General features: G+C 43.3%; 2 protein-coding genes across 4 annotated transcripts; both read right to left on the bottom strand.

Annotated features, from left to right (window-relative positions):
• Positions 1-12,082: 12,082 nt before the first annotated feature.
• LOC123492156 (RNA-binding protein Nova-1-like) lies at positions 12,083-34,852 on the bottom strand. Of its 2 annotated transcripts, none has more exons than XM_045224178.1 (4): positions 34,336-34,852; positions 22,723-22,866; positions 15,566-15,732; positions 12,083-15,084 (listed from the first exon to the last, which is right to left on the bottom strand). In XM_045224178.1, the coding sequence occupies exons 1-4, from the start codon at positions 34,490-34,492 to the stop codon at positions 14,065-14,067; spliced, it is 1,488 nt and encodes a 495-aa protein (XP_045080113.1). In that variant the 5' UTR covers positions 34,493-34,852; the 3' UTR covers positions 12,083-14,064. The 2 variants fall into 2 exon arrangements, with proteins under 2 accessions (XP_045080113.1, XP_045080114.1); XM_045224179.1 differs by lacking the exon at positions 34,336-34,852 and adding an exon at positions 26,081-26,414.
• A 2,608-nt stretch (positions 34,853-37,460) lies between these two features.
• Positions 37,461-51,390, bottom strand: kptn (kaptin (actin binding protein)). 2 transcript variants are annotated; one of them, XM_045224180.1, is made up of 12 exons: positions 51,059-51,390; positions 50,828-50,910; positions 50,282-50,366; positions 49,979-50,033; positions 49,336-49,414; positions 49,179-49,252; positions 48,990-49,096; positions 48,649-48,768; positions 41,965-42,028; positions 41,508-41,643; positions 39,667-39,840; positions 37,461-37,771 (listed from the first exon to the last, which is right to left on the bottom strand). In XM_045224180.1, exons 1-12 carry the CDS (start codon positions 51,267-51,269, stop codon positions 37,643-37,645), a joined length of 1,317 nt encoding a protein of 438 aa, XP_045080115.1. In that variant the 5' UTR covers positions 51,270-51,390; the 3' UTR covers positions 37,461-37,642. The 2 variants fall into 2 exon arrangements, with proteins under 2 accessions (XP_045080115.1, XP_045080116.1); XM_045224181.1 differs by having other exon boundaries at positions 37,666-37,766.
• Positions 51,391-52,250: the final 860 nt, after the last annotated feature.

The raw sequence follows: 52,250 nt of genomic DNA, 5'->3' as shown, positions 1-52,250 counted from the left end.
TCTCTAGCCTCTCTCTGCACCTGGCATCCACCAAATCCTGCACTGTGTTCTCCCCCACAATTACAGCACTTAACCTTCACATTGCTTCCACATTCACCGTAATCATGTTCCCCTTCACACTTGGAACATCTTTTCTTTCCTTTACACAGAGCAGCTACATGTCCCATTCTTTGGTATTTAAACACTGCAGTGCCCTCCTGAAAATTGACATGGAATGTCTGCTAAAATTAGCTGTGATTGTCGAAAGGAAGTAGCTGATGTTAGCTAGTAACCAAACTGGCACCTGTACTAGTCATAATCTCTGAATAAATAAGATTTAACTGTAGCGACTATGAACCCAAAGCTAAATTATGTTATATAAAGAGTTAAATGTTGAAAGGACAAACAATTGGTCCAGTAGTTAGCTAATTGTTGGCAATTAAGCATTTTTTCTGATATCAGATTCTTCTTCTAAAGATTGAACATATGACTTGAATCCATATGTAGTGAAATAGTGCCACCTACGGCACTGGAGTATATTACAAATGAGACAGGCTTGTGCACTCGATTGTCATTCGTTCAATCAGAGATGGGGTCATTCCTATTTTTTGCTATGAAGTATACATTTTTATTTGATCAAGCTCAGTGGTTCAGTGCAGTACTTGTAGTGTGTGTTAGGCTATCTGTTACCTCCTAGAACCAGACTATGCTAAAATGTTTTATCTCATATTGATTTGCCTGAATGTTACCATACTACCATTATGCGCAAAACACATGCATCATATCTTGAGCATCATACATTGCTCATATTAAACAATCCAAATTATATAAATTCAGGAAATGTTTGGATGTATAAAGACAATTAGGGATGATGATATAAGACTGTATCTGGACAGAAGTTCAAGTTTGAATAATTTTAATAAGACTTGGTGTATTGTGAAGAACCATGTAAAACATAATGTATTACAAAGGCTCTGCAGAGATATCTACCCTTTCAATTCCACTCCAGCAAAGAATCACTCTAACCATGAAATAGAGGTTTCCATGGTTACATCAGGAGCCATGTTAAGGGGTGCCTCTTGATTCTGCAGTAGTTTCTCCACCTTTATTTTCCTTTCACCTTGTTGCAAGACAGTGCCATCTTAAGAATCTGGCTGTGTGCTGCAGTGATAGGGTTTGAAATCACACAAATGGGGGCACCAATAATTATTTGAAACAGCTTTCACCCGAGTCACCTTGCCATGGGTTTCGAACATTTTGATTGATTTAAATATAAAATATCACCACAGCTCGCACTTACCTGGTCGCCCTGATGGTGGTGCATTGCAGATCTTGAGTTGTTCAGGTGTTGCCAGGTCTACAGGTTGAATCCTTGCAAGAGCATCCCCAGTGTGACATATTGAAATCCTTGGTACAACCCGTTACCTTGACAACATGATTTTATCATTCTAGCCCACCACTACCTTCTCCCACAGAGGGAATCAAATGCTTCTACAGAGCCAGATAAGACTGTGGTTTGCTGGGAATGTCTTGAAATATATGGTACCACCCTTGCTTCCTTTAACTTTGTGGGGTGTAGGGTAGGGAGTTGGGGAGACCTTCTCCTTGATATTATGCCCTAAGCATGAGATCGGCTTGCACATATACAGTGCCTTCAGAAAGTATTCATACCCCTTGACTTATTCCACATGTTGTTGTGTTACAGCCTGAATTCAAAATTGATTAAATATATATTTTTTCTCTCCCATCTACACACAATACCCCATAATGACAAAGTGAAAACATGTTTTTAGAAATGTTTGCAAACATAAGCATTCACACCCCTGAGTCAATACATGCTAGAATCACCTTTGGCAGCGATTACAGCTGTGAGTCTTTCTGGGTAAGTCTCTAAGAGATTTGCACACCTGGAATTTACAATATTTGCACATTATTCTTTTTTAAATTCTTCAAGCTCTGTCAAGTTGGTTGTTGATCATTACTAGACAGCCATTGTCAAGTCTTGCCATCGATTTTCAAGCCGATTTAAGTCAAAACTGTAACTAGGCCACTCAGGAACATTCAATGTTGTCTTGGTAAGCAACTCGAGGGTATATTTTGCCTTGTGTTTTAGGTTATTGTCCTGCTGAAAGGGGAATGTGTCTCCCACTGTCTGTCTGTTGGAAAGCAGACTGAACCAGGTTTTCCTCTAGGATTTTGCCGGTGCTTAGCTCTATTCCGTTTATTTTTATCCTAAAAAAACTCCCTAGTCCTTGCCGATGACAAGATTACCCATAACATGATGCAGCTACCACCATGCTTAAAAATATGAAGAGTGGCACTCAGTGATATGCTGTCTTGGATTTGCCCCAAACATAATGCTTTGTATTCAGGACATAAAGTTAATTTCTTTGCCACATTTTTTGCAGTTTTACTTCAGTGCCTTATTGCAAACCGGATGCCTGTTTTTGAATATTTTTTTATTCTGTACAGGTTTCCTTCTTTTCACTATGTCATTTAGGTTAGTATTGTGGGGTAACTACAATGTTGTTGATCCATCCTCAGTTTTCTCCTAATCACAGCCATTAAACTCTGTACCTGTTTTAAAGTCACCATTGGCCTCATGGTGAAATCCCTAAGTGGTTTCCTTCCTCTCCGGCAACTGAGTTAGGAAGGACGCCTGTATCTTTGTAGTGACTGGGTGTATTGATACACCATCCAAAATGTAATTAATAACTTCACCATCCTCAAAGGGATATTCAATGTCTGCTTTTTTTGTTTTTACCCATCTACCAATAGGTGACCTTCTTTGCGATGCATTGGAAAACCTCCCTGGTCTTTGTGGTTGAATCTGCGTTTGAAATCCACTGCTAGACTGAGGTACCTTACAGATAATTGTATGTGTTGGGTACAGAGATGAAGTAGTCATTCAAAAATAATGTTAAACATTATTACTGCAAACAGAGTGAGTCCATGCAACTTATTTTGGTGACTTGTTAAGCACATTTTTACTCCTGAACTTATTTAGGCTTGCCATAAGAAAGGGGTTGAATTCTTATTGACTCAATACATTTCAGCTTTTCATTTTTAATTCATATGTAAAAAATAAATAAATCTAACAACATAATTCCACTTTGACATTATGGGGTATTGTGTGTAGGCCAGTGACACAAAATCTCAATTTAATCAATTTTAAATTGAGGCTGTAACACAACAGAATGTGGAAAAAGTAAAGGGGTGTGAATACTTTCTGAAGGCACTGTAGGCCTAGATTAAATTATTGTTGAATGTATCCGCTCAGCCAGATATTGCTGTACTGCTTTTGACAGCTATTTGCTAGTCTTCACACATGGTGAACCCATCTGTCAGCGTGTCTGTTTCAGTGTTTTCTGTTATTACTACCAGGCCATGTTATTGAATGACTTTTCAAAAACACCTTAATAAAATGCTTAATTTACTAAGGGAAACCCACTTCAGTTTTTTGTATACCTTCAGCGATTGGATGAGACACAGAAAAGTTAAAGTCGCCGGAACAGCCAATATCTTTCATTCATGAGGTTACTCAGCCACCTGACCAGATACACTCAGTGGGGCCATACTCGCAAACCTTTGCTTAGACCCGAGGTTTAGGCCTGTGGTCTAAAATGGCTAGCTGCTAGCTTTTCTTATAGGCCAACCTGGCACAATTAGCCAATATGCTAAGTACGACCAGCTGAGCACATAATTATAACCGATAACAATCATCAACTTTGCAGATGACACAACAGTAGTAGGCCTGATTATCAACAATGACGAGACAGTCTACAGGGAGGAGGTGAGGGCCCTGGCGGAGTGGTGCCAGGAAAATAACCTCTCCCTCAACGTCAACAAAACGAAGGAGCTGATCATAGACTTCAGGAGACAGCATAGGGAGCACGCCCCCATCCACATCGACCAGACCGCAGTGGAGAAGGTGAAAAGCTTCAAGTTCCTCGGCGTACACATCACTGACAATCTGAAATGGTCCACAGACAGTGTGGTGAAGAAGGCGCAACAGCGCCTCTTCAACCTCAGGAGGCGGAAGAATTTTGGCTTGGCCCCTAAGACCCTCACAAACTTTTACAGATGCACCATTGAGAGCATCCTGTCAGGCTGTATCACCGCCTGGTACGGCAACTGCACCGCCCACAACCGCAGGGCTCTCCAGAGGGTAGTGCGGTCTGCCCAATGCATCACCGGGGGCACACTGCCTGCACTCCAGGACACCTACAGCACCCAATGTCACAGGAAGGCCAAAAAGATCATCAAGGACATCAACCACCCAAGCCATGGCCTGTTCACCCCGCTATCATCCAGAAGGCGAGGTCAGTACAGATGCATCAAAGCTGGGACCGAGAGACTGTAAAACAGCTTCTATCTCAAGGCCATCAGACTGTTAAATAGCCATCACTAGCTGGCCTCCACCCAGTACCTGCCCTGAACTTAGTCACTGTCACTGTCATTAGCCGGCTACCAACCGATTACTCAACCCTTCTGCCCAGCCACCTGGACAGCTGATGAAACTGAGGAGTATTTCTGTCTGTAATAAAGCCCTTTTGTGGGGAAAAACTCATTCTGATTGGCTGGGTCTTGCTCCCCAGTGGGTGGGCCAGTCTCCCAAGTGGGTGGGACTATGCCCTCCCAGGCTCATGGCTGCGCCCTTGTCCAGTCATGTGAAATCCATAGATTAGGGCCTAATGAATTTATTTCAATTGACTGATTTCCTTGTATGAACTGTAACTCAGTAAAATTGTTGAAATGGTTGCATGTTGCCTTTATATTTTTGTTCAGTATATATTACATATACACTGAGTATACCAAACATTAGGAACACCTTCCTAATATTTTTACAATGTATCTACGAATATAAAATGTAGAATCCTCCATGTATTATTTTCTGTAAAAGAACATGGATGTGTGTGAAACGGTAAGCAACAACTTTGAATTTGGCCATACATGCGAAAACGTGCCTTTTGAATTTTGTGTAACGTCAGTAGCCCATAAGGAAGCATGCAATTTTTATTGTCACACTCCACTTCTAAGACCAAGGCAAGGGTAACAAACACCTACTTTGAAGTTGGAGGTTTTATAATCTCCCTCTGGTGGACAAGTTGACCTGTTTAACAAATGTGATTGGATAGTGCCTCTACCCTGTAAGGTCACTGCTAGGTTGATTCGTTATTCTGTTACAGGATTTAATGATGTGCTCAGCTGGTCGTCCTCAGTATAGTGGCCTATTGTGCCAGGTTGACCTATGAGAAAAGCTAGCAGCTAGCCATTTTAGACCACAGGTCTAAACCTCGGGTGTAAGCAAAAGTTTGCAAGTATGGCCCCAGTGGGTCTCTGAATGAGAACATCCAAAGGCTAGGAGAAACCAAACAGCTTCACATGGTAGGCCTACTGTGGGTGTATTGCAGTGTTGAAAGCCCTTACGCTGTTTTAAACTGTCACGTTCCATAGAAATATTAAACATATATTCTTATAAACTTCCTTAGACTCATATCTTTCTCAGTGGCGGAGACATGGTTGAGCAGCATCCCATTTCCTCACCTCTGGAATGTGCTCCCCGCCGTCCACCTCAAGGCAACTTGGACTCTAGGCTCTTTCAAATCTGACCTCAAAACGCACCTATATAGAGGTGCCTTCCCAGTAGACCCCTCCTTGTTCTGTGTTGTCTTACAAATCTTGAAGCGCCAGTAACAATTAGCACTTTGAGATGTAATGAAAACCGCTTTATAAATCAATGACTGTTATTGTTATACTCTGGTTTTAGAAGTTATTGTTAATGGAGGACGTCACATGGAGCAGAAGGAGTGATAGAACACTGAACAGCTCAGCGATGTTGGAGGGACAGAGAGGGATTATGGCTCTATCCCAATTGTCTTTCGGTGATTCCTCTTCGTATCCTATCTCCTTTCCTCCTTCTCAACTGCATTGGAGGAGAAGGTCCCCGGTCCCCCCTCTGACCTTCTTCTCCAATGGGTTTTGAGAAGGAGGCAAGAAGAGAAAATGCGAAGAATCAAGGAAAGATTAATTGAACTTCCTCAACAGGTTCTGGCCTATGTGAAGAACTTCACAGGTTCACAAAACAGATAGCGCTCCAACATTCTGCCCACACGCCACTGTACTAGAACTACTAATTAGCTTAGACGCTTGCTTTGGCTTTTACTCAAGATCTTGAGCAACGACTAGGACAGCACATGCACAATAAAACCGCAGTTATTATTTGGAGAGTATTGTCATATTAATTGTTAATGGACTACTTCATAAGCTAAGATTCAGCACACCATTTAGAAAATGTACTTTTCCGTGAGCATGCACTTTAATCAACTCAAGACCTTTCACTCCAATGAGACAGAGAGTAGAGGTGGAGGAGAATAAAGGAACAGAAGACAAGTGATGCTAAAATGAACATTTATAATGACTCTTTGTTGCTGTTGCCGTCGCAAAAATAATCTTTAAAAAACAATTCAATATATTAACACTGAAATGCTGACTTCACTGGTAGTCCACGAGTCATCAAACACAACTCACTGATTTTTTTTTTTACAAACACAGTACTACAGTTACATTAAATAGTCATTACCCTTAAATCTATTAATGAATGATGTTCAGATAAACTGATAATAATAATAAAAATACACTTTCATTCCCTTTCATAGTTGCTGTTGTCATTGATCAACAGTGTAACGTTATAAAAGGAACTGCCTCTGGGATGTTTCACTGAGGAAAGCAGTAAATAGACTGGCAGCATAGAATATAGTGGCATGTCAAGTCAAATGTCAAACAATTAAGTGTTTTGGGGGGATATGGGATTGGGAAGTGAACCATCCCAGTGCTACCACAGCTTCAGTGTGTGTAGGCTGGCTGGCTTTTGGCTCAGTGGCGATTTCATTTGGCACTCGTATTGGCAAATATCTCGATAAAAAGCTCTCACCCGTACTTCACTGACATGGCACAAGGAAAGACAATGTTGCCCTTGTACCTTTAAGATTGCTCTTGTATCTTTAAGCTTGAGACTGTGTCTGTGTAAAGACATCGAAGCAAAAGCTTCAGTCAAAGGACAAGTGAGGCCTGGACTTTTAAATGGTATCTTCTCTGTCTCAATATAGAGACACTCGAGTCATTCCAATTGACACAACTCTTTTTAGTTTTGGATAACATTTTACATATGCTGACAGTCCATTTCTTAAGATGGAAAAACAAAAAGAGTTTTACAAAATTACAAACGTAACCCGAAATAATATTTACAATGGAGCCAAAGAGGTGTGCAGGGCATTGTCATGCTTTTTTCAGACAACATTTGTTATCTTTCAACCCTGCAGAATTGTCCGGATGACAAGAAAGCAAACAAGTAAAAACAAAATGAAAATTAATACAGTTGTAGTCTCAGCAAATTTTGGCAAAAAACCTGGGGTCAAAATAATCCAAACACGCAGATGAGCACGCAAAGGGTGGATAAGGTGAACTTAGTTAATGGGAGGGTCAAAGATAAGAGATGGCGTCATGGCTGGTTGGTAAAAATCCTGTCTTTCTCCCACTATTCAGAGGAATGGGCTCAGAATAATTTTCCATTCAAAGGGTGAATACAATGACAGGTGCCAGACACAATGGCACACATAATCATAATGTCATGTAGGCTGAAAAGATGATGGAGAGAGTTGAGGAGAAGAGGGGGCAAGCAGCCTTAACCGGCTTTGTCCTGTGTCCGATAGTTCGATAGAATCCCCCTCAGGAGGATCCTGGAGGGTCAGATGAATGTCCAGACTACATAATATTTTACTTTTTTAAGGTTTGGAATGGTGTTGACTTAGTTTGGCACTCAGTAGTGGAGGATTTAGAAGAGTGGTGGGGGTTAGTAGCAGTCCATGGCAGAAGGATGAGACAGAAAGTCACAGCATGCAGTGGTAAAGTAGTTTTAGGTTACACAGGGTTCTTACGGGTTGAGTTGTCAAATCCACCAACACTGACAGCGGTATGACCGAGGCAATCAAATTTTGCTGGTGCTGTATTTGTCTCTAATCTAAAATTATATCGGCGAGACCTTGGGATTGCATTCTGTAACGTAACAAACGTGTACTCTCTGATAACACCACATAGAGACATTGCATGAGGTTTACCGTGCTTTCAATGCCAATTTGTTCATAAAAATACTTCGCCCTCTAGACTTCAAGGCAGCAGAATGCAACATGACAAGATGGAACAGCTCCACTCTAAATTCCCTCTCCCTCTTTTAAAGAAGATTCACTCATTGTGATTTACACAAATCTTTGCTAAAGGGAATGGATAAGCCATATTGTGTGGACTCGGGTGCCACCTTTTCAGAGAAGTCTGATACACAGAGACCCAAAAAGATCAGAAAAAAACAAAAACTCAACAAACAATACCAGAGCAACAGCAAAGAATGACAAAAACGGCTGAACGTTAACATGGTTTGCTTTGTTTCACATCCAATAATAGGAGATGTCATTTGTAAAAAGGTATGACCCATTGATCAGTAAAGTGCATTTATGCAACACTAAACAAACAGGACAATGTTGACAGTGAATTGGAAGTGTTGTTGAAACATATCTGGGTTATGACTATGGCCTATCTGACTATAGCTGAAATTGGTTCTTGACATAATATGTTAACTCTACATGTAGTTGAAATTCCAGCCCTGAATTCACATTAAAATACTGATAAACATTCAACTGAAAAAATGAGCAAATGGGATTACATTCATAGATTAGATCTGGGCATTCAAGCTGTGGTACAAAACATCTTTAAAAAATATTACACAGGTTTTGTGAGGTTTAACCTGATCTTAAAAATGCCTGATATTCTAGAAAGCAAAACTCAAGAATAACACTGAATAACATTTTCGCGTTTGCTTGTTTCACATTTGTAATACTCCTCATGGTACCTTAAGAAAACAAAACCTGGTCTGTTATAACATAAAGAGATGGACTGTATGATAATTTGATCTGAAATATGTTGTATTTGGGCCAACATGACAATAATGGGCTCCCTCCCAACTTACGACATGAAACAACATTATAAATATGAGGTGATTTTAACTCAAGTGTTCTACAACTGACTGCATGCAACGTTATGTCTTTGAGAACACCTCGCAATTTTTTTCCGTTTATTTTTTCCCTCCATTTTTCACTTTGATACCATGCAATAGAAGACGTGCAAAAAGATAACACCTAACTCCACGAAACACATTTAGTCTGATTGTTAATGGCTATGTTATGAATGCTTATAACATGTTATGCTTAGTCCATGCTGGCCTATAGAGACATCTGTGAAAAACAGCAGTGCTTAAGCCACAGGTCAAACGAACACACAGGGGATGCATGGAGTGTAAAACAACATGGATCCATATAAATCACAATCTTTATCTCTTACTCTATGTAGCTATGGGGTAAAACAATGCACAAAATAGTTATTCGTCCATTGTTTTCTTAAGTAATGTATATGATTCTCTTTTCTTAACTTAAAAACATTGTTTGATTGGCACTTGATCAGCACTTCTAAACAAGTTATTGATATCTAACATTTGATCGCACATCTACAATTTCAGAAGCTGCAGAGGTCTAGTTTGGCACAGGTACAATTATTACTGTTACTATCTTACCAATACTGTATAGTATTCTATACACCTCGTTTTATGCCCCTGTCTTTTAGAGCATGTTTCTTAACAACAGACCAGACATATTTTCAACTAAAATATTTTTTATATTTTACTTATCAAATAGCAGCATTTTCATAACTTACAAAAAGTACATGTAAACCTATTCATTCAAAATCTTAGTAATTTCAAAGGTTCATACAATAGACATAACAAAAACACAAAACAGGACAACATGCTACTATATTGCTTCCAATATTCTTTAAGTTTTTCTTACGGTCAAACTAAATCATCAATAACAGAAATATGGACGCCACCTGTCGATGATGAGTCATCGTAATGCACAAACAAATCGCAAAGCTAATCTTAATCAGGGTTAGTTGGCACTCTTCATCATCCACACAAAGATAACATAGAGTTTCACACTGTATCGACGACGCTGGACTGCATTTGGACTACAAACTAGAATAGCTACAATTAAGTACATATAGATCATGTTGACATGACATATTCCACAGAAATGAATTTCTAGTCATTTTCCCGATAATAGGATATGCATAAAGGATGTCACTGTTTCAGCATGAGGTCACGAACGAGTTCCCACCTTTCTCTCTCATGTACTTTTTATATTTTTTAGAAACTCCTGCTTTCTTTTGTTAAGAGGCGGAAATAGAAGCTCTGTTTGGTCAACCAACAGACATTTGCTCATTCAACCAAGATTCGCCTTCCTATTTTGTTTCCAGTAGAAAAAAAACACATAAGCCCTCTCCTTCCCCTAAAAGGTCATAGATCACGGTGTAAGCCTGTCTAAATCCTACTTGTTCTTCTTTTAGTGGGGAATTTGATACCGTAGTTTGAACCAATGTTGCTGGTTGGTCTTGTGGGGTGTCACAGTTTGGAGGCAGGTGTTATCTGTGCATTTTTGTCTGGTGAACTCTATGGGCTGTGAAAATATTTGCATACCCTTATGACCTATAGTGCATAACTCCTATCAATCACTTCGGCACTCCCTGCAACCCCAGACGTCAGCGCCTATGAGTAGACGACAGGAGGGAGGAGAGAGAGGGGGAGCAGTGCGGAGGAGAGAGAAAAGGTAATCTGTATATAGAAGGACTCTGAAATAGACCAAAAAGAGCATGTGTAGCATGGGGGAAATATCTATAGAAAGAGGATGAAAAGTAATGAACGGAGAGAGAGAGGAGTTGGTACAATGTACAGATCAGACAGCTCTGGAGTAGTCTCTCTCTAAACCAAGTGTAGTTGCATTGCTTATATTATTAAATTCACCTTGATTTGTGCTTGTATTTTAAATCAGCATTAAAATGTTGTGAGGTTAGGGCTAAAATATGAAGGTTTTTTAACCCCACAGGTGGAAGAAGTTACAGATATTTTAACTGGAGTGCCATTTAATTTCAAGTAACTAGTGTACCGTTGAGTACTGTTAAAAGTCACAGCACATCCCATCAGAAATACAATGAAAGGGAAACGTGTATTCAGTGAGTCAAGGTAATGGGGCTCGTGGCTGGTGCCATGCCATGCGGAGCGCTCAAACACAGAGCTGTTAGTAAGGTGGGGTAAAGGTAAATTCTTTCTCGAGCAAACATTCCTTAGAATAACTATTGAATAGGATGGTGGAGAAGGAGCCTTGTCATTTCACTAAAAAGGGAGTGTTGCCGTTTCTTTCTCTGCCACTATCCTTTCCGGTCCTGTATTATTGGAAGCCGATCACAGAGCTCTGGTTACATAAGTCTATGGATAAATGTGTGAAATGGAAAAGTGGGTCAGAATAGGATTCAGGGACTGCTGTGCAGGAAAATAAATGTCGTAGGAGTCATTTGGGTTAATAAAAGGGTCAGTGCTATCCGGGATCCTTGGGATGTCCCTACCCTAAATCCTAACCCCTACACTTACCCTAACCTTAACCATAACCCTTACCTAACCATAACCATAACCATTTTACATTTAAACTTCAATGGGGTAGGGACATCCCAAGGATCCCGGATAGCATGGAACTTAATAAAAGACAATATGGTTGACTGATGTCTCTTGACTGATCAGTAGAAGAAACGTCCATAAGCAGCTCTCTGCTGTGCAATATTATTGGTATCCCAAAACATCTCCAAGACATCACATTATGGATGTTCTTGTGGAGATGTTCCTTATCTCGCTGCTCGGCTGTTTTTGCTCTAGAACAGGGTTGGGAAACTCTGATTGGTGTCACACTTTTGTTCCAGCCCCAGCTAACACACCTGACTCCAATAATCAACTAATCATGATCTTCAGTTTACAATGTGATTAGTTTAATCAGCTGTGTTTGCTAGGGATGGGGAAGAAGCGTGACACCACTCCGGCCCCCGAGGACTGTAGTGGCCCATCCCTGCTCTAGAACATGCGTTGCAAGTGTGCCAGTTGTAGGCCTATATCTTGGATATGTACTTGAAAATATAAACACTTGGCTCAAGAAGGGACAGACACACTTTGCGTTGTGTCTTTGTTGTGTCTCACAGTGCAGTCATAAGAGACCCAGTGTACTCGGATGAAAACCAATGGATAGCAGCGCAGAAGCAAGCAAGGGTAATCTTTGTGTGTTTGAGAATGTTCTAGAAGACAATTACCCTCCCTGCGTTTTTGACAAACAATTATCCTTACAGAATGTCAGCTAAATGTTTGGGCAACGCATTATGCACTACTGCCAATGTAAGCTAGCGTTAATGTCTGCTTTAAGCAAGATAACAGGTTGGACTAACCAACTGCATAAACTGTTAGACTCCATATTTGTATTGACTCTGGTTGAGAAAAATGGTTCACAGAAAATGTGTTTCAGTCCAAATGTGTTTCATGGTAAGTCCATTTCTTTCTCATTAGTGTCTTTCTTGACTACCAGCCACCCTGATATAAAGCAATCATCTCCTTGCTCACAGATAAGGTTCAATACTGCTTTTCTTAACAAGACTGCTTTGTAGTGCTTCTTTCCCTTGGGGACTCTTCCGGTTAGATTCTTCAATTGAAAAGGTAATGTAAGATACCTCAAGCTGTGTATAGTGCGGTCTTCCCTCTCGGATTTGATGCTCTATCCCATGGGGGTTTAATCACATTTCTACATAGGAGTATGTCCCAAGGCGCAATATCGGCAGGCAAACTCAAAGTACAGGGCCAATTCATGACAATAGGATAAAACATATTTTTAACTAGTAACTACGTTATTTGGATCTAAACTGTCCACGGTGGCTTTGCCATGGCAGCTAAAGGAGAACTAGTGGGGTAAAATATTAAGACTGACCTTCAACAGCATGAAATCCAGTCTTTGCTTACCTAAAGGCAGAACTAGATCCCATAAACTACAGATAAGTGGACAACGCTTGGCATCTTACAATCAAGGAGAGGGAGAGCAATCTCCAAAGGGATTTTCAATTTAGGTGATCCAGGTAATATAGGCCTATCTATCTGTATGTTTTCGTAGCACCAAAAGTGGTGTGTATGTGGGTGGCGGTAAACATGTATGAATGTGTGTCTGTTCCTGTGTATGTGTGTGTACATTCCTGCGTGTCTCCTCTATCCTCTCACATTGAACATTTGACCCCTGATCTACACTTATATATAGTTACTGTGCAGTTCTGGGTTAAAACTATACATATCTGTCATTGCAACTCAGCATTTGATCCTCGTTAATAACAAAATAACAATAATAATGTCTTTACATTCACATCAACCCGAATTCACAGGTTTAAATAATCTACATGTTTGAATGAGACCATATTTAAATAAATAATTGATTAAAATAAAAAGAATAACAACCGAATTGTTAAAACCTCAATTTTGATATGAACCATACAGTGGCATGTCATTAATATTGTGATATCCATTAAGAATTTAGATAAAAATGGCTGCCTAATGGTCTTGGATGACCTCTGGTGCTCGTCATTTAACCTCTCCCATGTAAATAAGGCTTTTTGCTTTGTTCACACGGAGCGAGGTTAACATCAATGCAAAAAGGCATGAGCAAAATGCTATCTCTGCTCTTTTAGAATGTCTGGAACCTCAACTCACCGGGAGCAGAGGTCTACAAATGAAGCTGAAAAATCAACACAGCCAAAGAAAAGAAAAACGGAAGAGAAAGAAACCCAAAACAAACCCAGCTGTGAGGTTTTTGAAGGGGGGTGAAATCGTGTGGACTCACCCCTGAATCTGCTGCTTGGCAGTGGACCAGTTCAGCTTTACTCTGATCACAGTCATCAAAAGGACTCAACACCACTTTTAAAAAACATCACAACCTCGGTCCTAAAAACACAATCACATATCACACACACTTCTCCTGGCTTTCTCTCTGCCTCACCTCCTCCATTGTGACCTTCTCTTTTTGATACTGAAATATTGAATGGATATTTGGACGTTTTTTCCCCTCTCCGTGACCTTTGATTCCCTTTCTTTTCTCTGTCTCCATCCTTCCTTTATTTCATCCTTTATTTTTTCATTTAGCCCACCTTCTGTGGGTTGGTGGCACGCACACCCTGCTCGTAGGTGATCCTCTGGCTGATCAGATACTGGGCGGCTTGCGTTGCCGCGGGCGACCCTGTTATGGTAACTTTACGGTTCCGTGTGCCGGGTATGAACTCTCCCTTTTTGGAGATCTGGATGCGGGCACCCGTCAGCTCCTGGTACTCAACCAGCGTTTTCCCGCCTTTTCCCAGGATGGCACCCACCAGATTCTCGGGCACAGCAATCTCCACCACGTCCTTGGCCCCGTCTCCCAGCTTCTCTGCGGCTAGCAGGGAGGAGGCCATCAGCGGGGACGAGGCATTCAGGTAGCCGTTGGAGGCCCCCGTGGCGGCGGCCAGTGAGCCCAGGGAGAAGCCCCCAAGGCCGACAGCGGGATGGCCGGAGCCGCCGGAGGCATCGCTGGCATAGGAGGCCAGGAGGTTAGCGGCGGCAGCAGCAGCTGGGTTAGCACTAGCTGCCACGGCGGCCAGGACCCCAGAGGCAGCGGCGGGGTTGAGGCCCAGGCCCAGGGTGTTGGTGTTGTAGCCATAGCTGGCCAGTGTGTTGAGGGCCGAGGTGATGGCCAGCAGGTCATTTCCAGAGAAGCTGGACATGGTGCCCGGGAAGCCGCCCATTCCTGCCAGGCCGGCCTGGCCTAGAAGGCTGGAGGCAGTGGCAGCAGCTGCAGCGGCGTTGGGCAGGACCTCAGCCGAGTTGGCGTAGGGGGAACCGGTGGGGTTGGAGTTGGCCACGGGGCCCGAAATGTTGGAGTAGCTGATGTTGAGGCAGCTGCTGCTCTGAGGGTCCTCCTGGATCTTCTGCACAATGATCTCCACGGCTTTGCGGTTCTGCTCGGGCTCCCCGCTGATCGTGACCACGCGCTCCTGCAGGTTGATGCCTTCAGGCTTCTGGGACAGCTGCACCCAGGCACCCGACTGCTCCATCACCGCCTTGACCGTGGCCCCGCCCTTACCGATGATCAGCCCAGCCGTGCTGTTGGGCACTATTAATTTAGCCTGCAGAGGAATGGTGGGAGCCGGAGAGAGGGAGGGAGGAAGGGAGAGAGGCAGAAAGAGAGATTGAAATGTAGGAAAGAGAGAGAGAACGAGAGAAAGATATCTCTCACTGAGTCATTCTACTATCCCAGCCCTCTGCTTTACTCAGCGATGTGTTAATCCCAGGGGTTAAGGCTGCAGCTGCTGTCCAGCTCTGTGGCACTGTGGAGGACCTAGCGGACGGGCAGCCGTTAAAAATAACCCCATGCCCTCACATTTTCCTGACCCTGCCAGGGTTGTGGGGCAGATGCCCCTGTGAGACAAAGTGTGACTGTGTTCTTGCCATGTACTGACCACGTGCCCTTATGACTCTGCATGTCTACACTATTGACATCAGACAGATCAGTCGTATTCTATATGTGATAAGCACGGCGTGGACCATGGCCTATGTTAAGTATGGTGGTTGGTCAGGGTTGGCTGACTGTAAGGGACCGTGCCTCACCTGTTTGACGCGATCGGGGTTGACAGTAGTCTGTGGTTGCAGTATGCTGACTGGCTCTGTTTTCTGGGTGCTCTGAGGCATCTCACGGACTTTCTCCGCGATGAAGCTGTGGACGCCATTTAGCGCCTCGACCGTACCCTGTATCAGACACACACGCTCTGTGGTTCCTGTGGGGATAGAACAAAAATCATAAACAGTATCAGTAATACCCACATGAAAAGATACTACAGTTTACTATAGAATACTACAGTACTAAATCATTCTATAGTAAACTCTGGTATACTGTAGAATACAATACACTGTAGTATACCATGATAATGTGTATTTATTTCTTTTGATATTTTTTTCCTAGTTTTATTAGTCGTACGTACGGGATACGCATGGTATACATTGTCCAACGAAATGCTTACTAGTACTTTCTATAGAATGTTGTAGTATACTGTAGAATACTATAGTAAATACTACAGTATACAACAGACCACAAAAACATTACAGTAAATACGAATTACTACAGTACTTAATTTGCATATACCCTGCCCATTCCCCTCCCCCATATCCCAATTTGTGGCACCCATAAGTGATAAACCGACATGCCAAGTATAGACCATATATTGTGTTCCCTACAAGTTAAAGAAAAGAGCAGAAGCGCTAAACTGTCCGTTCAGACTCCAGTCTTACCAACCTACAGGTTATGGAAAATGTGGTCTTTGAGTATTTTGTCCAGTAGGTTTCCTCAAGGACAAAGCCCTCACTGCTATGTCAAAGATAATAAATTTAAAAAACACTATAGTAATGTCTGCAAAAACCCTGCAGTTAATACTACAGTATATTACAGTCTGCAAAAACACTACAATAAATACTACATTATTACGCTGCGTTGCGTCATGCCTAGGAACAGCCCTTAGCCATGGTATATTGGCCATATACCACACCCCCTCGGGCCTTATTGCTTAAATATACCACGGGTATGATGCAAAATTACTTGTTTACTGTTCTGATTATGTTGGTAACCAGTTTATAATAGCAATAAGGCACCTCAGGGGTTTGTGGTATATGGCCAATATACCACGGTTAAGGTCTGTATCCAGGCACTCCGCGTTGCGTTATGCATAAGAACAGCCTTTAGCCATTGTATAATGGCCATATACCACACCTCCTCGGGACTTATTGCTTATGTATATTACAGTCCGCAAAAACACTACAGTAATTACTAGTATATACTAAAAATTTTTTCTTACAACAGTATTTATACTACAGTAAGCTGTAAATACTACAGTATACTACATTCATGTCCGCAAATCTACAGTAAATACAGTAAAGTCTGCAAAAAAACACTTAATTGAATACTATAGTATTTAACCATAGTATACGATAGTCTTTTGTTAGGGTGGGTACTTTCTAGCCTAGCGGTTAAGAGCGTTGGGCCAGTAACCGAAAGGTCGTTGGTTCGAATCCCTGACCCGGCAAGGTGGAAAAATCTGCCGTTCTGCCCTTGAGCAAGGCAGATAACCCCCAACAACAACTGCTCCCCAGGCGCTGTGGACGTTGATTAAGGCAGCCCCCGCACCTCTCTGATTCAGAGGGGTTGGGTTAAATGCGGAAGACACATTTCGGTTGAATGCATTCAGCTGTGCAACTGAGTAAGTTTTCCCTTTCTTCGGCATCACAGTCTTGTGAGAGCGTAGATTCTTGTGCCTTGGGGTCAGCGTCTGATGTGGCTGTAGTATATCACTTACAAGAGGCTTCCTTGTTCAATTTAAGGAACAGGATTTCTTGGATGAAACATGTTTTTGCCAAGGACCTATTTTACAAAAAGTAGTACCTAGTGTTGCAAAGCAACCCCATTTATAACTGAATAGTTACTTATGCAGTGACTATTTGCAGAAAATAAAATAATGCTTGAGGTTTGATAACAGTTTCTTTATACAGTGGTGCTAATTGCCAACCTATCCAATAATACTCCATATAGGTGCTCAAAAATAGAGCAGCTGAAAGAGAAGAAAAGACAAGCTCGGGTAACAAACCACTATGGGGACAAAGGATTCCTCCTAAATGATGTAACTCTTCCAGAGCCCTGGAATTCTGGCCTGTCCTCGCCCCCCTACCTCCTCCATAGACTCCACACATCCTTCCCTCACCGAGGCTTCTTTCTACACCCCCTTTGTCGGCCCTACCGGAATTCCGTTGCCATGGTTAAGGAGCTGCGCCGTAGGAACAGGTGATGCAATGGCGTGTCCTTTCTATAGCCTGCATCTTCTCTTCCTTTGACTGTTTATCTTTCAGAATGAAGAAGGACCTTGATTCTGGAGTCCAGTTGCTTCAGTCCAAAGCCTTACCCTGCAGTTCTTTAACTGCAGAGGGCCATAAAGTGGTAACAACCAGCTTCGTTTCACTCTGAATACTAAAAGGCTGTCTTCAAAGCATTTCAATGAGGTTACTTAACTTTAACCTACTTTTTGATGGAACTACCTCACCCAAAGAGGACTGACTTGGTGTAGTATTTCAGGGTGAGGTCTTTCAGTTTTTCAGCTAATCGAAAACATCAGCACCATATTCGTATGACATCATAACTATTTGATCTGTTCATGCAGCACGGTGTGTAACTGTATATACTAGCTGGGCTGACGGCCAGCTGCACAAAGCAGGGAGTCTGGATTTTTGGTTCTAAGATCTTTGCGCCCTTACCAGGGACTCTCAGCTTCATTTGCAGCTGCTGTGAACAGTGTGTGTATGTGACTGCGTACACACGCGTGTGTACAGTATGACTGAACAGTATGTTGTTCACATACTGGGGTAGGGGTCATTTTGTCATGTAAGGTATCAGTAAGGATGCGATCGTATGACAAAAAGGGGGCTGGGGCTGTTCTTTACTACACAAACAAAACTCTGTAGAGACAGCACAATGCCATCTAATCTGGATCAAACTTTTAAGAACAAATGCTATGAGAAAAACCGACTCAGGAGAGAGAGAGGGGAGGAGGAAACTTGGCGTAGTGAGAGGGCATCTTGAGTCCAGTGGGGGCAGGGTCACTTCCAGAGAGAGAAAGATTGAAAAAGGATATTTCTGGGCCTGCACCCCGTCCCTTCCCCTCACACACAATCATGCATCATCCACACCCTTCACTATCTCCAGTCATCTATCTCAGGCCGCCACAGCAGGACCTAGTCATACAGTTCCCATTCCCATCGAGGCCTTCCCCCATTCATGGTTTCATGTCTGGCGGATGGGAGACGGGAGGTGGGTGGGATTGTTCTAACTGCGACTTTCACTATTGAGCGGATTGCTAGGGGAAATAGCTCTGTCTGTCTCCTCGTTGTGCTGTAGGTAGGGTAAGCCAAGGCAGCTGCAGTGTTACAGGTTAAGAGGTGATCTGTGCGTACTGGTATTAACATGACAAGTCAGCACAGGCCTCTCATAGCTGAACACAAATCACCCTTTTCATTAAAAACATATGTTAGATAAAGTATTGTGGCCTAATTTACGATGTGTTTGCACTTAGTTCAGAAGGGAATAGATCACGAAAGGTAGAACAAAAATGAAGGTTACAGACTTGCGATAAGGAAAAAGGAAGTAAAAATAACGTTCAATTGATTAGCCTTGTTTGTTGTCTTAATTCCTTAGGAAAATAACGTGTGCAAACTTTGCACAGGTGCAGATGCATCGTATATTTGGTCCTAAGTGTATATTGAAGTAGCATACATACAGACTTTCTGAAAGAGAAGTTCTGGCCCATTGTGTGAGATGGTGTAGTAGTGTAATTTTACTTTGGGGGGCCCTAGCAGCACCCAATCAAATCGCTGCCAGTACCATCTCCCTGAACTCCTCACTCATCGCAATAATGAGGAGGGGGAGGGGCAGAGCAGGTGGTCTCCTATCAACACATCCACCATCCAGAGAGAGGAGGAGGATACAAAAGCACAACTGCTTCAATGTGTGTTTTCTAGGTAGACAAAGAAAGTAGTGCTGATACATTCTATGCAACAGTAAGCCATTTACTAGAGTTCATTTTCAGCGTGTCATGGTTACCATTGATGAATCCAGTTTTTCAGATATTGCAGTAGTGGGGGAGGGGAAGAGACAGGAGATTGTCTAAGAAATGGATACCCTAAAAATTACATTTGATGGTACTTCTATTCTTTTACAAGGTTTAGTCAAAGCGCAGTATATCACACCTATCAGAAAATAGGCCATATTTGAGCCATATTGCCATTTTGTTTTCTGCAGGCAGTTTAATCCTTATGTTCTACATGTAGCTAATCTATAATTGGTTGCTTGAGGCAATCACAGAATTTACTATAAGCCATATATTGTAAAAAGGAACAAAAGCCAGTACATTAATTCTTTCCATTTATGTATCTGTGTGGTACAGAAATGTGTTCAGTTTGACAGTACCACAGTCCATTGCCTATGTGTTGAAAACAGGCGATCAGTACAAAATAAATAAGATCATTTAGTTCAATTAGTTATTACAAAAGAGATCTGGACTTGATCAAAAGTGAGCCGCTGAACACCTGTTATTTTTCAGCAGGTTGAAGCTTCCTTAGCCATGAAGGACAAACGCAGATACTTTTCTGCGGCTCAGGCATTTCTCTTCCGAGGACAAAATGCTTCAGCACCAACCAGAGTGTGCAGTGACCTCCATCAGTGTGGGGTCATTGGGGAAAACATGAGCATCTTTTTCCATGTTGACATGTTTTTTTTTAACAAGGCCCTATTGGGAGACTAGTGCTTTCAGTGTACCTTACATGTCCTCGACATTGGAGAATGTGCTCTCTCCATCTTGGAGTAAAATGTCAGCCAGGCAGCTAAGGGGGAAATTGATTAAATGCGGTCTTTGCATTGTAGCAGAATGAAGAATGATAGTACTTCTGGGGAATACAGACTTTACAATGAAATAGGATAAGCGCCCTGCTAAGTGCACAGACAAATTGAAAGAGAAATTGCTTGCATCTTTAAATGATACTCCTGCGTCAATAGCAGCTATCTGCATGGGTCTTTTGTCTGGGTAAAAATACTGTGCATTTGGAAGGCTGGATCAAACTGGTTGGGTTCCCCAGCTGGAATTCAAACTGCAGCGTAACCAACGAATAACAGTCTTCTACTGGACTTGGATTCAGAGAGTGCCATGGTTTTGGGGGCTCTTACTTGTGTGTAAGCCTTTTAGGGCTGTCCCCGACAAAAAAATATATTGTATTTTTCCATATAAAGACACACCCTATGTGTTTTAATAAAATCAACTATATGCACTGAGCTTGTCTGATGCTTTAAGCTCACTGTTTGATGAAATAATTTAGACAAACAAATGACGCTAGAGGGATCTGACCGCAATTTATTTGATTGTGCTGGGCCGGGCTCAGACTTGCTGCGCTTTGTTAAAAGAAAATGACAGTGAGTGCCTGTGTGACTATCACCTGTTGTCTCTCTCCTCCCTGCTGCAGCGACCACCACAGAACACCAACAGTGTTTATCGCACTGTCCCTGTTGTTGAAGCTGCAACATAATTACAGCCATTTCTGACTGAAAAGTTCTGTTACCATAATCTTTACTTTGTTTAGGATTTTTTAATTTATTCTCTCAACCCTTGCTCTCTTTACATGAAATGCGTAAGCATCACATGCACGTGACCAATAGGGCCTGACCTATAGCCTATCATAATCACATCAATACATTTGTTATAAACTGCGAACACCGTAACTAACACATGACAGCAAAATGGATGCGGTGGACGTCAGAAAGAAACTCGAAACGGGGGAATGTTTTACTGGTTGCTCAGGAATTAAAGGATAAGTCAGTTGTGTGAAAGAAATTTGACTTAGTTGTGGAAACTACTGGAGATCAAGAAAAATAAGGAAGGTAAGGAGTAAGTGCTGCGTGAGTATTATGTGTGCCAAACAGGTGCAATATACATTTTTTCTGACCATTTGGAACAGTGTACACAACACTAAATACATTATAAGCGTACCTTTTTTGTAAAGCCTTTATTACAGGCAAGCCTAAAAACAGTCCCATGCATTCGTGAATGCAATTGCCAACATAGAACGGTTTATTTATTTTTTTGGCTAATTATTCAATGCTCCCTTTGTTATTTCATTTACAATCAAGCATTTTAGTTTTTATTTCAAATCATGAATGACTCGTATGCTGTGTGATGACATGAATGAATGAATGATTGATTGATACAGTAGCCTATATATTGACATATAGGCCTAAATAAGTTACGGTATTAAGACAGATAAGAGCGTCTGCTAAATGACTAAAATGTAAATGTAAACAGGATGCGCTCTTGGGCCTACAGCTGGTGGTTATACAAGGCTGATATACTAAGCCTACTAATGATAATGACATTACTAATTATTATAATGACCATAAAAATTGCAATAATAACAACAATAAGAAGGAGATCAAGAAAAAGGAGGGTATAGGAGCGAGAGAGGCTGTTCTAACAAAAAAAAGTGTAAAGCCTTTATGACAGCATAGCAAAGATTAAACACAGCCCAATCTGTGAAATGGCTTTATCCGACATGTTGTGGTTGCGTGAGGCTTGGAGCTCACAGAATCAGTAGGCTATTAAACAAGCACTCAAATAGGCAACAGAAGCAGGATCGGTTTTATTTCTGTAGATATATATGGATGATTTATAAAAACAGGCACATTTAACAGTTAGGTTACTTTTCTTAGACAATTAAGGCAAGGGCTGTTTCCTCGTCTCCTGACTCCACTGGTGCCTCCGCCGCATTGTTCTCAACACCAATATGCTGGATAACTTTGCTATTATGCAAATAGCAACATGGTCTAGGAAAAGAACCGCAGACAGCAACTTCTATCCAATGTGGGATATTATTTTTCTTAGTGTTGCACCATTGTTCTTACATAATATAACCATATACAATTTCAGTAGCACATGTCTTAAAGTGATGGACTGTGCCATCTCCACTGCCTCCGCAATGGATTAGTCCACTGAGACATGCGCGACTCAGACAGGTGTCTTGTGCACCATGAAAAAAACTACAACATTTGCGACTGACTGCTGGACTAAAGAAAGCTCGGTCGACCAACAGCCTATCGACCAAACAATCCACCAGTCAACTAAATGGGGTCAGCCCTAAAGCCTTTACATTTGGACAATGTGATCATGGACAAAGTGAGGTCCACTTACCTGGGTAGAAGTCTTTGGATTTGGACAGCTTGATGGTGGCGCCCGTCTCTTTCTGCAGCTGTACGATGGTCTGGCCGCCCTTGCCAATTATAGAGCCGGCCGCATAGCTGGGGATCAGCACCTTCAGGAAGTACTCACCCTCCTCTGTAGGGACAGAGAGAGAGACAAATAGACAGGAGGTCAGAGCTAGTAAAGAAGCTCGTCTACGCACATTATATACACCATACTGAAAGTAACCCAGTCACCTCAGCCGATTCACGCCTGCAGCACGGAGTAGACTACAATTCACATTCACAATGTATCCCTTCTGGGTCCATTCAATCATTCACAATAGGAACATGTACGTGTCAGATGCATACACATGAATAGGTAGCTAGCCACATATCTTCTTGTCAGACTGGCTTTGGTAGGTAGGTATCTAGAGACGGGTTTTTCATTTCGGAGTGTGATTCTTTTGCAGCCTCTAGTCCCACATTTCATCAGAGTTCTGTGTTCTGTCCCAGATTTCCTGTTGAGTAAATGCTGACCTCCTTTCCAGTTTGCAGAGGTCTAATTTTAACTGTTTTCAAGGAGTTTTAGTATCCTTTATCAGAATCTTCGGGACAAAATATCTAATTGACGGTCCAATTCAAGCCAACTCCTACATAATGTTATCAATCATGTTGCAATCCAAGAGACAAAGGGGAGCATAAACAACATCAGAATAATGTGAAAATTATAGGATATAATAACATTACTCTGAATTTTACTCACACAGGACTATGTCAAAACATATCAATCTTATGCTTGCAGTGCATGAAATCCAACCGAGTGTGATCCTGAGTAATGACTGTTAGGGATGAGAACATAAGGGACTGAAATCCCTCAGATTTGATCAAACTGGATACTGTCAAAAAGACAGACTCAATGTCCTCCCATTTAAAAGGGGGTTCAGTGGCTTACTACACTGTCTTGTATCAGTCAGTGATTGATGTCGTGTCCGCTCAAAGAATTGACCGACCAAATCTTCTGTTCTTCAACCTTTTAATTGAGAATGTTCCCCTCCATACACGTAATGGCTAATCAAAAATACTTACTGTAACCATCACCCAGGTGAGCACTAGTAGTGTGTGTCAATCCAAACAAATCCAGATTGGGTAGGCTAAATTTAGACAAGAGCAATCAACCCAATGTTGGGATTGGACACAGTGCCAATTACTGTGAATACCAACCCAAAGATGGTGGATAAATGAAGATGTCCCACTCAGGCCATTTACCATTGAAAAAAATGGTCACAGTATCAGTCTGCTTAAGGCAGGGCTCCCCAACCCTGTTCCTGGAGAGTGTTGTTCCAACCCTGATCTAGCGCACCTAATTCTAATAATTAGCTGGTTGATAGGTGAATCAGGTTAGTTACAACTGGGGTTGGAGCGAAAAAACCTACAGGAAGGTGGCTCTCCAGGAACAGAGTTGGAGAGCCCTGACTTAAGGGGTAGCTCTCCCATAGACACCAATGCGATAGCAGCTGGGTCTGGTCTGTTTAGTTAATTGACTGTAGGCCTATATTAACCAGAATAAATGAGCAACTGGGATGTCTCACTTCCTCTTCCGTCTCTGTACCAACCAACACCTGGTTGTGCTATTCCAGACATAAGTAATCAACAGGGGAGACAGACATGCAATCTATGTATGAACCTGTGGGAACAATAAGTACCCAATATCACCCAAGAAATCAATTAGATAATTGTAGCCTACATCATTCTTCAAATATCTATGCTGGTATGACCCAAAAATGATCTAGTATGTTTTTTCAGATATAATCTATTATCTTTAACATACATTTTTCAATGAATGACGTCACTTTGGGACCTCTTCAATGCCTCTACCAGCAGCAAGTGTGACGTCACTCTGTCAAGAAGGCACGTTCAAAGAACTGTTCATATATGCATTCAAACGAGTTTTGAATACAGACCAGCACAAAAAATATAATGATGATATCACAACATTGTTGTTAGTTTTAGGGTGCCAACGCTAAGATGCGTGTTTGCCTGTGTCGTCGTTGTATAGCTTCATGCAGGGGGGTGGATCTGCAGGCTTGTCCAGGGAAGATGGATGGATAGAGCTCTGCACACATCGGTGTCACTGTTCTAAGACTGACCTTCTGTTTGCCTCCAAAATGGGCTCATTAGATCCTGATCATAATGAACGTGGCACTGTGACATCTAGGGATTTCACAGTCCCTCTACGTGTCAGCTCTCTACTGATTCTTTTAACATGCCCCTCATGTTCCATTTGGATTTTCATAGGTCTCTCAATACAGTCATGACATGTTGATTTCTCAAATCCAAAGTCAATCAGATTCATTACCTCAGACTAAAGGACCTTCCTCGCTGCTCACACATTACACTACTAGAACCAACATTTACATGAACATTCAACCTTCAACGTTTAGTCCGTCAACACATTTATATTGTAAATCATACTGATGAATGATATAGCCTTTCTGAGAACATCTATCATTCCTCTATCAATCAGAGAGAAACCATTATGATGGCATTACACTCAACACAAACCATATCTTTAGCCAAGGCCCTTTTTCTGCTTGGATTTCTGCTTTCTACTCCACTCATCTTCCCCTTTCAGAGAAACATGATGATAGATGACCTTGATGAAAAAGTAAAGACCATTGCTCAGACATTGTCTTCATGGAGCTACAGGCTCTTTCTACTGTCAGTCAGAGGACAAATGTTACTACAACTCTCCACACAGGGCAAACTGAACAATAGGAATGGAACAGTGGAAATGTCCTCTATTACACCTGTGTTGGCAGGGGTGTACAAGTCCCCGTTTCTATGTGTCTTAAAACCAGGGTGAACCCAGCATGGGAGAGCATGCCATTGAGTTTCCCTCCATTGCCCTCACAGCAGAGTTTTGTCATTAGTCAATAATTAATTCTGTCCTAGAGTCTGAAAAAACACAGTAACAGGTTTCAATGGTGTCATGTGGTAGAGTAAACATGGCAATCTGTTGCTGCAATCCGCCAGGGGAATGGGAGCAGTATGGGGCATGTTGGGGAGCTAACGTTAAGCCAGTCGAGGGTATTGAGTTCAAACCCCATGCATCTAATACTGGGGGGATGGCTTGGAGAGACACAGACAACGAGCCAAACGTGTTTAGTGAAATCACATTATTGCCCCCACCCCCCCCTCCAAATACCCACTCTGCATTTCAATGGACCAACCTGCCGCTGACAGGCAACAAGGACGATGGAACAAAACGGGCAATAATGAGCAGATGAGATTTCAGGTAGTCAAATATAAAATAGTTGAGTGTGATAAATGAATTCAACAAGTCACGACAAAAACAGTTTGGCTCTTACCCATTCTGAGATCTGCTGGTAAAATCCTCTGTCAGATCGCCATCAATGCCGGGGTACAATCTCTTAAGGGTACCTTAACGTTAGGCTAGTCATAGGTGAAATGGTGGCGTTGAGGAATGCGGCCAGTCAACCTTTTTAACCGAGGTCTAATACATCAGTGGGTTCAAAAAAAAGATTTCACCGCAACATCCAAGTCATGCCTGCAGCTGGCCAGAGCCTCGATTGTCTGAGAAAATGCTAATGCAGGCTCTCAGTGTTTTCAGTGAAAGACGCCACGCATTGTTCAAGCCTGCACCGGTTTGAAGGGGGGGGTCTTCCCTGCCGCATCACCCTTTTCACTGCTCTCATCCATATTCATCGAGTGGCCTGTCCGTCTGCAGCAGCGTGGACAACTGACAACTCGCCTGGCCAATGGGCAGCCTCCTCCCCCAGCACGTCATGCCCCCACCCCCCCAATGCCTATCCCCCAAAAAATAGATATTCTTCCCCAGTCCGCCTCTTTTGACGCAGCACTATAAAGCGTAGCGGCCCATTCACTTTATTTTTCCGTGGAAAATGACAAAAGTGAAACAGGCAGTGGGGTTGGTTTGTGCGTTTCATGGGAGAGAGCGTGGGGTTACCTTGACCTATGATTGAAAAGGTGTGTGGATGTAGTGAGTGGATGATGAAGGAGGTGGAGGAGGAGTGGAGGAGATCTCCCACCCCTCTTCCCTCAGACGGCCATGTTTGAGCGGGGGGGGGGCTCATCAACCACTGCAAATGGCAGTGCCGCAGAATGGTGTAGGTGGGGGGAGGAGGGCAACGAAGCCAATCACTATGTCTATAAATCGTATAGACTATAGAGAGCAGTATCCTATGTGTGTGTGTGTGGGGAGGGGGGGGGGGTTGGTTTGGATCCGCTCAATAGTAATTTCCAGGTATTTTCTAGATACATTTCCAATGTCTTTAAATCATAGAGCAAACTGGGGTAACAACTGAGGCACATAAACATCTTTGTGACTGTCTTCCAGTACATTATACCAATAAACCATTCATTGTGTCGCCAGGACTCACTGGTGTGGCTACATGAGCATTGTCTCTCTATAGGCTCCCCCCTCTCTCCCTCTGCCACCTGGCAAATTCATAGTCCGCTCACGTCACATCACTCTGCAAGGGCACCTGTGTCCTTCTCACACAAAAAAACCACCACATTCCTCTGCCAACCTTTCCATTAGCAACATTACCATATCATACCTAATCCAGGACATGGGTAATTACAGGCTAAATTAGCATGAGCGATGAATGAAAAATATGTTCGTTTTGAGGAGAGGGGTGTTGCTTATTTAAAAAAAGGAGAAGAAATAGGCTACCTCGTCCTCGAGTTGGGCAGGAATTCTCCAGCAATCCTAAATGCACAGTAGGCACACAGCAGTAAAAACCACCACCATCTTACTCCTTTTTTATGGTCATTGCCAGTCATGTTAATGACCAACAGGAATGATGATGTGATAAATATCAGACACAATGTGTAATGTAATGACCAAGATGGCTGAGAATCATCAAGCCGTGACACCAGAAAAAACGTATTACGTCAAAAGTTTGGACACACCTATTCATTGCAGGGTTTTTCTTTATTTTTACTATTTTCTACATTGTAGAATAATAGTGAATACATCAAAACTATGAAATAACACATATGGAATCATGTAGTAACCAAAAAAGTGTTACACAAATCAAAATATATTTTATATATTTGAGATTCTTCAAAGTAGCCACCCTTTGCCTTGATGACAGCTTTGCACACTCTTGGCATTCTCTCAACCAGCTTCATGGGGTAGTCACCTGGAATACATTTCATTAACAGGTGTGCCTTCTTAAAAGGAATTTCTTTCCTTTTTTTTCTTTTATTTTGCATCTTTTTTTTTTTAGGGGGTAGATCAGCTTAATATTGCAGATAGATTGTAACTTCCATCAATGTAATTGTCTGCATCACTTCCAATCCCCCATGTTTATATATATATATATATATATATATATATATACACACATACACACAGTGGGGAGAACAAGTATTTGATACACTGCCGATTTTGCAGGTTTTCCTACTTACAAAGCATGTAGAGGTCTGTCATTTTTATCATAGGTACACTTCAACTGTGAGAGACGGAATCTAAAACAAAAATCCAGAAAATCACATTGTATGATTTTTAAGTAATTAATTTGCATTTTATTGCATGACATAAGTATTTGATACATCAGAAAAGCAGAACTTAATATTTGGTACAGAAACCTTTGTTTGCAATTACAGAGATCATACGTTTCCTGTAAGTCTTGACCAGGTTTGCACACACTGCAACAGGGATTTTGGCCCACTCCTCCATACAGACCTTCTCCAGATTCTTCAGGTTTCTGGGCTGTCGCTGGGCAATACGGACTTTCAGCTCCCTCCAAAGATTTTCTATTGGGTTCAGGTCTGGAGACTGGCTAGGCCACTCCAGGACCTTAAGATGCTTCTTACGGAGCCACTCCTTAGTTGCCCTGGCTGTGTGTTTCGGGTCGTTGTCATGCTGGAAGACCCAGCCACGACCCATCTTCAATGCTCTTACTGAGGGAAGGAGGTTGTTGGCCAAGATCTCGCGATACATGGCCCCATCCATCCTCCCCTCAATACGGTGCAGTCGTCCTGTCCCCTTTGCAGAAAAGCATCCCCAAAGAATGATGTTTCCACCTCCATGCTTCACGGTTAGGATGGTGTTCTTGGGGTTGTACTCATCCTTCTTCTTCCTCCAAACACGGCGAGTGGAGTTTAGACCAAAAAGCTCTATTTTTGTCTCATCAGACCACATGACCTTCTCCCATTCCTCCTCTGGATCATCCAGATGGTCATTGGCAAACTTCAGACAGGCCTGGACATGCGCTGGCTTGAGCAGGGGGACCTTGCGTGCGCTGCAGGATTTTAATCCATGACGGCGTAGTGTGTTACTAATGGTTTTCGTTGAGACTGTGGTCCCAGCTCTCTTCAGGTCATTGACCAGGTCCTGCCGTGTAGTTCTGGGCTGATCCCTCACCTTCCTCATGATCATTGATGCCCACGAGGTGAGATCTTGCATGGAGCCCCAGACCGAGGGTGATTGACCGTCATCTTGAACTTCTTCCATTTTCTAATAATTGCGCCAACAGTTGTTGCCTTCTCACCAAGCTGCTTGCCTATTGTCCTGTAGCCCATCCCAGCCTTGTGCAGGTCTACAATTTTATCCCTGATGTCCTTACACAGCTCTCTGTTCTTGGCCATTGTGGAAAGGTTGGAGTCTGTTTGATTGAGTGTGTGGACAGGTGTCTTTTATACAGGTAACGAGTTCAAACAGGTGCAGTTAATACAGGTAATGAGTGGAGAACAGGAAGGCTTCTTAAAGAAAAACTAACAGGTCTGTGAGAGCAGGAATTCTTACTGGTTGGTAGGTGATCAAATACTTATGTCATGCAATAAAATGCAAAGACATTGGACATGGTCAAGACCTACAGGAAACGTATGATCTCTGTAATTGCAAACAAAGGTTTCTGTACCAAATATTAAGTTCTGCTTTTCTGATGTATCAAATACTTATGTCATGCAATAAAATGCAAATTAATTACTTAAAAATCATACAATGTGATTTTCTGGATTTTTGTTTTAGATTCCGTCTCTCACAGTTGAAGTGTACCTATGATAAAAATGACAGACCTCTACATGCTTTGTAAGTAGGAAAACCTGCAAAATCGGCAGTGTATCAAATACTTGTTCTCCCCACTGTAAATATTGTTCTTCTTTTGTTATTATCTGCTAAGCCATTACAATTATAACTGGCTATACTTATTTCACCATACACCATAATGAGAAACAAGTTTCAAGTCTATTTATCATTATATGTGTTTGTAAATTTACCAATAAAAAATACCGTAATGATTTCCTTAATGCGTTTGAGCCAATCAGTTGTGTTGTGACAAGGTAGAACAGCTCAATTAAGCAATGAGAAACGACTGTCCATCATTACTTTAAGACATGAAGGTCAGTCAATCTGGAAAATGTCAAGAACTTTGAATGTTTCTTCAAGTGCAGTCGCAAAAACTATCAAGCGCTATGATGAAACTGGCTCTCATGAGGACCTCTACAGGAAAGGAAGACCCAGAGTTACCTCTGCTGCAGAGGATAAGTTCATTAGAGTTACCAGCCTCAGAAATTGCAGTCCAAATAAATGCTTCACAGAGATCAAGTAACAACTGTTCAGAGGAGACTGCGTGAATCAGGCCTTCATGGTCGAATTGCTGCAAAGAAACCACTACTAAAGGACACCAATAAAAAGAAGAGACTTGCTTGGGCCAAGAAACACGAGCAATGGACACTAGACCGGTGGAAATCTGTCTTTTGGTCTGATGAGTCCAAATTTGAGATTTTTGGTTCCAACCGCTGTGTCTTTGTGAGACGCAGAGTACGTGAACAGATGATATCCGCATGTGTAGTTCCCACCGTGAAGCATGGAGGAGGAGGTGTGATGGTGCTTTGCTGTCAGTGATTTATTTAGAATTCAAGGCACACTTAACCAGCATGGCTACCACAACATTCTGCAGCGATACGCCATCCCATCTGGTTTGCGCTTAGTGGGACTATCATTTGTTTTTCAACAGGACGATGACCCAACACACCTCCAGGCTGTATAATGGCTATTTGACCAAGAAGGAGCGTGATGGAGTGCTGCATCAGATGACCTGGCCTCCACAATCACCCAACCTTAACCCAATTGAGATGGTTTGGGATGAGTTGGACCGCAGAGTGAAGGAAAAGCAGCCAACAAGTGCTCAGCATATGTGGGAACTCCTTCAAGACTGTTGGAAAAGCATTCCAGGTGAAGCTCGTTGAGAGAATGCCAAGAGTGTGCAAAGCTGTCATGAAGGCAAAGGGTGGCTACTTTGAAGAATCTAAAATATATTTTGATTTGTTTAAAACTTTTTTGGTTACTACATGATCCCATGTATTTCATAGTTTTGATGTCTTCACTATTATTCTACAATGTAGAAAATAGTAAAAATAAAGAAAAACCCTTGAATGTGTAGGTGTGTCCAAACTTTTGACTGGCTATATATATCTATTAAATAGCCTAAAGTGCCTTGACTTTTTCAAAATGTTCTTACGTTACAGCCTTATTCTAAAATGGATTAAATAAAAACAAATCCTCAGCAATCTACACACAATACCCCATAATGACAAAGCAAAAACAGGTTTTTAGAAGCACCTTGTTTACATAAGTATTCAGATCATTTGCTATGAGACTCGAAATTGAGCTCAGGTGCATCCTGTTTCCATTGATCATCCTTGAGATGTTTCTACAACTTGATTGGAGTCCACCTGTGGTAAATTCAATTGATTGGACATGATTTGGAAAGGCACACACCTGTCTATATAAGGTCCCACAGTTGACAGTGCATGTCAGAACAGAAACCAAGCCATGAGGTCGAAGGAATTGTCCATAGCGCTCCGAAACAGGATTGTGTCGAGGCACAGATCTGGGGAAGGGTACCAAAACATTTCTGCAGCATTGAAGTTCCCCAAGAACACAGTGCCTCCATTATTCTTAAATGGAAGAAGTTTGGAACCACCAAGACTCTTCCTAGACCTGGCCGCCCGGCCAAACTGAGCAATCGGGTGAGAAGGGCCTTGGTCAGGGAGGTGACCAAGAACCCGATGGTCACTCTGACAGAGCTCTAGAGTTCCTCTGTGGAGATAGGAGAACCTTCCAGAAGAACAACCATCTCTGCAGCACTCCACCAATCAGGCCTTTATGATAGTGGCCAGATGGAAGCCACTCCTCAGTAAAAAGCACATGATAGCCCGCTTGGAGTTTGCCAAAAGGCACCTAAAGACTCTCAGACCATGATAAACATGATTCTCTGGTCTGATGAAACCATAATTGAACTCTTTGGCCTGAATGCCAAGCGTCACGTCTGGAGGAAACCTGGCACCATCCCTACAGTGAAGCATGGTGGTGGCAGCATCATGCTATGGGGATGTTTTTCAGCGGCAGGGACTGGGAGACTTGTCAGGATCGAGGCAAAGATTAACTGAGCAAAGTACAGAGAGATCCTTAATGAAAACCTGCTCCAGAGCGCTCAGGACCTCAGACTGGGGCAAAGTTTCACCTTCCTACAGGACAACGACCCTAAGCACACAGCCAAGACAACGCAGGAGTGGCTTCGGGACAAGTCTCTGAATGTCCTTGAGTGGCCCAGCCAGAGCCCGGACTTGAACCCGATCGAACATCTCTGGAGAGACCTGAAAATAGCTGTGCAGCAACGCTCCCCATCCAACCTGACAGAGCTTGAGAGGATTTGCAGAGAATGGGAGAAACTCCACAAATACAGGTGTGCCAAGCTTGTAGCGTCATACCCAAGAAGACTCAAGGCTGTAATCGCTGCCAAAGGTGCTTCAACAATGTACTGAGTAAAGGGTCTGAATACTTATGTAAATGTAATGTGGACTCAGCATTATGTGTTTGAAATTATTGCAGTGAGGAAAATCACAGATATTCTAATTATCTCATAGAGGAAGATATAACTTATCAATTTCATTCAATGTAAACCCTGTGATTAAACATTTATTACAGATTATGACATTATTTGTTGTTAGATATTACATTATTGGTGGCTTACACAGGCGAGTAACATCCAAAGATGGACAAAGCCAATTGGTAGGCTACACCAGCTGGTGAAAAGAAAACAGACTATTCTCTGCAGACATACTGTACTATTACCATAGTAACTAATGGAATAACTGGTTCCTGTGTGCTGGTCTAGAATAACCCTTTCTCTAGGCTACCTCATACCTTTATTATCAAAAACTGGGGCGGAAAAACTTGCCTAAACAAGGAGAAATGTTTCTGCTGTCACCAACAGCACTATCCTCAATATTACTGAAATGTCACTAGCGCATTAGATGAGTCATATTGCAAACTTGTGAGCAACACATTGCAGGCTATCTATTTTGGTTTGCTATTTGTTTAACCCCTGAACAAAGATTCAAATGAATGCTTTAAATGCTTTATCACCATGCTGCAATCACGTAATTTTGTTTTCATAAGAAAACCCAAAAGTGTGTTTAAATATTTTTCTATCATTTCTGTTTGTACTTCCATCCTCTATGTGGTAGTCTACCAGTTTACTACTACGTAGGTAGCCTATTTTAGCCTGTAGCCGATAAGTGAATTACATTGGGTGCTCTGGGGTGTAAAGATTTCATCGGGTACTATGTAATGGTTAGTAAATCATGTTAGTTTTATGGAGAGTATTTCTGCAGAAACAAATCGTGGCTTTCTAAGAAAATGGCTACGCAATGTATTAGAAGTTGCTGTTCCCTGATAGTAAATTGTGATCGTTTCAAGTTATTGACATTCACAGATGACATTTCTAAAGGAAAACATTTCAAATATTTTCCTTAGTGGTATTTTTCTGAAGTGAACTATCAGCGTCCATCTCATTTACTATGTTTCTGAGGTCCCATGAGTCTGAACCTCTACCGCATAAATGTTCCACTCAATGGAAAATGTCATTGTGTATCTCCAGATGTGCATCATGAAGGGGTGACTTGGTTCAAACCTGACAGATGCCAAATGGGGCATTGTCACTCATCATACAAAGGCTGGTTTGTATTTTATGTGATGATGTAAGTACCGAGACTGATAGTGAGGCTACAATAGCTATTTAGATACATTGATGCAATGTGCTTTGAAACTTAAGTCAGAGCATGCTTGTGAAACAAAGGCTACAAAAGTTGTATAATCTTATGCATTCAAACACTGGGATCCTATAAATACATGGTATGACATCTGATTGACATACTAGAAAATAGTTGCCATAGATAAGCAGTTTCTAAGTTCTCTGTCAAATGTAATGGGCTGATGACATGTTAAATTCACTGAGGGCCTTAGAAACTGCTGATATATGGCAACTATTTTCTACTATGTCAATCAGATGTCATACCATGTATTTATAGGATCCCAATGTTTGCGACTGGTAGCCTAGCAGTTAAGAGCGTTGGGCCAATAACCGAAATGTTGCTGGTTCGAATCCCCGAGCCAACTAGGTGAAACATCTGTCGATGTGCCCTTGAGCAAGGCACTTAACCCTTATTGATCCTGTATGTTGCTCTGGATAAGAGCGTCTGCTGAAATGTAACATGAGTTACTGCTTGATCACGCTGAAGACAATGTAGCCTACGGTGGGTGTGCAGGGCTAGTGCAATGTCTTACCTCCCGTGTTTGTGCGCTTGGTACAACAGTCCTCCTCGGTCGGAGTTAGAGGTCGTTTACGAGTGTCGGGGGGATCTGACTCCATGTGGGGCTGTTGATTGTGATGAAGAGGATTCAAGAATATCCCGTTTTGTTCAACCGCTCCACCGGCCATCATTTTCCGACCAGTTTGTATAGGCCTATTTGCGGTATTCCACAACGCCCTCACCACATTACATGTATGCGAGTTCTCACAAAATGATCCAAGTTTTTCCTTCTTGACTTAAAATGTCTCCGATTTCCTCTTTGAGAACACCAAAATGACAGGCAACACAGCGCATTCGGTCCTGCTTGTTCTTCTTGACTCTGCTTGCAGTTGAATGATAGAGCGTCACAGAAAGCTAAATATAAAAATCCATTGAGGGAAATGCATTCATTAGCCTGTCACTTCATTAGCTTTGTGTTCAGTAGTGGTGTCCTCTTGCCCGTGATTCATACGCAATAGTCCATCAAGGTGCCTTAAAATAATACCGTAACTCAGTAGAGACTGATGAACTAGCCTATCAAAAAGGTAAACATTTTAAAGATTTGCGAAGAATTGCCCGGGAAAATATATATATATATGTCATCTTCACGCCATCTTCTGGGATAAACATGTACAGTAAGTCCACGGCAGTTCGGCTGCAGTACAAGTGTAGCTGTTGTTATTGTCTTTGAAGTACAAGAGGGAAATATTATTTCAAAGCTCTGAAGTAGACCACACTGCCGCTGACCAGGGCATCTTCTTCGGCCGAAAGCCTGTCAGAAGAGCACAAGCTTAAGTCACGTAGATCAGAATCCACTTTTTTACTCCTTTGGCCTTTCTGGTCCAAAATGTAAAGTAGCTTGCAAAATTTGCACATTCAAACAAAATGCAAATATCAGCCAAATGATACTGCTTTTAATTGATTAAGTAAAAAAAAAATGCGATCCACATGTAAATAGGCCCTAAAGCTACTTCTGAATTAGGCTACCTGATAGTGTGATCCTTCTGCTAACCAACTCGCGCATAAGATGAATAAAGTGAATTTCGACCTGAAACACGAATAAAGTTCACATGGAACATGTTTGACTACATTCTAACCGGATTGGAGCAAATACACTTTTACCAACAAAATAGACTTACCCAGGGTGGTGAACTTCATCCGTGCAGCTAGTAAGGTGCAGGTGAATAAAATATGTACAAATAAAGTAAAATGGAGGTACACTTGTGTTCACCCCAGAAATGGACCAAACCACTTTAAAGTTACTGTCTTCATACTTTCTTACACCAACTTTCATATACCAAAATGACAGGTGTGAACTTGCAGTGAGCTATGAAATAATGTAACTAGATATAAGTCAATACAGGATTTAATTATTTTAGGACTAATAGTGATATTACATCACCACTTTTTATGTTGACCCATTCCAGGTGGGTGCATGAAATTCTAGGCCTGGGCATTAACATTATCAAATCAAATCAAATGTTATTGGTCACATGCGCCGAATACAACAGGTGCAGACATTACAGTGAAATGCTTACTTACAGCCCTTAACCAACAGTGCATTTATTTTTAACAAAAAAAGTAAAAATAAAACAACAAAAAAAGTGTTGAGAAAAAAAAGAGCAGAAGTAAAATAAAGTAACAGTAGGGAGGCTATATATACAGGGGGGTACCGTTGCAGAGTCAATGTGCGGGGGCACCGGCTAGTTGAGGTAGTTGAGGTAATATGTACATGTGGGTAGAGTTAAAGTGACTATGTATAAATAATTAACAGAGTAGCATCTGCGTAAAAAGGATGGGGTGGGGGGGCAGTGCAAATAGTCCAGGTAGCCATGATTAGCTGTTCAGGAGTCTTATGGCTTGGGGGTAGAAGCTGTTGAGAAGTCTTTTGGACCTAGACTTGGCACTCCGGTACCGCTTGCCGTGCGGTAGCAGAGAGAACAGTCTATGACTAGGGTGGTTGGAGTCTTTGACAATTTTGAGGGCCTTCCTCTGACACCGCCTGGTATAGAGGTCCTGGATGGCAGGAAGCTTGGCCCCAGTGATGTACTGGGCCGTACGCACTACCCTCTGTAGTGCCTTGCGGTCAGAGGCCAAGCAGTTGCCATACCAGGCGGTGATGCAACCAGTCAGGATGCTCTCGATGGTGCAGCTGTAGAATTTTTTGAGGATCTGAGGACCCATGCCAAATCTTTTCAGTCTCCTGAGGGGGAATAGGCTTTGTCGTGCCCTCTTCACGACTGTCTTGGTATGTTTGGACCATGATAGTTCGTTGGTGATGTGGACACCAAGGAACTTGAAGCTCTCAACCTGTTCCACTACAGCCCCGTCGATGAGAATGGGGGCGTGCTCAGTCCTCTTTTTTTTTCCTGTAGTCCACAATCATCTCCTTTGTCTTGGTCACGTTGAGGGAGAGGTTGTTGTCCTGGCACCACATGGCCAGGTCTCTGACCTCCTCCCTATAGGCTGTCTCATCGTTGTCGGTGATCAGGCCTACCACTGTTGTGTCGTCGGCAAACTTAATGATGGTGTTGGAGTCGTGCCTGGCCATGCAGTCATGGGTGAACAGAGAGTACAGGAGGGGACTGAGCACGCACCCCTGAGGGCCCCCGTGTTGAGGATCAGTGTGGCAGATGTGTTGTTACCTACCCTTACCACCTGGGGCGGCCCGTCAGGAAGTCCAGGATCCAGTTGCAGAGGGAGGTGTTTAGTCCCAGGATCCTTAGCTTGGTGATGAGCTTAGAGGGCACTATGGTGTTGAATGCTGAGCTGTAGTCAATGAATAGCATTCTCACGTAGGTGTTCCTCTTGTCCAGGTGGGAAAGGGCAGTGTGGAGTGCAATAGAGATTGCATCATCTGTGGATCTGTTGGGGCGGTATGCAAATTGGCGTTGGTCTAGGGTTTCTGGGATAATGCTGTTGATGTGAGCCATGACCAGCCTTTCAAAGCACTGCTTCAATGTGCTGTATGACACCATAAAATTACTAAATACTTACTTCATGAACAAAATGAGACCTTGCCAGTGAACTTGTTGTTTTAGCTCTTTTTAGTCCTGTCATAATTACAGAGACCTAAATACAATTTTGAAAAAGCATCTTGACAATAATGCAAACAACTTATTTGGTTAACCATTTATTGTGTACATACTGTATATGGACAATATTACATGTTAGGCAACATACAACATCATGATCAAATACCATTTTTTTAAAAAGTGTAGATGCTTCATGGTAAAACTGTAATTATTGGCACAGGTAACAAAAAAACAGGTGGTTCTCAGTTTGATCGGGCACTCCGCTCCTCATTGGTCACAGCGTCCCTCTTCAGTTTCCCGTTCTGGGATTGGCTGAACTTCCGAGCCAGTGGTCAGCTTTGACAACCTGTCCGCCAGTCGCTGAAGGACCAAGTCAGCAGTGCTGGTCAGACTGTGCTAGAGAGAGGACGAGAGGGGAACATATGGAGGAATGGAAAGAAGAGAAAGAGAGTGGTAAAGAGAAAGAGATGATACAGTCAGTGGCAACACGTCAATCAGGGCAGGTGGGGCAGAACCCCACCTGTTTATAATTTTTTGCCTGTTTTGTATGATACTTTGGCATTAATACGTGTCACATATCAGTTTGCAAACAATGTAAAAAATCTGCATACAAACTTGGTCTCTTTTTAGCTTTCCTGAGTAAGGCAGCTCCAAAATGCAGGTGTTTCAGCATTGCTCAGTGCTTTCTGTGGTGGTGGGGCAGCCAGCAGAAAATATGGAGTGTAGCGGTTGGTAATGTTCTCTAGTTGCCCCGTGATTGGCTCAGTGTTCTGTCACTCATGGGGACACTACATCACGCAAAATCTACGGGTAAAGCTCGAAAATTCAAGCCCCTTGGGTGCTGCCATAGTTACATTAGAAGTGCCCATCCAAGAAGGCTCAAGGTCATTGGCCACAGATAAAATGACGTCAAATCATGTTATATCAACAGTAGCTTTGATTGGACTGATCATGTCAACATCATACTTTCAAAATCTTAGCTAGCAAGCTAGCAGTCATCATCATGAATCAAGTCGACAATCTACTGGCAAATCCTTTTCAATCCTTGTCATATGAAGATAAATAATGAAGAGAAATTATAGATAAAACGTATTGGTGCTCATCAGCCATAAACATTACACAACAAGTTGGAAATCACAAATTCAACAATGAGTGGTTTGGAAGGAATATGTGGCTAACTGCAAGCATTGCAAAGCAATAACTAGCCTGATATCCCATGAAGTGGGTGTGTGGTCCAAGTCTGGGTTTAAGGGTCTTTTTTCCAATCTTAAAAGGATAAACATTCAACATTGGCCATGCTTTCAATCCAGCATGACTTCTGCCGCGCTCAAAACAACTGGAAACTCCAAACTGGGAGATCTCAGACTTCAGTGAGTTCAAGACAACTGGGAACTCAGAAAAAAACGAGCTCCGACTGGGAAAATACATTTTGAACGGTCATCCAACTTGGAATTGCAAGTCGGTGCCTCACCCTAATAATATGGTCAATTTCCCCCTCATAATTTAGCCTACTGTTCTGACTTGGTGGTGCACATGTAGCCTATAGCCTGTTTTAGAGAAATGTAATAATCAAATATTGTAAGAGCTTTCATTGTCTGCTTATATGCCCCCTTTATTTATCCTACGGTTCTGATTTGGTGTACAGGTAGAATACTGTAAGAACGGCCCATGTTCTGAATTCTGTCGCTGTACATTTCAAAAGTGCTGAACAAATAGTTATATTGACTACGTCCGTCCTAGATCGCTCATTAACGTCTTAAATCGAAATTACGGATTGCCTCTTATCCGCTCTTCATCCCCTTGTGCCATAGATTCTCAATTGTCAGTAGAAACCACATTTGTTTAAGCAAGTCATCCATATCAGCTATGTTTTTTAAAAAGGCAGTAAATGAGGCTGAATGAACTTTTTCGCTGTCAAACAAGGCTCCGCTGATAACAAGGTGTAGCAGTGGTAAGGTGTTGGGACTGCTGTTGGGACTCTGCTGTTAGGACAGCTTTATGTAGGCCCTAACAGTTTGTGGGCACCGTTTGTCACCGTTATAGTGAAATTAATGTATTGTTTAGTGTTGTGTTGTGGCTTTGCTGGCATGCATCAACAAAAATTGCCCCACCAAGATTTACATGCTTAAATCGCCACTGGATACAGTACATATATTTCTGTAATAACATTTGCATATGCTGTTGTAAAATGCCTAGCTATCTTAAGATAGCTGGAAAAATAACTAAAAATGTAAACGTTAAATGTATTATAGGGCCTACACTCTGTGCTATGGCCCTCTATGATAATGTACCTGTAGTATGTGCAGCCCCTTGAGTGTTAGAATCGCCAGCTCTCTCAGCCCATCTCCAGTCAAGTCCAAGTAAATTATGGACAGCAAGGGGCTCTTGAAGCTCCGCCTCCACAGCAGTTGGAACTGTTCCTCTGTCCCTCTCATTGGTTGCTGGAACTTGTAGCAAAGCAGCTCCTGAAGCATAGGAGCAGAGGCATATGAGACCCTCAGCACATCAGTTAATCATGATTTGGATGAGAAGTTTTAAAGCCACACTCTGAAAGATGTGACTACCATCCAAGAGTGGAGCAAAAAAAATAATTGACAAATGGAGTAAAACATCATTCGTTTATGATAAGGTTAGACTGTTGTACTAATCTCATCAAGGGGTATGTACAGTGCATTCGGAAAGTATTCAGACCCCTTGACTTTTTCCAAATTTTGTTACGTTACAGCCTTATTCTAAAATTGATTACATTGTTAAAAAAAAAAACTGGAAATATCACATTTACATAAGTATTCAGACCCTTTCCTCAGTACTTTGTTGAAGCACTTTTGGCAGATATTACAGCCTCGGGTCTTCTTGGGTATGACGCTATAAGCTTGGTACACCTGTATTTGGAGAGTTTCTCCCATTCTTCTCAGCAGATCCTCGCAAGCTCTGTCAGGTTGGATGGGGAGCGTTCAGAGACCGAAGCCACTCCTGCGTTGTCTTGGCTGTGTGCTTAGGGTCGTTGTCCTGTTGGAAGGTGAATCTTCGCCCCAGTCTGAGGTCCTGAGCACTCTGGAGCAGGTTTTCATCAAGGATCTCTCTGTACTTTGCTCCGTTCATCTTTCCCTTGATCCTGACTAGTCTCCCAGTCCCTGCCGCTGAAAAACATCCCCACAGCACCATGCTTCACCGTAGGGATGGTGCCAGGTTTCCTCCGGACGTGATGCTTGGCATTCAGGCCAAAGAGTTCAATCTTGGTTTAATCAGACCAGAGAATCTTGTTTCTCATGGTCTGAGAGTCCGTTAGGTCCGTTTTGGCAAACTCCAAGTGGGTGTCATCATGTGCCTTTTACTGATGAGTGGCTTCCGTCTGGCCACTCTACCATAAAGGCCTGATTGGTGGAGTGCTGCAGAGATGGTTGGGCTTCTGGAAGGTTCTCCCATCTCCCCAGAGGAACTCTGTCAGAGTGACCATTGGGTTCTTGGTCACCTCCCTGACCAAGGCCCTTCTCCCCCGATTGCGCAGTTTGGCTGGGCAGCCAGCTCTAGGAAGAGTCTTGGTGGTTCCAAACTTCTTCCATTTAAGAATGATTGAGGCTGTGTTCTTGGGGACCTTCAATGCTGCAGAAAAGTTTTGGTACCATTCCCCAGATCTGTGCATTGACAAAATCCTGTCTCCGGGCTCTACGGACAATTTCTTCGACCTCATGCCTTGCTTTTTGCTCTGACATGCACTGTCAACTGTGGGACCTTATATAGACATGATTGTGCCTTTCCAAATCATGTCCAATCAAGTTGTAGAAACATCTCATGGATGATCAATGGTAACAGAATGCACCTGAGCTAAATTTTGAGTCTCATAGCAAAGGGTCTGAATAATTATGTAAATAAGGTATTTCTATTTTTATTTTTAATACATGTGCTAACATTTTTACAAACCTGTTTTCACTTAGTCATTATGGGGTATTGTGTGTAGGTTGATGAGGAAAACATTTAGTCAATTTTAGAATAAGGCTGTGACGTAACAAAATGTGGAAAAAGGGAAGGGGTTTGAATACTTTCCAAATGCACAGTATTTCATTAGTTTAAATGAAGTCTTTTTTTTTGCTCATAGCCCTTCTGCCCCTTATGAGAAGCCCCACAAACTCACCTGTCCATAGGTTCCCAGTAACAGCTCCTTCTGTCCATCAAAGTCCAGGTCTGTGACCAGCGCACAGAGCACTGCGTCACACTGGTCACTCTCCGAGAGGCATGCAGGGCGACTCACACCGTACCCCTGGACATCCCTGAGAGCACAATGTCCTGACCATTCTGACCATAGAAACCTAACTGACCACACAGTGACCGTAGACTAGAAAGCGCACGGACCACCCAGGGAACACAAAACACTCACCAGGACAAAATAGAATATCCTTACCGACCACCACAGAGTATGAAAAGGCTTTATTCAACAAATGACTGGCTACCACTGCAATAAGATATGGGTGTGCGACTTTAATTACATTTCTGAGGTAATGTTCCATTAGTAAGCACCTCTCGCAAATGGTTTGCATTCTTTATTAATGTATTCTTAGTCTCTAATAGGCCTGTATGCCTGTGATACTGACCTGTACACGACAGCCATCTCTATACTGCTGGTCACCAGGAGGTTGTAACCAACGACCTCAATGTCTGAGAAAAGTGTGGAGACAAACATTTTGTTTTTTATGGCTGTGGCGGTCATGAAATGTTGTCAAGCGGTAATTGTATTGCAAATGGAGCCGGTCTCACAGTAATCTACCGTTAATTAACATAAATATGTTTACAATCTCCAGGCTTCCACGCATACAAGCTGCTGATGCATGCCTTTGGAACAGCTACATTTAAAAAAGTTGAATAAATCTATTTAATATAGCCTACACCATCACAATAAAATCCATTATTTATTTACTTGTGATAGGCCTATAAACCTGGGAATGTTTTAGAAATCAAAACATACACTACCAGTCAAAAGTTTGGACACACCTACTCATTCAAGGGTTTTTCTTTATTTTTTTAACTATTTTTTACATTGTAGAATAATAGTGAAGACATCAAAACTATGAAATAGCACATATGGAATCATGTAGTAACCAAAAAAGTGTTAAACAAATCAAAATATTTTTTATATTTGAGATTCTTCAAATAGCCACCCTTTGCCTTGATGACAGCTTTGCACACTCTTGGCATTCTCTCAACCACCTTCATGAGGTAGTCACCTGGAATGTTAGCTAGTTAACACACTATTGGTGGTTTGTTGTGACCAAGTGTTGGTGCTAAACTGTGTGTTATTGTTATTGGGTGCTAGCATGCTAGTTAGCTATGGTGTCATAGTTAGCTAGCTGAATAAAGTGGGTTGAGTCTATTCCTTTAAACATTGAACCGCTGTGGTTCACAACAATTCTGATTTCTAAAGGTGGAAGTTGGGAGAGTTTTTGTTCGGGTGGTTCAGTGAAACAATTTTAGTTTCTGAGGTAGAAGTTTTTGGTGAGGGAGGCCCTGCTCTCTCCTCTCCCAGATGCTTAGCTCATTTCATTCCGATCTCCTCTGCATTTTTGTAGCCATTTGCTACAGCCTGTCAACTATGCCTCTGCCTATCCCTGTTCTCTCCTCTCTGCACAGGCTACACAAACGCACCACGCCGCGTGGCTGCTGCCTCTCTAACCTGGTGGTCCCTGCACGCACCCCACACCTGGAGTTCCAGGTCGCAGGCAGCCTCTGGAACTGCCGTTCTGCTGCCAACAAAGCTGACTTCATCCCAGCCTATGCCAACCTCCAGTCCCTCGACTTCCTGGCGCTGACGGAAACATGGATCACCACTGAAAACACTGCTACTCCTACTGCTCTCTCCTCGTCTGACCATGTGTTCTCGCATACCCCGAGAGCATCTGGTCAGAGGGGTGGTGGTACAGGAATCCTCATCTCTCCCAAGTGGACATTCTCAATTTTTCCCCTAACCCATCTGTCTATCTCCTCATTTGAATTCCATGCTGTCACAGTCACTAGCCCATTTAAGCTTAATATCCTTGTCATCTATCGCCCTCCAGGTTCCCTTGGAGAGTTCATCAATGAGCTTGACGCCTTGATAAGTTCCTTTCCTGAGGATGGCTCACCCCTCACAGTTTTGGGGGATTTCAACCTCCCTATGTCCACATTTGACTCATTTCTCTCTGCCTCCTTCTTTCCACTCCTCTCCTCTTTTGACCTCACCCTCTCACCGTCCCCCCTACTCACAAGGCAGGCAATACGCTTGACCTCATCTTCACTAGATGCTGCTCCTCTACTAATCTCACTGCAACTCCCCTCCATGTCTCCGACCACTACTTTGTTTCCTTTTCTCTCTCGCTCTCCTCCCACACTACTCACTCTGCCCCTACACAGATGGTAATGCGCCGCCGCAACCTTCGCTCTCTCTCTCCCACTACTCTCTCCTCTTCCATCCTATCATCTCTTCCCTCTGCTCAATCCTTCTCCCTCCAATCTCCTGATTCTGCCTCCTCAACCCTCCTCTCCTCCCTTTCTGCATCCTTTGACTCTCTGTGTCCCCTATCCTCCCGGCCGGCTCGGTCCTCCCCTCCAGCTCCGTGGCTTGATGACTCATTGCGAGCTCACAGAACAGAGCTCCGGGCAGCGGAGCGGAAATGGAAGAAAACTAAACTCCCTGCCGACCTGGCATCTTTTCACTCCCTCCTCTCTACATTTTCTTCATCTGTTTCTGCTGCTAAGGCCACCTTCTACCACTAAATTCCAAGCATCTGCCTCTAACCCTAGGAAGCTCTTTGCCACATTTTCCTCCCTCCTGAATCCCCCCCTCCCCCCTCCTCTCTCTCTGTGGATGACTTCGTCAACCACTTTGAAAAGAAGGTTGACGACATCCGATCCTCGTTTGTTAAGTCTAATGACACTGCTGGTCCTGCTCACACTGCCCTACCCTATGCTTTGACTTCTTTCTCCCCTCTCTCTCCAGATAAAATCCTGCGACTTGTGACTGCAGGCCGCCCAACAACCTGCCCGCTTGACCCCATCCCCTCCTCCCTTCTCCAGACCATCTCCGGTGACCTTCTCCCCCTACCTCACCTCGCTGATCAACTCATCCTTGACCGCTGGCCATGTCCCTTCCGTCTTCAAGAGAGCGAGAGTTGCTCCCCTTCTCAAAAAACCAACACTCGACCCCACTGATGTCAACAACTACAGACCAGTATCCCTTCTTTCTTTTCTTTCCAAAACCATTGAGCGTGCCGTCTTTAGCCAACTCTCTTGCTATCTCTCTCAGAATGACCTTCTTGATCCAAACCAATCAGGTTTCAGGACTGGTCATTCAACTGAGACTGCTCTTCTCTGTGTCACGGAGACTCTCCGCACTGCTAAAGCTAACTCTCTCTCCTCTGCTCTTGTCCTTCTAGACCTGTCTGCTGCCTTTGATACTGTGAACCATCAGATCCTCCTCTCCACCCTCTCCGAGCTGGGCATCTCCGGCGCGGCTCACTCCTGGATTGCGTCCTACCTGACCGGTCGCTCCTACCAAGTGGCGTGGCGAGAAGCTGTCTCCGCACCACGTGCTCTCACCACTGGTGTCCCCCAGGGCTCAGTTCTAGGCCCTCTCCTTTTCTCCCTATACACCAAGTCACTTGGCTCTGTCATATCCTCACACGGCCTCTCCTATCATTGCTACGCTGACGATACACAACTAATCTTCTCCTTTCCCCCTTCTGATAACCAGGTGGCGAATCGCATCTCTGCATGTCTGGCAGACATATCAGTATGGATGACGGATCACCACCTCAAGCTGAACCCTGGCAAGACGGAGCTGCTCTTCCTCCCGGGGAAGGACTGCCCGTTCCATGATCTCGCCATCACGGTTGACAACTCCGTTGTGTCCTCCTCCCAGAGTGCGAAGAGCCTTGGCGTGACCCTGGACAACACCCTGTCGTTCTCCGCTAACATCAAGGCGGTGACCCGCTCCTGCAGGTTCATGCTCTACAACATTCGGAGAGTACGACCCTGCCTTACACAGGAAGCGGCACAGGTCCTAATCCAGGCACTTGTCATCTCCCGTCTGGATTACTGCAACTCGCTGTTGGCTGGCCTCCCTGCATGTGCCATTAAACCCCTACAACTCATCCAGAATGCCGCAGCCCGTCTGGTGTTCAACCTTCCCAAGTTCTCTCACGTCACCCCCCTCCTCCGCACACTCCACTGGCTTCCAGTTGAAGCTCGCATCCGTTACAAGACCATGGTGCTTGCCTATGGAGCAGCGAGGGGAACGGCACCTCTGTACCTTCGGGCTCTGATCAGTCCCTACACCCAAACGAGGGCATTGCGTTCATCCACCTCTGGCCTGCTGGCTCCCTTCCTCTGCGGAAGCATAGTTCCCGCTCAGCCCAGTCAAAACTGTTCGCTGCTCTGGCACCCCAATGGTGGAACAAGCTCCCTCACGACGCCAGGACAGCGGAGTCACTCACCACCTTCCGGAGACATTTGAAACCCCACCTCTTTAAGGAATACCTGGGATAGGATAAAGCAATCCTTCTACCCCCCCACACACACAGCGGAGTCGCTCACCACCTTCCGGAGACATTTGAAACCCCACCTCTTTAAGGAATACCTGGGATAGGATAAAGTAATCCTTCTACCCCACCCCCCCACCCCACAGCGGAGTCACTCACCACCTTCCGGAGACATTTGAAACCCCCACCTCTTTAAGGAATACCTGGGATAGGATAAAGTAATCCTTCTACCCCCCCCACCCCACCCCCACCCCACAGCGGAGTCACTCACCACCTTCCGGAGACATTTGAAACCCCACCTCTTTAAGGAATACCTGGGATAGGATAAAGCAATCCTTCTACCCCCCCCCCACACACACAGCGGAGTCGCTCACCACCTTCCGGAGACATTTGAAACCCCACCTCTTTAAGGAATACCTGGGATAGGATAAAGTAATCCTTCTACCCCACCCCCCCCACCCCACAGCGGAGTCACTCACCACCTTCCGGAGACATTTGAAACCCCACCTCTTTAAGGAATACCTGGGATAGGATAAAGTAATCCTTCTACCCCCCCCACCCCACCCCACCCCACAGCGGAGTCACTCACCACCTTCCGGAGACATTTGAAACCCCACCTCTTTAAGGAATACCTGGGATAGGATAAAGCAATCCTTCTACCCCCCCACACACACAGCGGAGTCGCTCACCACCTTCCGGAGACATTTGAAACCCCACCTCTTTAAGGAATACCTGGGATAGGATAAAGTAATCCTTCTACCCCACCCCCCCACCCCACAGCGGAGTCACTCACCACCTTCCGGGAGACATTTGAAACCCCACCTCTTTAAGGAATACCTGGGATAGGATAAAGTAATCCTTCTACCCCCCCCACCCCACCCCACCCCACAGCGGAGTCACTCACCACCTTCCGGAGACATTTGAAACCCCACCTCTTTAAGGAATACCTGGGATAGGATAAAGTAATCCTTCTACCCCCCACACAGCGGAGTCGCTCACCACCTTCCGGAGACATTTGAAACCCCACCTCTTTAAGGAATACCTGGGATAGGATAAAGTAATCCTTCTACCCCCCTCCCACACACAGCGGAGTCACTCACCACCTTCCGGAGACATTTGAAACCCCACCTCTTTAAGGAATACCTGGGATAGGATAAAGTAATCCTTCTACCCCACCCCCAAGTTAATTAGAGTTACCAGCCTCAGAAATTGCAGCCCAAATAAATGCTTCAGAGTTCAAGTCATCGACACATCTCAACATCAACTGTTCAGAGGGGACTGTGTAAATCAGGCCTTCATGGTCAAATTGCTGCAAAGCACCGACTACTAAAAGGACACCAATAAGAAGAAGAGGCCTGCTTGGGCCAAGAAACACGAGCAATGGACCTTAGACCGGTGGAAATTTGTCCTTTAGTCTGGAGTCCAAATTGGAGATTTTTGGTTCCAACCGCCATGTCTTTGTGAGACGCGGTGTGGGTGAACGGATGATCTCCGCATGTGTAGTTCCCACCGTAAAGCATGGTGGAGGTGTTATGGTGTGGGGGTGCTTTGCTGGTGACACTGTCTGTGATTTATTTAGAATTCAAGGCACACTTAACCAGCATGGCTACCACAGTATTCTGCAGCGATACGCCATCCCATCTGGTTTGGACTATCATTCGTTTTTCAACAGGATAATGACCCAACACACCTCCAGGCTGTGTCAGGACTATTTTACCAAGAAGGAGAGTGATGGAGGGCTGCATCAGATGATCTGGCCTCCACAATCCCCCGATCTCAACCCAATTGAGATGGTTTGGGATGAGTCGGACGGCAGAGTGAAGGAAAAGCAGCCAACAAGTGCTCAGCATATGTGGCAACTCTTTCAAGACTGTTGGAAAAGCATTCCAGATAAAGCTGGTTGAGAGAATGCCAAGTGTGCAAAGCTGTCATCAAGGCAAAGGGTGGCTATTTGAAGAATCTCAAATGTAAAATATATTTTGAATGAGTAGGTGTGTCCAAACTTTCGACTGGTACTGTAAGGGCTGCATGATGTGACTCTATATTGATGATTTGGAAAAGGCATGCGCTCTGATCCTTGCGCTTGACGCGTAGAGAGAAAGACAATTGCATTGCTGCTCTGCTTGTGTGGCAAGCAAGTTAGGGGATATCTAATCAATGGAAGATGGAATTAAAATTACAGAATGAAAAGTTAAATGAGAAAGAAAGGCTACAATGACCAAAAGCCAACAGGTAGGCTGCTATTTAGGCTATAATCTGAATGGATTTGTTGTTATGTGTAGGGTAACTGTAGGACGGTGCAACATCTGCATAGAATTTGCAATACATCTATAGCTCCACCTAGCCCACTGGTAGGCTAGGGAGAGGTTCTGACCAAATGCTCTCTTCTCCTATCTAATCATTTTGTGTTTGACTGTGCATAAACATGGATCTACAAATCTCATTGCATCCAAAAGAACGACTTGTTATTATTATGTAGATCAGTCAGTCTGCTCAGTCAGTCGGTGATCAGCAACTGAGCAGAATGATTCCCTCAAACACGTCCAGAGTTTTGGAAGGAAAGTACATCCGCAAATCATAGGTTATGTCGCAAATGGCACCCTATTCCTAGGTTATGTCGCAAATGGCACCCTATTCCCTATATAGTGCACTACTTCTGACAAAAGCCCTATAGGCACTGGTAAAACGTAGAACTCTACATAGGGAATGTAGTGCCAGTTGGGCACAACAATATCCAGAGATCATATCGTTGCTGCTCATACATACCGTCCCCTCCCTCCTCTCCTGCCCTTTCGGGGTCCGCCGACTCCGCTCGGGAATGCAGAGGGAAGAGCAGCACGGTGGAGATGGGACTGTCCTGCTGCACCCGCCAACTCTGCACAATCTCTAATCCGCGCGGACGCATGTGAAAACACAGAAAGGAAAGTACATCCGCAAATCATAGGGTGTGTCCAAAATGGCACCCTATTCCCTATATAGCGCACTACATTTAACCAAAGCCCTACGGGCCCTGGTCGAAAGTAGTGCACTAAATAGGGAATTGAGTGCCATTTGGGACACAATCCTATAGTGAGTTAGTGTATGTGTTGTGTATAGGCAGTCCTCACTAGGTCCAGTTTGGTCCACCAGAGCCAGCCCCACGCAGCCATTCTGACAGCCAAAGGCCGAGAGACGATGACCGCTGGGGATACTCAGCACATCAAGCCACAACACACTGCAAAGAGAGGGAACAGTGATTACACACACACACACACACAACTGGGAGAGAACAGCAGACAGAGGTTACACAAACTAACTTGCTGGGCAGCTCTTGTAGCTCAGGGAAGAGTCTCTCGACTGGCTGCTCTTCAAATTGGTGAAGGGAGGCGTTCTATTGCAGAGAAGAGATGTTAACTAGTCTCCCACACCAAACATTACAAATCTCACTGCACATACACAGGTACATAGGCTTACCTCCTTGTAAAGATGAATCCTCTGGTCATGACCACTGAGCAGAAACACTGTCTCACTGCATCCATCTTCGCACTGCACTCTGGAACAGTGATATACTGTTGTTAGTCATGTCATTAACAATGTAAGGAAGTGATAAAACCCTATCGTCATGCCAGGCTTTTTTTATACATTCAATAATATAATCTAGACTCATACATTGGGTCATTCATGCACACACATTTATACTGACTCTACACACACACTCACATCAACAGTCAACATATACGCTGCTGCTAGTCTGTTTATCATATATCCTGATGCCTAGTCACCTTACTCCTATACATGTCTACCTCTATCACTCCAGTCTCCCTGCACATTGTATAGTATTGGAACTGACCCTGTATATAGCTTACTTACTGCTCATGTTCTTCTTATTTCAGTCTTCTTATTTCTACTTTATGTTATTTTTAGTACTACATTGATTACTGCACTGTTGGGTTTAGAACTTGCAAGAAAGGCATTTCACTGTACTACTGTGCACGCGACATTAAAACTTTAAACTTGAAAGTGCATTGTGCACCTAAAAGTCAAAGAAGTATGAACTATGTCTAAAGTTGTTTAGGCAAGTTAGATTGGGGCCCACTCTACTGTGTACAGTACTTACTCTGTGTGGTAAAGCTGGAAGGGGGTGAACTGCAGCTCCAGGTTCAGACAGCTCTCTAAGAAGAGGACAAAGAAACAAGCTATAATCAGGGTCATGTTCACTAGGCACGAAACAGAAGAAACCGGTTCATAACAGGGTGAAATTGGGAGGTATTATCTGAACTCTTTTGTTTTCAATCGTACAATGTTTTGAAACACTTTACTACATGTTCCTAATGAAAACAACCCTGTAAAACCATGTGAATACCAGAAGGGAATGTGTGTTCTATGTGACTCTGCTGCAGCAGGTGATGCGATGACTCACGTGCAATGGACTCCAGGTTGAATTCTGACCCTGGCTCGTAGTCACAGTAGATGTTGAGGAACGGAGTGGCTTTGTCACCAGAGTCCTGGGGGGAACGAGTGAAGACAAGTGTTATGGATACAGCAGGGTTCTTCAATTCCAGTCCTGGAGGGCCGAAACACTTCTGTTTTTCATCCTCTCCTTCTAATCAGGGGCTAATTCAGACCTGGGACACCAGGTGAGTGCAATTAACTACCAGGTAGAAATAAAAAACAGAAGTGTTTCGGCCCTCCAGGACCGGAATTGAAGAACCCTGGGATACAGTGATGTGTGAACACACTTTCATCTACCAAAGAGAAAGAGAGAGAAGTGATCATGGTCGTATCATTCAGTAGACACGAAACGTAAGAAAACATCCCAAAACAGAGAGGTACTATCTGAACTTGCCCATGAGAAATGCTCGTTTTCTGTTTTGCTACAGTGTGGCCTAATGAACACGACTCATGTTTGGGTAGGATATGTGTACAGATGTGTTCACTAGGAGAAGGGTAGGTGATATAAATATACCTTAATGAACGTTATTCCCACGACCAGGCCCCTGTTCGGTGAGGATTTGTTGAAAGCGTCAATTGATACAATCTCTGCATCAACTGAAGAGACAGAGAACGACAGACACACATTAGCAAGTTTACTATCTACACATTTTGTATACACATACACAACACATGAATCGATGCAATGCATGCAATAATGCAACAGTAGCAGGATACATTCTGTAGCTAGCTATCTTATCCTCACCTGGTATGTAAGTGAACTGTACCTCTTTAGCCACAGGTCTGATTTTCTGTTGGAGGTCTTGGTACCTGAAACAGACCACTTTGCCTTTCAGAGTAGCGGCGAGTAGCTGTTGCTCTCCAGCCTGACAGAGTCCGTACATGTTACTCTGGGACAGAAAGCGGCTGAAACTGTCCTCCACGAATGGACACGCTTCTTTCCCCTCGCGTAGCATCCTCGTGACGTAGTAAATAAAATTGATCTAATCAGAATTTGCCAAAACTAGTGCAAAACACCAGCCTATTCCAATAATCCCAAATCCTCCATCACCCTACACGCAGTCAAAAAACACAACATCCGGATGTGGGAGGAACTACGAGTAAAATTGTCCAATTGGAATTTTTTTAATGATTTCTAGCAAATCAGTGTGGAGGTCTTCAACCAATCACTTAACGTCGTAGTTCAGTTACTGCAGTGCAATACGCAAACGTCAACCACTAGGTGTCACAAAAAACTATATAAAAAAATCCATGATCCTGTCTATGGATGTTCCTATAGATAGGATCATGCGTAAGCAAAACAACGGCATGCATTCTAGTCTCTTGGCTTGGAATATAAATAAAAGTAATCTGTTTGAGTGTTCAGTTTATATATTAACTTATTGGACTTAGTGTCCTCAAATACTTTTCACTTGTGAACAGTATAATGTATATTACTTCTGAGCGGCTGCGGGTCCTCTTCTAAGCAGGCGTTATTTTTATTTATTTCTTTTTTATCTCACTGGCTTTCTTACACAGAGCACACCTCACAATTCAGTATAACAGTTGCCAGTCCCTGACACATATCTCTGTGAATCAAGCCTCTCTAATTACTTATTTGTATAATATTGTGGAGGAGAGATGAATGAAGAGTTTTGTTTTTTTGAGGACTGCACAACAGACAGTAGGCTGCCTCAATATAAAACATGGTTATCAGTGTGTGTGTGAGAGAGAGAGCAGGGAACACATTTACATCATTTAGCAGACGCTCTTATCCAGAGCAACTTACATGCAGACATTATTAATTTTTTCATATTGGCCCCCCATGGGAATCAAACACACAACCCTGGCATTGCAAACACCATGCTCTATCAACTGAGCTACATCCCTGCTGGCCATTCCCTCCCCTACCCTGGGCCAATTGTGAGCCACCCCATGGGTCTCCCGGTCGCAGCCGG

Source organism: Coregonus clupeaformis, chromosome 13 (assembly GCF_020615455.1).
Source record: "Coregonus clupeaformis isolate EN_2021a chromosome 13, ASM2061545v1, whole genome shotgun sequence".
NCBI lineage: Eukaryota > Metazoa > Chordata > Actinopteri > Salmoniformes > Salmonidae > Coregonus > Coregonus clupeaformis.
The sequence above is the reverse complement of the archived record's forward strand: the minus strand, read 5'-3'. Positions and strand labels throughout refer to the sequence as shown.

Excerpts from the sequence above, each read along its gene's own strand:
- LOC123492156 (XM_045224178.1), bottom strand. The coding sequence starts at position 34,492 with ATGATGGCCGGTGGAGCGGTTGAACAAAACGGGATATTCTTGAATCCT. Across the intron at positions 22,867-34,335 it reads CAAGCGCACAAACACGGGAG|AGGAGGGTGAGTACTTCCTG; the intron begins GTAAGACATTGC and ends CTGTCCCTACAG. Across the intron at positions 15,085-15,565 it reads ACCCCGATCGCGTCAAACAG|GCTAAATTAATAGTGCCCAA; the intron begins GTGAGGCACGGT and ends ATTCCTCTGCAG.
- kptn (XM_045224180.1), bottom strand. The coding sequence starts at position 51,269 with ATGCTACGCGAGGGGAAAGAAGCGTGTCCATTCGTGGAGGACAGTTTC. Across the intron at positions 42,029-48,648 it reads AGGAGAGGAGGGAGGGGACG|ACATTGAGGTCGTTGGTTAC; the intron begins GTATGTATGAGC and ends CACTTTTCTCAG. Across the intron at positions 37,772-39,666 it reads AGGGGCTGCACATACTACAG|CACAGTCTGACCAGCACTGC; the intron begins GTACATTATCAT and ends TCCTCTCTCTAG.